Source organism: Cupressus sempervirens, chromosome 4 (assembly GCF_028749045.1).
Source record: "Cupressus sempervirens isolate cs-2001-9-10 chromosome 4, ASM2874904v1, whole genome shotgun sequence".
Lineage (NCBI taxonomy): Eukaryota > Viridiplantae > Streptophyta > Pinopsida > Cupressales > Cupressaceae > Cupressus > Cupressus sempervirens.
Genome location: NC_143121.1, coordinates 674,745,150 through 674,817,238, shown reverse-complemented (window position 1 = coordinate 674,817,238; position 72,089 = coordinate 674,745,150). Strand labels below are relative to the sequence as shown.

Here is a 72,089-nt window from a genome sequence, read left to right as displayed (position 1 = left end):
TTGCAGGTATTCGGCAAGGCTTTCTCCACCTTTTTGCTTGGTGTGGACAAGATCAACTACTGATAGCTCTGTTTCAACAAGATGGGCATATTGGGCTACAAATGCCTCAGATAATTCAGCAAAGTTTTTAATTGTGCCATAGGGGATTCTATAAAACCATTCAAGAGCTGGTCCAGCCAAGCTTTTGGGAAAAAGGCGCAAGAGGAAGACATCATTGTATGCCACGTCCTGGCAATGCATGCACAATTCTTTGATATGTGTGACAGGGTCTCCTTTTCCTCTGAATTTGTCAAATTTAGGTACCTCAAAGTGTTTGGGAAATGGTGTCATGGTAATGGCTCTATCAAATGGGTAAGGACACACATTCTCAAACTTGAATGTCTTTGGATCATTCCCTTCTTGGATGGCTTTCAGAGCTGTTTTCATTTGCTCCCACTCTAAATTGATAGGTGATGGTTGGGGTGCCCCCAATGTAGGAGTGCCTTGAGGTAGGTATGTGCTGGATGGGGCCACTAAATATGGATGGCTGTGAGGGATTTTTTGATAGGGATTGTACATTGTTTGGGCAGCTGCATGGTGGATGACGGGTTGTTGAGGGGGAGGTGGCACATATTGCTGCATGTGCTGCAAGGCTTGCTGTTGATATGGGATTTGAGGTTGGGATTGAGGAACATAAGCTGGCTGTGGGATAAATGGATTGCTTTGTGGAGGTAAGGTATAAGATGGTTGTGAGGCTTGGGGAAAGGATCAGAGGGCTTATGGGGTTTGACCAATATATGTGGGTTGTGCCCCTATTTGGGATGGTATCTGCAAATAATTGGTGGTTGGTTGGGGTGGTGGATTACCTCCTAGAAGTGGCATTGAGAAGTAGTTGGTAATTGGAGGTAATGGATTAGTTGGTGGTGGAGGTGGTGAGAATTGAAAGCTTGGGAATGGAACTGATGGGGTTTGATAGCTTTGTGGCTGGATTTGGAAGCTTGGTAGAGTGGTGGTGGGAGCTGGGGTCACTTGGGAGCTTGGTAGAAGATTGGCAGTAGCTTGTGGGTTTTGATAGCTTTGTGGAGTGAAGGTAGTAGCTTGTGGATTTGTGGCTGGTGGTATTGAGCTCCCAAGACTTAATGGAAATGATGGGATTGTACTTTGGGCTATGGTGAACAAGCTGGGGGCGATGAAAGGTTGATTACTTGGCCCCATGGGTGGTAGCCCTGTTGTATATTGCTGAGGTTGGCCAAAGATGCTAGCACTGATTTGGGAGATGGGTGGATTTGGAAGGCTGGGTTGGGGAGCAGCAGCAATAGTGAAGGGGGTGAACGGTGAGGTGTTTTGAGTAAAGGGGGTTTGGAGCAGAGAGGTATGAACCAAGGATGGAGTGGTGGTGGCTGGGTTGGCTTGTGGCATGGAGATTTCAACTTGGGTGGATGATGGTATGTTTGGGTCTGTTGGGTCATATGGATTGGCTGGAGGCTCTTATTTTGGAATATATTGAGGATAATTTGGATCATAAGAGCCTATTGGTGGTGGTAGTTGCCCAAACAACAGGTGAGATGGATCTGATAATGGAGGGGGTCTTCCAAAGTCAAAGGTTCCTACATTGTCCCTTCGCAAATTAGCCATGATTGTCTCTTTGTTTTTGTCTATAATGGCGTTTACCAATACTGCATTTCCTGGTTGGTTCATGAAAGCTTCAATGTCAGTAGGTGATGGCATAGCTTGCTCTGGGCTGAAGGATGGTTGAGTGCTCAAGGGGGGTGAGGCTGTTCGATCCAAATGATAGGGCTCCATTGTTTCTTTCTTCTTGGCTAAGCGAGTGACGGGTGGCATGAAAAATGCTCCTAGGGATGAGATGCAATAATGCTGATGGATGCAAAAGGGGGAAGGCTTTTCTATGCAAATGATTTCCTAGGTTGAGCCAAAGCTATATGACAAAACCTAAGGAGGATTGGGTTGGGGATTCTAACTTCAAAGATATGTTGTCAAAGCACAAAAGGTCTGCTTTCCTATGTGCAAGCTTGGTGGTGATTGTGTCAACTTAAGGATAGACTGATGATCCTTTAGGAAGAACACGAGATTGACCACTTGTGGATCCCAACCTTTAGCTCAAGGTGATGAGGGATAACAAGTGACAAAGCTAGATTACCCTAGACAAAGCTCTGTCAAAGGGATAACCTTGGTGAGATTGGCGGATTTGGAAGATTTTAGGAATGGAAAACTTTTAGCAAGGTGACAACAATTTTGAAAGCTTAGATGTGCAAATTTTGGGATTGCTGGCTAGATGGTTTGATTCTAAATGAGATGGATGAGCTAATAATGCTTAAGGGGATAACCTAAGATGGCTGGCTTTTCTACAAAGATGACTCTAAAGTGAAGCTTATCCAAGAAGATGTGGAGAAACAAGGGTGTCTAATCATAGAAATCATGCCTAGTTGGTAAGGCATAAGCAGGATTAACTCCTGGATGTTGGCTAAATTTGATGGTACGCTCTAACCAGGCCTCTTGAAGTGCTTCGTCGGTAGCTTTTTCCTCTGCTTTGTGGAGTTTGGTAATTCATGGGCTTGGTGTTATTTCTTTTCTCTTGGCTGAAAGTTCTTGGTATGCTAGAGATGGCTTGAGTTTGACCTTGTGAAACTTCTGTTTGGGTTTGGGTTGTTCCGACATAAATTTTTGAATTTTCTTGGCTTTGGGAAAAATCTCAGTTGTTTTTCTTCAACTTGTTCAACTTCCAAAATAGGCAGTGACTATGCTAAGTGTGCCCTAAGCTAAGATTGACCAAGTTTGGCAAACATTCATTCAACAAGTAAAATAAAAACAAGCAATAGATAGGAACACCCAGATAGAAGTTTGTGGTTCTCAGAATGTGATACTTGCACCAAGGAGTGTGTATGTTCTACAAATGTTTCGATCAGTCACTCCAAACACATTAACATCCTAGATGGTTTTCTGCAAGGCTAACAATTGGTTTAGCTATGGAGTCCTCGATATACGCAAGGTACGTGAGGCCCAAATTTGTAGATGAGACCAAAACGATGTCACACAGTCGAGAGGAGTGGTAACCCACTTCTCCTCTTTTACTTCTCAAGGGTATAAAGTTCCTTGAGGCTTAGCCCGAATGACAAAATCTTGATCCCAAGAGAGGTGTCTTTCGATTCACCTTTCGATTCTTATACTCCGCTGGAACGCTGGAGTTGAGGTCGTCCAAGGGGTGATGAAATCCCCAAGCAGGCCTCCTAAAAAGAAACAAGGTTTTGGATCCTAATCTTATGCACCCAAGATGGCCTCGAAAGACGACAAGGGGAGAGAAGACTTGGATGACCTTGGGCTAAAAAACATGCTTGTTCTTTTACCAACTGACTCTTATGTGTGCTAATCTAGACTTTGCAAGCACTCATGTTTAAGAGACAATGTTCAATTCCAACTTGAAGCGCCAACAAAAGTAAATCGATCGAAGAATGCAAACAATAAGAAGAGTTAGGGTCAACAAAAGAAAACTCGCACGCCCGGAGGCCCTCCACGTCAAGTATCAATTAATTTTCTTTAAGGCATTCAAGATTGAGTGTGAGTTTGTTTTAAGCCCAAAACAAAAGTGTGTGAGATTCGATTTCAAGTGCACACCCGGAGGCTCTCCACGTCAGTTTTTGTTCAATTTTAGTGCCCAAACTTGAAGTGTGATCGATTTAATCTAGAGTTTTGGCCATTTAAGAATTTTGATAAAGTTAAAGCAAATGTTCAAAGACCAAGTGAGTTAGATTGTGGAACATTTAACACCTTTTTCAAGTAGACCCATCCCCATAAATGGCACTGAGATTGCAACCAATGGTTAATATTTGATGGGTGATTAGAAAAGAGGTGAGTCCAAGAAACTACTCACATTGATTTTTGTAAATTTGTATTTTAACTTAACAAAGTTTCTTAAATGTCCAAAAATCAAACTTTACCTAGATTGCATGTGGAAAAGAGATTTGTTTTGTTCAATTTTAGAAGCTCCAAATGAAGTGTTTGATATTGCAATGGTTAATTGATCCTTGGCATTCAAGATTGGATTTGTTGTTTTAAGCATGCATTCCAAGGAAAGTTGATTTTAATCCATGGCATTCAAGAGTGTGTTTTGAGCAACATTCATTCAATGGAAAATGTGTTTAACCATTCAAGTTCATTTTTTAGCAACATGCATTCAAAGAAAAATGGTTAAGCATTCAAGTTCATTTTTTAGCAACATGAAAACCTGCAAGAAACATGGTTAGTGGTTCCATATGTGCTCCAACCTGCAATGAGACAAAAAAAAAAGCAATTTAGTTAGTTAGCCAAAATCTTCAAAAATGAGAGCTTAACTATGGGAAAATTTTTTAAAACTTTTTTTGCTGTTTTTTTCTACGCGTAAAAGTGCTTAAAATGGTCTAAATCCTACGGAACCACTAAAAGTCAAATTTTGATTTATACTCTTTTTTTTTTTTTTTTTTTTTTAGCTACAAAGTGCAGAAATAAAGATTTTAAAATAGAAATGCAACATAAGCAGGCAGAGACGACAGTCTATCAAGCGGAGACGCCAAAATACGAAGACGCTGAAATACAAAGACGCTAGTATTCGAAGACGACATAATAGATTTGCGGCACAGAAAATAGGTGACAAGTAGAGACTCCGATTTGCGCAGATGCAGATTTTTGCAGACAACGATTTGCGCAAACGCGGATTTTTGTAGATGTCGATTTGCGCATACGTGGATTTTTGCAAACAGAATAGGTTGCAGACGCCAAAACTGCGCGAAAAAAGTTGAAAAACACAATTTTTTTTTTTTTAAGATGGTATTTCTTCTTCCTAAGTGCGTTCTTTAACTTGCAAAAACAACCAAAACACCCTCACAACACACTCAAACAACAACAAACATTAGATGGTTAAAAAAAATGACATATAGATGAAAATAGATGATTAAATGACCCATTGTGGGGTCCCACCGGGCGTGCCAAAATGTAGAATAAGAATTTTAGTGTGCAAAGAACATTAACAAATAAAGTAAACATTCACAAACCAAAAAAACTAAATTCACATATATGCTTAGACAAAGAAAGCAAACAAGAAGTGCAAACCTCACAAGAGAAAACACTTCATGCTTTCTTGATTCTGTAGATGTGTCCTTTTGCTATGGATGTATGCTCAAGATGCTCAAAAGCTGCTTCAATGGAGATGGGTAATGACAAATTGGTAGCTTTGTGAGCTCTCAATTTGGCATTATAAGGGTAAGATTGATGGCTTTGGTTCTCAAAATAGCATGGTAACTTTAGCTCAAAGATTGTTGATGAAATGGCTTGGGATGGGATTCAATTTATAGGCTAAGGGGTAGAGGGATGGAGGGCTTAGATGCAAGGATGGATGAAGGCTTAAGGAGGGCTAAGATGCACTCAAAGGGGAGCACATGGATTGTGCTTGTTTAGCACCAATGGGAAGGTGACACTTGTCACAAGGAGGATGAGTGTGAGATGGTAGGGTAAAGGGTTGGTTAAAGGCATGATGAGTGGGGTTGAGTATGTAAGAGGGATGTAAGAGGAATGAGTGTGGAAGAGGGAAGAGTGTGGAAGATGGGCGTAAGAGTCATGAGTGGGCTTGTAAGAGTCTTTTATGTTTTGTAAGAGCACTCATGACTTAGTGGTTGGGCTTTTTTGAGGGGAGACTTTGGTTTGGATTAGGAAAGTCTTAAACTTGTTTAAGGAATGTGACAACATTAGGGGATGGATTAGGCTTGGGTTTAGGATTAGATTAGGGATGTTAGAGATGTGCAAGTGGATGGCATTAATGAGGGTGGGTGAGTTAGTGGCTAAGCTTGGTTAGTATGGGTGGATGGGGTGGATTAGGCTAAATGGAGGATTAGAGCTAGGTTAGGGGTTTTTGAATTTGAGGATTTCATTTATCAAATAGATTTATTTAATAAATGGGGATTTTTGGAATTAGATAGGAGAAAAGGATTTAATTGATAAATAATAGATTATTTGATTTATCAATTAGGACTATAGATGATTAATTAAATTAATCAACTAGGGATGGCAAAGGATTAATTAAATAAGAATTTAATTAATGATGCCTTTAGAGATGGCTAAATTAGATTACCAAAGTAGTGTAATCAAATTTAGGTGTCTACACCCAGTAGTGAGCCCGCAGAACAAAATATTGAGGGAGCTGAAACAAAAAATGCACAAGGGATTGAACCAGAATTTTCTTCCACTCAAGCAAATGTGCCTCCACCTAAACAGGACATCCCTAAACCCACTACTAGTCAAGCTAAAAGGAAACGGAAGTCACCAGAAGAAACCGTTGCTCAACAAAAACCTAGTCCTACAATTCAGCAACAGAAGAAAACAAAGAAAGTTCCTGTAGGAACTAATCCTATAGCAGTGATACCAAAACAAAAACATAGGCAAAAGATAATAGTACAAGAAGAGACTCCTTTGTGGAGAAGCCCTAGAATGAGAGGGTAGATTTTTAAAAATCCTATATTGTCTAAAGCACCTACTCTAGAGTCTCTTGTGTAGATAATTTTTGACCATTCTCCCCTTCACATTGAGATGACAGAAGCTTCTGGTAGTCCTCCTGTAGCATGTGAGCAAGAAATTAATGAAACCTTAATGGATTTACTAGGTGTTTCAAGCCATGAGAATGAAGTAGTTCTTGAAAGTCATGATTTGAATACGGCCTTATCCCCTATAAGTCAACATGGATCAATAGTTTGGCAGAACATCTATGGTGGGAATGGAAAAAGAAAAAGGATTATGAAGAGGATAATAGTGCCGTCACCTTGCAAAAACTCCTTTTCCAATTATATGGACAGCATTTATTTGCTGAAGCACTATGGAAAGAGGAGAAGAAAAGAATGAGCAAGATCATAACATCACAAAATGAGGAGATTGAAGAATTGAAAGAACAACTAGAAAGACAGAAACAGTGCATGGAACATGCACTTAAATTAGCTGATCAAGCTCTTGCTTACACACCACCTCCTCGAGTATATGCTTTTTTTTTGGAAGAACAATATCTTTTGTTTCAGTTGATGTTAACCCTCAGAAATGTAAAAGCAGAATTCAAAACCGCACAAGAGTTTTATGGGCTGTATCAAACCTTACCACCATGGCAGCAAAATCTATTGTGTGAGTTGTATATTCATAATTTTGTCATTCTTGCAGAAACTAAGTGGAATCCTTTGCTCTATATAGGAGATGTGCATTTGAAAGCTTTAATGTCATGCATGTCTAATGAGACAAATTATGACAAACAACTGGTTAATTACAAAGATGAGAGAACAAAACCTTTACCCTTGAGGGCAAAAAGTAAACAACCAGAAGAAATTCTTTGAGACTAGTTTACATTAACCTATGGGAAGAGTAATCCAGACATTAGAAAGAAGGTATTTGCTGCTAGAACCAAAGTATATGCCGAATATGAAAACTTGCCCTACTTTGCGTTTCAAAGAGCTATGACTAGAGTAAGAGGTAGATGGGCACGGTTACCTGATTTTCTCAAGAAATCAGAGCCACATAGTCCTATTAATTTGGAAGCAACACTATATAGAGTTCCAAAATATTTAGAACTGGGAAAAAAACTAAGGCCAGAGCTATGGTGTCCTTTAACCATGCAACCTCCAATGCTTTTATGGCCCCTGTATGATATTGATGTTGACAAACTTGATAAGTTGTAGGAAGACCACATGCAAGAAGTATGGGAAAGGACCAGAGGATTCTATTACACCTTCAAGAGTAGCAGAAAGGGAAAGATAGAACTTGGGGAGCTCAGATCTTTGACTAAGAAGTGTAATGCTTGAGGACAAGCATTAGTTTAGCAAGGGGCAGATGATGAGTCTAAAAAATGCCTTTATTTTATTATGTTTAAGATACTTTATGATACTCTGTTTATCCTTGTTTTAACACTTATAAGCCTATGTTTGATAAATCTTTGATGATTTATGGGGTAGAAAAACTATGTCATCCTTTGCCTAAATTATATCTAATATGCAGTATTTCATATAAATATCCAAATGTGCGTTCTTATGCTTGAATTTAGTTTGATGGATGTTTATTTGCAAATATGTCTTATATCATAACTAACCTGATGATAAGGATTAAAGGATGAGCCGAAGAATCTAGAAGTTGGTTGCCGACAGCATTCAAGGAGAAACGAGCATCAAGGAACAACCACGAAAAGGAAGTTATAACTACTCCAGGAAACATGGCAATGAATAAGGAGGAGTTTTTACAAGCCATTACCTTCTCTACATTTATGTTGTAACAAGTGGATGCCGCGACTTCATTGCTCCCTCCTCAATTCTATTATCCTTCCTTTCCGCTTTTAGTTGTTCTCCTATATTCTTGCCTGCGGACTTGACTTAGCATAGTTACTTTTTTGTTATGTAATAAAGAGTAGATTCCCTATATATATGTTAGGATCGACTCCTGTGTGTGAAGTTTTTAGTTTTTAGTTTTTGGTTTTGATAAGTTTTATCGAGTAAGAGAGAACACTGATTCACAGTTTGTTGCAGTTGTGTTTTACAATTCTGAATTATGTAATGACTGATTAATGAAATGAATTAGTTCTCTTTAGTTTCTATCCTACGTTGGTAGATTAGAGAAGCCAACCAAGGGGGCCCACTTGGAAGGTGGATTAGATTAGGATAGAATAGATTCATTTTACTAAGCATTAGCAGTATTTTAAGTAAGACGTAGCTAGTTAATTCCTTCCTGTAGCATCACACTTCATGAATGTTCTTGCAGCATCTGCGAGAACAGTCTAATGGATGAGTCAAGATGGAATCTCTGTTATCTTGTCATTGTGTTTTCAAAATTCATGGATTCAGTAGTTTCCTTTCTATAGCAGTAGTGTAGTTTCCTTCCTTTGCATTTTTACTTTCCTACAGCACAAGCATAATGATTCATCAAGGTACCTAGTGCACATACTGTGCCGACCATTTCAAGTATACGTCCCTGGGTTGACAATCTAAATGCACCTCATGGTAGGGGAAAAGTAGTCCTTAGCTTGAATAGATTATTCCTAAGCTAGGCCTAGCGCATGACTATGGAACACCTATTGTGAGGCGATTCAACCATTTTGTGGGGGAGTTCTTGGTGCTGATGTATGTCTTTTAATTATTTTTTCATTGCAAAATGTCTCAAATTCTTTTGATGTGAACTCTCCTCCTCTGTCTGATCCTAGTCACTTAAGAATTTTTCCTATTTCCTTCTCAACCCTAGCCAAATACCACTTAAACATTTGAAATGCATCATATTTCTACTTTAAGAACATGAAAGTCATCATCCTAGAGTAGTCATCTACAAACAACATTATATATATGTCTCCTTTATAGCTTTGCACTTCTATTGGGCCATATAAATCTGTATGGACTAACTCTAATACTTCCTTGGAAGTATAGGTTTTGCTTTTGAAACTTGACCTGGTCATCTTTCCCAGCTAACACTGTTTGCACATTGTGTTGTTAGGCTTCTTTAGTTTTGGTAGGCCTCTGACTTTCTTCATTTTACTAATGCTAATCAGATTATCAAAGTTGACATGAAGTAGCCTTTTGTTCCATAGCCACACATCATCAAATATAACAATAAGATAGGATGCATCTTCCATATATAGGTAAAATAAATTACTCCTAGTTTGTTCTCCTTTTCCTATTAGATTTCCATTAGTATCATAGATTTTGGTCATTTTGTTTCCAAATTCTACTTTGCATCCTACATTGTCTAACTATGACACACTCAGTAGATTGTAGTTCAATCCTTCAACATAGTATGCATTATCACATGAAATTTTCTCTATAATTTTAATAGAACCTTTACCTTTGATTAGAAATGGAGCATCATTTCCAAATCTAACACTATTTCCATCATACTAAGTAAAGGTAACAAACTTACTTTTGTCTCCTATCATGTGATGTGAGCATCCACTATCTATGATCCATCTTTCATTCTTGTTCACATAGGTTACTAGTGTTTTTTCCTCATCTTCATTTGAATCATCCTTCATGGCTACATTGACTACCTCATCATCATTTTCATTAAAATCCTCTTCTTCCACAATATAACATTTTTTGCCTTTGTCTTTATAATCTCTACTATCATCGTCTCTTCTATTCTTGTTCTTGTTGCTTTCTCTATAGTTCTTTTTCTATGTGCATCTTGTAGCAATATATCCTACTACATTGCAATTAAAACATATGATGGGCATCTTACCTTTGAATTTACCTTTGCCTCTATGAAATCTTCTAGCTAGTAGTGCTTCCAATTGTTCCACATCTTCTTCATCTGTGTTGTTGTCATTGGATGCATACTTTACCTTTTTATTCTTCTTCTTCTTCTTCTTCTTTGGTTTCACCTCCTTAGTATCTTTCATTGATAGCTTGGCCTTGAAATAAAATTCAAGATTCTTAGGTCTATAGTTATCAAAGTTGGACAACTCAAATGCAGTGAGTCTTCCCACTAAACCTTCAAGAGTTAGCATGTTTCCTGGTACACATATTAATTCTTGTATGGTTGAAACTATAATAGCTTAGATGGGGAGCAAGGTTCTTAAGAATTTTATATTAATATTTCATCATCTAAATGACCACCCAAACTTTTTATTGAGCATTGTTCTCACCTTCCTCCATTTTCATGTCATTAAACTTTCCTTTGAGATTTTCTCTTTTCGCTCTTTGAACATTCTGATCTCGTCCATAAATATTAGTCAAGGCTTTCCACATCTTCAATGCAAACTCACATCCCTTGATGTCATCAAATTCAAGATAGTTGAGGGTAGAGGCAATCTCTAGCATTGCCTGATTGTGCTCCTTCTTTTTTTTCATATCTTCTACAGTGGGTACAGCTAGATCAACATGTTCCATTTCAATTGAGGTTTGTGCATGATCTTATTGATCCAAGGTGAAACTTCATTAAAATTTTCCATGCAGTGAAGTTATCTTTGTTGAGCTTGGGAAATTCTCTCTTGAACATTTTGATCTTCCTACTTCTAGTACCTTTAAACCAAATCAGCAAATGGCTCTGATAAAAATTGTTAGAAATGCTTTAGAATAACTAAGGGGGGAGGGGGGATGAATCGGTTTTTCAAGGTCCAAATGTCTTAATAAACCTTTTTCACTAAATATAGTGAGCCTGTTTAACTAATCATGCATCCAAGCTTAAATTTTCCTACTTAGCGAGTTACTGTAAAATCAACATGTAGGAATAACACATGAAGAATCAACACATAACACAATGATTTACATAGAAACCCAATTTGGGAAAAACCACTAGTAACATGCTACTCAATTCTCACTCTTTAGAATTGATGCCTTGTTAAAGGCTACAACACATGGTTAATTGTGACCTAGTTAAAGGATTTAACTACCCCGTTAAAAGTGGACTTGGTTAGAGGACTTATAACATTCACTTGGAATGCCACCCTATTAAAGAATTTACAAATGGTTGTTAAACCAACCTAAGTCCATAGGATTTTACCCTAGCTGATACAATTGTTAGAGAGTAACAATAAGGGCTTTTGATCTGATACAACTCACAACATAACTTACAGATCTTAGATCTCAATTAAGCTTCACAATTTTTCCTAGCTTTCAGTCTCTACAACTCTGATAGCTTGTCCTCCTTTCAATATTTTTCTCCTTGAGTCTTCATGCTCGATGTACTAGTGCAATCTCCTCTATGGTCACATATCGAAGTAGAGTCTCTGTGCTTTGTTCCTACCTCTCTCTTGATGCCTTCACCTTGACATCCCAGCAACCATTTAACTTGGCAACTCTTGCTTCTTGACTTGTAACTTCTTAAATAAAAGTTTGTAATACTTTTCCTACTCTAATCTTTTCACTTTTAATTTTATTTCAAATGGATTAGGTAAGATTCAATGAATCTACCCATAATCTTGTTTCCTTCTAGAAACATTGTGAAGAATCCTTCCTAAATTCACCCAAAAATGGTTTACCTAAAATTTTGTTCCACTAGCTCATCATCCTTATCCTCTATCTAGTTCACAAAATTCAAGATAACAAACTTATCAGTTCAGATTTGGTGAATCTTTGACTTTATAAATAATGTAGTCACTTGACACTATTGAAATCGTAATGCTCAACACATACTGTGTTACTCAGCACCTACTGTGTTTTACTAATGCTAAGCACCTACTATGGATTCACTCAGCATCAACTAAGTTTTTACTAATGCTCGACACCTATTACTTGCTCAACACCTAAAATTGCTTGGCTCCTTCTATTTCACTCGACACACACTAAATTTTTCATTTTCTTGGCACTTATTGATAATCTTCTTAGCACGAACTAGCTTGCTCGACATCTACTAATGAACTTAGTCAAGCTTTGCAGACAACTTTGTTACAACTTATTCTTCTAGAGTTTCTAAGTGTACCTAACATCTGTATCTTCAATTATATTATCAATACATCATTTTTCCATTGTCTTAACTAATCCTTGTACTTCATTAAAAAACCATAACTCAACCTTTCCCTTAGGTTCTTTTGTTAGATCTTATTGATTAAATCCTCTTCATCAATCAACTAAGTGATAATACTTGGATCTTATAAGCAATTTTCATTCCAACAAATAGTAGGTTTGACATCAGTGACAAAATAATGATTGAAAACATTCTTTATCAACAAGCTCCCTCTTTGCAAACAATCTCTCTTCTTCAACAATGATCATTTCAATTAGATCCTAACAACCAACTCATCAACCTTATCTTCCACCAGGTTCACAAAATCAAAGAAAATAAACTTGTTGGCTCAGATTCAACAAATCTTTGATCTTTTAAATAATGTAGTAGCTCGACATTTTTCATGCCCTAAATTGAACAGAGCAAAACACAACCAAATTTTTTTTGAAAGGTAAATCAAGGGATAATACACATGTATCTATGTATAATAGATATACTCTATCAAACTACATAGGGATTGAAATCTACAATTCATGTTTCTTAAGGACATTAGGGTATCTTTGTTTCGATCATGGTTTGGAGGTAATACTTAACAAATTTTAGGTACATTGATCCTCTAACAAGACCTTAGGCATTAGGGTTAGGATGCTAGTATCCCAAGTTAAAGTTTAGGGATATATTTTTGTTAGATGTTAGCATATCTAATTTTATTTCATTTCAATTTATTTTGTTTTGGAATATAAACTAGGTTGCTGAGTAAGAGTTAGCATAGGAGGCATACACACAACATTTTTAGGTTACCACAAAGTGTTAAATAGTTAATTATTATTATTACATTATATATATAAGGTTTGGACATACTTAGGGTATACATAGGGTTCGTTCAAGTGGATATTGACTGGCTACTACTTGCTATCCTCTATGGGAGTTTGACCACTTGAATCTTTCTCATATCAAGATGACATGTCGACAAGTTACATAGATTAGATGTATCCCTAACTCATGAATAGAACATTGCATTTAATTTTTTCATTTCTGTATATTTATAAAGTTAATTATTTTCATGATTATTATATTGTCCCCTTCCGTTTAACATCTTTGTTAGTGCTCAATTACAATGCATTCATAAAATTTCTTTTCCCATTATGATGTGTCCTATATATTTCACAACCTTTCCTATTTAAGATTCATGTATGTAATTTTTATATTATGTAAACTATTTATTAGGATATTCATTCCAAATGTACTTGTCATACATACCACTTTTTGTTTATTTTATTTATTATTATTATTTATACATACCACTCTTTATAAATTTTATTTTAATTATTTATCATTATTATAATCTCCTTTTTATACTTTAAAATTTAAATTTGACATGCTTTGTAGGATATCTCCATAAGAAATACTAATCCTTCATGGATATCCCATGCACCAAGTAATTCTCTTAATATGCATGTAAGGAAAAATTTTAATAAAAAAAAAAAAAAACTATTAAAATGTTTATTTAATAATGAGTTTTCTAATATTAAATCATCAATTAATAGTTAATTTTAACAACCTTGTTATTGACTTAACACCCTAAATCCTAATCATATTTACCTACATTTTATCTCCTAGCACTAACACATGACCCTTACAATAACAAAATTAACCCATTCAATTGAAACTAAAATAAAAACATAATTATTAACTTGCATTAATAAAATGGCTATCCTAATACATCCTATAATGCATGGCTTAATTTACAATACAACCTAAACTTTCCTAATTATCATATTCTCCTCTTTCAAATTAATAAGAAATGATAACATGAAAAAAAACACTCATCATATCCTATTATCCTAATATCTACCCACCTCACTCCCTAGGTGACTACCTTCCCTAGGTTGGTGCATTTCTCCTTAACAAATGGAGGTGACCAAATAAAATAAAAATAAAAGCACCACTTCACAATCCCAAAGTTTGTATTAATAATTTTATTTTGACTTGGTTCATTCCTTTTTAATGTGGGTGCCCATTTTTTTGGGTTTCTTTATTTATTTAGTTATGTGTTAAGATATATAAATATATAAATATATATATATATACTTGGTTCATTCCTTTTTAATGTGGGTGCCCATTTTTTTGGGTTTCTTTATTTATTTAGTTATGTGTTAAGATATATATATATATATATATATATAGTGTAGCATACTTTGATTTGTATAAGTATATATGTCTCTTTTATAAATCTTGTGACTTTGGGAAAAATTTTGGGGACCTAGTGTTAACCAGCTCATATTATAACCCCTAAGTCTTATAGGTTCCTAACAGGGGTATCAAGCATATTCTCTCATTATTTTATTGGTCTATAATTTGGATGGGATTTATGTTGGGTCTAGAAGTTGTGCAGTGTTGTAAGCGGTCTATACTTACAGGTTGCATTTATAGCTTGGTTATGGGTTGTCTTTACCCATTGATCTTTTATTTTTTAAGCATATTCAGATCAAAGCTTGGTTTTGGCCTGGTCATGGGTTCAAATCTCCCCGGTGCCTTCTTGACCCACGTAAGCACTTGGTATGCGCATCGAGGGGGAGATTGTTGGGTGATGCGACGCACTCCCCTACCCACAGGTGGTTAATTATGTGGTGTTCCATGTTCACTAACAGTCATGACTTTTGGTGCAATGGCAAATGGGCCCTACAATTTAATTACCCATCCCATATAAATTATAGAGAGAAAAATAATAGCTATAGGAGGGTTTTATTCTAAGTTTAATACATTTACCTTCCTTCTCATTTTAGGAGTCCATGTTAATGAGTTGACAAATATTTTCTCTTGACTTCCCTATTAATTCTTAATTTGCAAGTGGACATTACTATAGTATCTAGCTCATCTAGGGACCTATTAGAACTTGAAATTCAAATGAACACATAAAATTAACTATCAAAATAAGATAACTTCTTCCATTTCATAACATATGATTTTATAAATCAATCACCTATGTTTTGAATTGAGTCAACTACATCCATAAGAAACTTTCACACAACAACTATGAAATGTTTCTATCAAATGTTTTACAATCAACATAAGAAGAAGAATCTTATTATATAACTTCTCCATATCACTTCAATGCACATAATGTGAAACTCACAAATGAATAGTTCCTTTCATAATCAACTTTATACAAATTCCCAGCTCTACCTTACACAATTTCAGCAAAATATAATAATGAGAAAATTCCTTTTTACATCACAATGGAAACAATAATGGGGACTTAACATCATAACACATTATGAGGTGACATGCAAATATTTGTCTCTCCACACACTTGATTTTCAACATTGCCAAGAGTGAAACTCTAATCTCTTTGTAGGATCCATTTTCTCAAACCCTGTAAATCAACACAAAACTTGAAACCATGGAGGCTCACCTCCCATCCTAGGCTTCTATGAAGCCACCTATTAAGCAAGGGAAACAAGACCCAATGGGATACACACACAAACCACTTTTCAATGCACGAAAACATATCACATAACACAAAATAATCCCTCCCATGGCTTTCACATTTGATTCACCATTGGAACCTAGAATATAGGGTGAAGGTGTGCTTTCAAAAAGAAGACTTTCCATATCATACCATACCTATTGCGACAATTTTTTTCATGCCCTTTTGGGGCTTTTCACAAATAAACAAATTCCATGCCCTTTTGGGGCTTCCACAAACATCCTCCAAACATACTACCAATAGCTATAGCTTCCTTGAAGCCCGCACTCCATTAACTTCCTTTCTACACTATCCTTCCCTTATCACCCCCAAAGCAAGAAATGGATGAATATGACATACAATGGAGCACATACTCCAAGGTTCTTAACTATATTTCAAGCCCAACTAGGCCCTTCACCCTAGACTTTTCTTCCCTTCCCAAAGGGTGAGTGAAGCCCTCACACCCATAACAACACTTGATATTCAAATAAAAAAAGGAGATTCAAGAAGGAAAATCAAGAAATATCATGAAACACAATGCACAATCACACCACCACAACATAATACAATGATTCACAATGGCACTACACAATACCAAAAATCTACCATCAAAGAGTCTCAATACAATGCATGATCCCATAACAATACTCCATGCTTGTAGATACAATATTAAAAGAAAGAAAATGAACATGGTTTGAACACCGACCTTGGTCCAAGCTAAAGGAAATGATAGTTTTTGTAGAGCTCCTTAGTCTTCCTCCAAAACCCTAACTATCTCTAAAGTTAGGGAGTGGGTGAACACCCCACTAGTTTGTCCAAGACCCTCAAATAAGGCCTTCCCACTATCTATTTTAGCAAAGACACTAAGCCACTCCCTCTTAAAAACTTTTCTCCCTCTAAATTTTCTATATTTGACTCAGTGAGAACAAAGAAGAGAACACATGTGACACTCAAATTTCGAATTGGTAGAAGAATTCATGGGTAAAGGCCCCCCCAGGCTGTCTAGTCACTATCATGGTCAAAATTAGGTCCCTAACATGTTATACTATCACATGGTAACTTATTTTCACATAAAAGACACTTTGGGACCACCTAATGAACCCTCAAAACCCTAGCTCAGTACAAATTCGAATTTCCTTTGATTGTGACCCATCTTACCCCTTGTCAAGTGAGTTTGCTTACTCATTAACAAGGTAATTAGTTTTAGGGTAAAATGCTACCATGACCAAAACCCTAAATGACATGTCATTACACACAAAATCCACAAGTGTCTAGTGACACATAAAAGCACATTCTACATCACCACAACATGTGCCTAATACATCTTTATGATTAAAATTTTCCACATACAAGAAAACTTACATTTATGAACTAAAATACATCACAATAAGGCTTTCAAATCTTCCAAAGATTTTCCTTGGTTAAATTGTATTCACATAGGTTTGGATCTTGTTTCACCCAAAATTTCCACGGTTCCACTTCTTGCACATTAAACTTGAGCATCAGTAGTCCAAGGAGGTCATATAAATATATATCATAAATGCATATAATTTCAAATGTTACATTATCTTATTAACATAATTCATTTAAATTTCCTTTCCCAATCATTTCAAATAAATCATTCAAAATGTTAAAATATCAAGATCTGCATATCATAATTCATCATAATCAAATCAATGCTTATCTACATATCACATTAAATCATAATCATCATTATCAAATTAACATTTATCTGCATATCACATTAAATCATAAACCATCATAATCAAATTAACATTTATCTCCATATCACATTAAATCATAATCATCATAATCATCATATCGTAATCTAATTCTATCATGTCATAAATTTGCATCCATATGTGTTCGATCATCCCATTCACAATATCAAATTCATAGTACATATCATAGATCTGAAACACTATTGTAAATGTCAAACTCAATAGATAGAATAAGCCATTATCCTACTAAGTCTTGAATAATGTCAAATTATCCAAATCTTGAGTATCAAAAGGCGAGTAACATATTTCCACTTAAACATTACATTACAAGGATTTCTGTAATTCAGCTTCTATCAAAGTAATTGAAAAAGGTTAGTACATGAACGAAATCATTAATTATATCATTTAGGTCTCAATGTGTAGACATGAGTGTGGATAATCAAAATGTAGATATTAAAATAACATAACCTTGTAGTCTCAAATGTATATCAAAAAATCAAATTAGAAGCATCATAATGCAAATATGTCATCTATACTATGATGGATCGGGTGAGGCCTCACAACATCATTAATCTTATGATGCTTGGCACATCGTTGCTTGACATCCATTGTGAAATTACTCGACACCTACTAAAGTTTACTAATGCTCAATATCAACTAAACTTTACTTGACATTAACTATTTTTCTCGGCATACACTAGAATGAACTTTTACTCAGCTCGAACTAATTTTTTTCTTGGCTTGCACTAACTTTTCTCGACACCTACTATCCACTCGATCAAGCTTGTCAAACAAACTTTGTGTAACTTGTTCTTCTAAACTTTCTGAGTGTAACTAGCCTTTGTATCCTTAAGTAGATTAACAATACATCATGTCATCACTGTCTTGACTAATCCATGTACATTATTATATAATCATAACTCAACCTTTCCTCTAGGTGTTATTATTACCTCTTATTGATCAAATCATCTTCATCAATCAACTAAGTGATAGTACTTGAATCTTATAAGTAATTGTCTTACCAGAAAATAGCAGGTTTGATGTCAGTGACAAAATAATGATTAAAATACATAGTCTTCTGCAAAAATCTTTCTCAACAATGATCTATTCAATCAGATATCAACAATCTCCCTCTTTGGCATTGATGACAAACCAAACTGACTAGGTTAAAATAGTGAGCTAATACCAAAAAGAAAACTTGTATTAATATCTCTCCCTCTATCAAAAACTTCCATCTTCTAATTAGGTTATAAAAATTCTTTCTTATAACTCCCTCTTACTAAATCTCCCTCTGACTAGGTAGATTAGGATTGCTCCCTCTTTCTGATATTCTTCTCTATTTCTTTGATTACAATCTCTTGATACCTTCCTCTGATCAGTAAATTCTTTCCCTATACATTTTGGTTCTTGATCAATAAAATATCTCCCTCTTTGACAACAATGCCAAAGAAATATGCCAAAAAATTGTCATCTTAAACATGCAGATATAAGAAATTGTAGTTACTTTCAGTGTCTCCCTCTATCACCTTTCTTATGACTAATTTTGGAGTTTCAACTCTTTGATTAGTTTAGGAAGCTCCTAAAGTAAGATCCTTTACATCAATGTATAACATATGAATATCAACTCGTTTGATGTAGGGCACTCCTTTTGTTACTTAGATAGCCTTTGATAGGGGTATCACCCCTAACTTACCTCTTAGATATTCATGAGCATCCTTAGGTGATGGTTTGGTGAAGATATCAGCAATTTGTTCCTTTATGTTAACATATTCCATCTTCACCTCTTTATTTTGAACCAGCTCTCTCAAGTAATGATACTTGATTGCAATGTGCTTTGTCTTTGTGTGCATCAGTAGATTTTTTGGTATATTGATAGCACTTGTATTATCACAATAAAGTATCACTGGTCTTGTGATTTCTTCCTTCATTCCTTTGAGTAGCTATTTGATCCATACAATGTTTGTACAATTCATAGTAGCAACAACATATTTAGCTTCAATAGTAGATTTTGAAGTACAATTTAACTTCTTGCTAGTCCATGTAACTAGTCTCTTGCCCAAGAAAAATGCTCCTCCATTGGTGCTTTTTCTGTCATCAGTGTTTCCAACCCAATTAGCATTAGTGTAGGTTCTTGATTCAAAATTTTCATTCTTCTTGCAGTACAGACCAAAATCTCATGTTCCTTTCAGATATCTCATTATTCTCTTTATGACCATTAAATGATTTTCCCTAAGATGAGCAGAGAATTTTGCAACTATCCCTACAGATAATGCAATATTAGGTCTTCTATGTACTACATATTGCAATTTTCCAATCATAGACCTATACAATATTTAATTCACCTCAGTTGAATCATCATTCTTTGACAATTTGTGTCCTATCACCATAGGTGTACTTACTGGTTTGGAATCCTCCAATCCAAAAGTTTTCAATATTTCCTTGACATAATTTGACTGAGTGATGTATATGCCATATTTCATTTGATATACTTGCAAACCCACAAAACATTTTATCTCTCCAAACATAGACATTTCAAATTCTTGTTTCATCTAATTTGTAAAATCCTTATATAAATTATCTTGTGCTTCAAATATGATATCATCAAAAAATATTTTAGATAAAAAAATACCTTTTCCTTTCTCTATCTTTATGTACAAATTTTTGTTATCATTAGTCCTTTCAAATCCAATCTTCAAAAGATAAGTATGAAGTCTCTCATACTATGCTCTTGGTGCTTGTTTCAAACCAAATAAATCTTTATGCAGTCTACATACCATGTTCTTATTGTTAACATCAACAAAACCATCTGGTTATTCTATATAAACTTCTTCCTCTAATATGCCATTCAAAAATGTAGATTTAGCATCCATCTAATAAAATTTGAAACTTTTGTATGTAGCATAAGAAAGTAGAGTTCTTACTCTTTCCAATCTAGCAACAGGGGAAAATGTTTCTCCATATAAATTCCTTCTTCTTGTGCATATCCCTTGCCAACTAATCTTGCTTTGTTCCTTGTGATTTCACCATTCTCATCTAGATTCTTTCTGAATACACACTTGGTACTAATCACATTTTTATCTTCTTCTCTAGGAAATAGACTCCATGTTTTGTTCTTCTATTTGTTCAATCTCTTCTTTCATGGCTTTATACTAATTAACATCTTCTAGCACATCCTTTACTATTTTTTGGGTTCCTTCATGCTCAACAAACATGTTTCATTCTTCAGTCTATTTCTTTTCATTGTTCTAGCATCTTTATCTCCAATGATTTGAGTAGCAGGATGATGTATTTTGACATATTTAGACAATCTTGATTCAAATCTTGTTTCTTCATTTTGTCTTTCAGCTTTAGAATCACTTTGTATATCTCTAACAGATATCTCAACATCTCTTTCATGTGTATTAATCTTAGAATTAGAATGTGTATCTATTTCATTCTATAACTCAACATCTGAATGCAACTCAATTCTTGAATGAAACTTGGCATTCATAAGGTGTGACTCGGTAGTCACTGTTACTTGTTGTTGATTTGAAACTTGATTTATAGCATCCTCGGAAATTCCTTCACAAAAGTATACAAATGATTTGTATTCTTCTAGATTTTTCACTGGTTTAGCCTCATGTAATTTTGTATATTCATCAAAATTCACATTTGCACTTTCCACAATTTTGTTATTGTTAGTATTCAAACACTTATAAGTTTTACTTCTTATGGAATATCCTAGGAATATACCTTCTTCACTTTTTGCATCAAACTTTCCATTCCTAACATCTTTGAGAATATAACACTTACTTCCAAATATCTTAAAGTATTTTACACTGGGTGAGTATCCATACAATAGTTCAAAAGGTGTTGAATGAGTACTTTTCTTGATTTGCACATAGTTCAAGGTATAGATAGTTGTACTTGCAACTTCTCTCTAGTATTTCAAAGCAACATTCTTTTCCATCATGAGTGTTCTAGCACAGTCCATTATAGATTTGTTTCTTCTTTAAGCTATTTCATTTTGTGGAGGGGTTCTAGGGGAAGATGTCTATCTCTTGATTCCTCTATCATTACAAAACATCTCAAATTCATTTGATGTGAATTCTCCTCCTCTGTTAGATCTTAGACACTTCAAATTTTTACCTGTTTCCTTTTCAACTCTTACCAAGTACCACTTAAACATTTGAAAGGCATCAAATTTCTATTTCAAAAACATAACTGTCATCATGCTAGAAAAGTCATAAACAAATAACATTATGTACTTATCTCCCTTGTAGCTTTGCACTTTAATTGGTCCACACAAGTCAATATGAACAATTTCTAGTACTCCTTTAGATGTATAAGTTTTACTCTTAAGACTTGACTTTGTCATTTTGCCTAACTGATATTATTTGCACATTACATTATCAAGCTTTTTCAACTTAGGAAAATCTCTAACTTTCTTCATGTTACTGATACTAACCAAGTTATCAAAGTTAACATGAGATAACCTCATGTGTCATAGCCATACATCATCAATTTTTACAACAAGACAAGTAGCATCCTTTAAATCAAGATAGAATAGATTACTTCTAGTTTGATCACCTTTTTCAATTAGTTTCACATTGGTGTCATATATCTTAGCAATCTTATTTTCAAATTCAACCTTGCATCCCAGATTGTTCAGTTGTAACACACTCAAGAAGTTATAATTTAGTCCTTCAACATAGTAAGCTTTGTCACATGAAATCTTATCTATGAGTTTGATAGAACCTTTTCCTTTTATCAAACATGGTGCATCATTACCAAATCTTACACTATTTCCATCATAACAATTCAATGTAATGAACTTACTTTTGTCTCTAGTCATGCGATGTGAGCATCCATTGTCAATGATCCATCTATCATTTTTGTTCACATAAGTCACAAGTGCAATTGCCTCATCTTGATTAGATTCGTCCTTCGTTGCAACATATACCACGTCATCATCATGTTTATTAGAATCATTCTCTTCAGCAATGTAGCAAGACTTCTTGCCTTTGTCTTTATTATCCTTCCTATCTTCATCTTTTCTACCCTTGTATTTTTCACCACCTCTATAGTTTTTCTTTTCTAGACATCTAGTAACAATATGACCAACCTTATTGCAATTGAAACAAATGATAGGTAACTTACGTTTGAACTTGTCTTTACCTTTATGGAATCTTCTTGCCAGTAGTGCTTTAAGTTGTTCAACATCCTCCTCATCTATATCATTGTCACTGGATACATACTTCTTCTTCTTATCAGGTTCCTTCAATGACACCTTAGCTTTGAAAGTAGATTCAATATTCTTAGGCTTGTAATTACCAAAGTTAGATAGCTCAAATGTAGTGAGTCTACCTACTAGACCTTCAAGTGATAGCCTATTCCCTAGAATACATCTTAGTTCTTGAATTGTAGAAAGTCTAATAGCATATATAAGTAGCAGTGTTCTCAAAACTATGCTTAAAATAGTTTCATCATCTATATGACTAGTAGCTCCTCTTATTGTATTAACAACTTCTTTTATCCTTTCAACATATTGAGAAATATTCTCACCTTCTTGCATTCTCATATCATCAAACTTACCTCTGAGACTTTCATCTTTGGCTCTTATAACATTTGCATCTCCTCCATAGATAGTGGTTAGGGCATCCAACATTTTATTTGCACTGTCAAGTCCTTTGATATCATCAAATTTGGCATAGCTTAGGGTAGAGGTAATCTCCAACATTGCATGGTTGTGTCCTTTCTTCTTCCTCATATCTTCAATAGTTGGGGGACCAACAAGATCAACATGTTCCATAGAAATGGTAGATTGTGCATGATCTCCAAGTCCTCCAAGGTGTAGCTTCATCGAACTTTTCTATGTAGGAAAGTTATCTCTATTGAGCTTGGGTACTTCTCTTTTAGACATTAATTTTTGTGCTTCTAGTACTTTCATACTAGTTCTCTTAAGTAGATGGCTCTAATACCAATTGTTAAAATAATTTAGAATAACTAGGGGGTGAATCAGTTATCCAAGGTCTACATGTATGAATAAAACTTTTCACAGCTTAGTGAACCCATAAAACATTCATACTTGTGCATGCATCCATAAGATTATGCAATCACTAAAACTTGTAGGTTACTATCAAATCAACTTGAGAAAATTTAAATCATGAAAAATAATAGATTCATCAACACACTTGACACAATGATTTATGTGGAAACCCAATTTAGGAAAAACCACTAGTAACATGCTACTCCTTTTCACTCTTCTAAAGTGATGTCCTGTGAAAGGCTAACCCTATTAAAGGTTATAGTACACACTATTAAATGTGACCCAGTTAAGGGATTTCAATCATCTTATTAAAAGTGAGCCTTGTTAGAGGACTTTAGGCCATTCACTTGGAATGCCACCAAGTTAAAGGATTTACAAATGATTGTTAGGTCAACCTTAATCCAAAGGATTTACTCTAGATTGATACAATTATTATAGAGCAACAATAGAGCTTTGATCTAATACAACTTACAACTTCTCTTATAGATTACAAATCTCTATTCAGTCGTCAATTCTACTTGGCCTTCATACTTTTTAGCTCTGATGACTTGTTTACCCTTCAAGCATTCGTATCCTTAATAATTCTTGCTTAACATGCAATTGTAGACTCTTCTTAGGTCACTTGATGAAGCAAAACCCTTGACTTCTTGTCTCCCTTAGGTTCTCACACATGACAACATTTCTTCATGATTAGACATTCCTATAAGTAGGAAATTAAGATGTTTTCCTTCTCATTTTCCATCTTCCAAATTTAGGGTTTGGATGGATTAGGTAGGATACAATGTATCTACCCCATATCTAAAATATTTTCTAGAATCCATTTGAATTCACCTAAAAATGGTTTACCTCAAATTTTGTGCCACCAGCTCATCAGCCTTATCTTCCACATAGTTCACAAAATCCAAGAAAACAAACTTCTCAGCTTAGATTCAATGAATCTTTGATCTTTTAAATAATATAGTAGCTCAACATTATCAATCTTCTGATGTTCGACACATATTGAGTTGCTTGGAATCTATTGTGAAATTAGTTGGCATCAACTAAACTTTATTTGGCATCAACTATTTTTCCCAGCATACACTAGAATGAACTTTTACTTAGCTCCAACTAAGTTTATGCTTGGCTTATACTAACTTTTCTCGGTACCGACTATCCACTTGGTCAAGCTTGGTAGACAAAATTTGTGTAACTTGTTCTTCTAAACTTTCTAAGTGTAACCAACCTTTCTGACCTTTAGTAGATTAAGAATACATCATGTCATCATTGACTTAACTAATCCTTGTACTTCATTACATAGTCATAACTCAACCTTTCCTCTAGGTGCTAGTGTTACCTCTTATTGATCAAGTCCTCTTCATCAATCAACTAAGCGATAGTACTTGAATCTTATAAGAAATTGTCTTACTAACAAATAGCAAGTTTGACATCAATGACAAAACAATGATTGAAACACATAGTCTTCTTCAACAATCTCCTTCTTTCAACAATATTTCTCAACAATGATCTTTTCAATTGGATATCAATAAGCTTTTCAAGAGAGGAGTTTAAAAGTATTCCAAATGTTAAGCATCATGCAAAATTATAGCTCAATAGGTTGCTACTTCCATCTTCTAATGCTCAATACATACTAAGATTTGTTCACTCAACACTTACTAGATTTTTGTTTGCTTGACACATACTAAACTTCCTTCGCTTGGCTTCAACCAACTTTCTTCTCAGCCTATAATGACTTGCTCGACTTTCACTATTTTCTCGATTAGGCTTGATAGACACATTTCTTTGCTTAGCCATCTTCTAGTCTCTGCTCAAGTATCCTTTCATTATAACCTTAAGTAGATAAACAATACACTATATCATCAAAGTCTTTCTTGGTCTTAGTGCTCCTTTTATACTATATATAAATGAACCTTTCTCTAGGTTCTCTTGTTACCCTTTCATTTCAAATCATCTTCATCAATCAATCAAATGATAGCATTCAGACCAAAGTAAGCAATTGTCTCACCACCAAGTAGCAGGTTTGACATCAATAACAAAATAATGATTGTTCGAATCATAGGTTTCATCAATCTTCTTCATTTCAACAATCTCCTTTCAAGAATCTCCCTCTTTGGCATTGATTTCAAACCAATACCAAAAAAAATATTAAAAGAAACTTAATACCTTTTATTGAAATCTCTCCCTCTATCAATATGTGTACCTTCCTCTGTATACTCCAATCTCTTCCTTAGATTTATCCCTCATCTGGTCTTGTTCCTCTTTGAATATCTTTCACCTTCCTTCTCTAATCTCTCTGATATCTCCTTGATTTCTTGGATATCTCCCTCTTTGAAAATAATACCAAAGAATTGTCATCTATACATGCAAATATAATCAATTCAAGTTCCCCATTTATCACATTTCATGTGACTATAAATCTTCTAGTTTTAGCTCCTTCCTTACTATAGGAAAATCCTAAAGCAAGATCCACTTCATCAAGTTGTAAAATGAATCATTCAACTTAGTTGATGCAAGGGACTACTATTAGTTCTTAAGTAGTTTTGGATAGGGGTATCACCCCTAGCTTACCTCTAAGATATTTGTATGCATACTTAGGTAAAGCTTTTGTGAATATATTGACGATCTATTCTTTTGTATTCACATATTCCATTCTCACTTTTTTGTCTTGAACCAATTCTCTCAAGTAATGATACTTGATTGCAATGTGCTTTGTGTTTGTATGGATCACATCATTCTTAGATATGTTCATAGCACTTTTATTGTCACAATAGTGTACCATAGGTTCTATAATTTCCTCCTTCATTCCTTTGAGTGGCTATTTGATCCATACCATATTTGTGCAATTCACTACAACACCACATATTCAGGTTCAATAGTAGATTCTAAAATACAATTATGTTTCTTGCTAGTCCACGAAACTTATACTTTTCCTAAGAAATATGCTTCTCCACTTATACTTTTTCTATCACCAATGTTTCTAGCCAAATCAACATCTGTATAGGCTCTCAATTCAAAAATTTTAGTTTTCTTGTAGTATAGACCATAGTCTTCTATTTCTTTCAAGTATCTAATAATTCTTTTAACAACCATCTAGTTATTCTTTGTAGGATTTGCAGAAAACCTTGCAATGATCCCAAAATCTAATGTAATATTAGGTCTTCTATGATTTGCATATTGCAATTTACCAATCATAGACATGTACAATGCTTGATTTACTTTAGAAAAATCATCAATTTTGGATAGTTTATGTCATGTCATTGTAGCAGTATTAACTAGTTTTGAATCTACCATATCAAAAAATTTCAAGATTTCTTTCACATACTTGGACTGAGTGATGTAAATACCACATTTCATCTAATATACTTGGAATCCAATGAAGAACTTTATTTATCCAAACATAGACATCTCAAATTCTTTCATCATTTCATTTGCAAATGTCTTACACAATGCATTTTTTCCTCCAAATATGATATCATCAACAAATATTTTAGTTGGTAAAATCCCTTTAGCTACTTCTCTCTTCAAATACAAATTTCTTTTGTCACCAGTCTTCTCAAAACCAATCTTCACAAGATAGATATGCAATGTTTCATGCCATGCTCTAGGAGCTTGTTTTAAACCATATAAATCTTTTTGTAGTCTACACCCAATGTTCTTATTGTTTGGATCAACAAATCCTTCAGGTTGTTCAATGTAAACCTCCTCTTATAGTATACCATTTAGAAATGGTAACTTAACATCCATTTGATAAACTTTAAATTCTTTGTAGGTAGAGTAAGAAAGTAAAGTACTTCTTCCAATCTTGCAACTAGGGAAAATGTTTCTGTATAGTCAATTCCCTCTTCTTGTGCATATTCTTTGCAAACTAATCTTACCTTATTCCTTGTAAATTCACCATCTCATCTAGCTTGTTTTTGTACACCCACTTGGTTCCAATAACATTCTTATTCTCTAGTCTTGGTACTAGTGTCCATGTTTTATTCTTCTCAATTTGATCAATTTCTTCTTTCATGGCTTGACTCTAGCCTTCATTCTCTGATGCATCCTTCACTGATTTAGGTTCATGCATGCTTAACAAACATATATCATTCTTCAACCTATTTCTTGTCATTGGTCTATCTTCTTTAGCTCCAATGATTTGTTCAATAGAGTGATGTCTTCTAACATACTTTGACAACCTTGTCTCTATTCTCCTTTCTACAATGGGCCTTTCATGAAGTTCAATTTCAAATGCAATGTGCATTTCTCTATAAGGTAACTCAATATTCCTTTCATGTAAAATGATCTCAATATTAGAATGTACCTTGACTTCTAATTACAACTTGGCTCCTGAAAACAACTTGACACCCATTGTATGTGACTCAATAGTCACTACTTCTTATTGATTAGTGAATAGAAATAATAGGTTTCCTTTGTTAACCCTAATTTCCAAAAGGAATGATTAAAATTGATTAAGCACAAGAAAGTGATCAATGCATAAATGGATAATGTAATGGAGAATATGGAGAAAAGAGATGTTATGGTCTTTCTATTTTGAGGAGTGTGTACATAAATCTTGAAATAGATAAAGGACAAATACTAACATTAAATCTGGAAAGTGTTATTTTCTGATGTTTGTGTATAGTTTTTGGAAAATCTGTAACTCTTTCCAGATTGGAAATGTTGAGACGAAAAAAACTTAGAAATATTTTGTCCTTTTGAAGGGAGGTTGACCTTGACCCTGATAGTAGGGCACAATCTTACCTCAGGGCACAATTATACCCCAAAAAAGTTGACCTTGACCTGCATTTCTCTAACAAAAATTTTGTTCACAAATCTCTCAAGTTTGACAAAAAGGGTATCCAAATCTGCTCTTCAATTCGTTGTTCCACACATATGTCTACAAGAAAAATGATTTTTTTAATTTAGATGAGGGATTTTCCTTGGTCAAACTTTATTTTGGAATCAACCTTAATAATAGAATTGAAGTAGAGAATGCTAGCAAGTAGTAGAAGTAAATCTAACTATGAAGTTATGATACTCAATAGATATGAAATTGTATTTGAAATGTAAACAAAGATATTGATATGAAAGATTGGCTATAACATTAACAAATGTAAATCAAAACATCCATGATTGTATTCTTAGAATCCAACTTGATAGAAGAATGAATAAATCTTGAAGATGAACAAAGGATTTTGAGGGAAGATCATACTACCATGATGACTAGATCTAGGGTTTAAATAATGAATCTTGAATGCTCCAATTGTTGATCTTCAATGGAGAACTTAAATTCTTGAATAATAGAATTATTGTTCACTTGAAAAGTAGGTGGTTTCTCATAGATATTAATTTTTCATAGATCATCATGTGTCTTAGAGAAAATGAGAGGACGAGGCTTCCTTATATAGCAATCTAGGGCACTAACTCCTAGAGAAGGCTGACATGAGAATATTAAATCCCAATTAACCTTAAACCCTATAAATGGATCTAAATTAAATGTAATTTAAGAGTCTACCATTTTGAAACCCGAAACAACAAACCCAGAAGTGGGAAAATAAACTTTTCAAATCCCAAGATTCCAAAACTCTCAAAAATTGAAAATGAGATCTTGGGTCAGAGATGAGGCCAACCCTGCCCTAGGTAAGGGTTTAGGTGATCATTGATCTAGGTTAGAGTCAAGGTCAACCTTGATCTAAAATGTTGTCCTTCACCCAGAAGTCAAAGTCCTTAGTTTCACAAAGCAAGTTGTCAGAAATAGGGGAAAAAACTACTAGATCCATGCAAAAACCCATTCAAGGCACTTGACATGACCCCAAACCACTTACTTGGAGGGCTAAACACTCTTAACATGGAAGTGCTTTCATTTTAAGAGAATACATTTAGCCCCCACTTTAGCAAGAGTATTGACTCAATGCAAACTCTTGATAAAGGAAGAGAAGAAAGAAGAGATCCAAGTGGATTCATAACAAGATAAAATGATAGTTAGCTAAGGACATAAGCCCCCAAGCTAAGGATTCTAACTCAACATAAACACATGAGGGTGCATAAATCAAGAAAAAAAAAAAAAAAACAAATTCAAAAGAGACAAAAGAGAGGTTAGTACTAAAACAAACCCAAATCAACTAGCATAAGAAACCTTGCTAAGAAATATTTCTCACACTAATATCATATTTGGAAAGCTATCATAAAAACATAAGTGATTACATAAGAAAGACAAGAGAAACACTATAAATAAAATAGCTTAATGATCCAGTTCTACTAGCATGAAAGTGGAAAGAAAGAAAAGAAGGAGTGATTACCTCATCCAATAAATGCCCACCTTACCATGAATCACCAAGGGAAAGAGAGAGCTAAATATGTAGCCAAACCTGATAGTTCACCCAAAAGTTGTGCTTGCAATTGTAAATGTATCTTCTGAAGGCTTCTATAATATCCATAGATCCACCTTCTTGTATCACTATGAATATGAAATTCATTTCTTTTCAAGATTTAGCAACTTATGTGTGTTACTTTCGAAAACTTTAGCATATTGGTAAATTTTAAAAATGTGCATCTCTTTAGGATGTAGCAACTTATATGTGTTACCTTTAGAGGATTTAGCAATGTGTGTCACTTCAAGATTTAGCATATATATATATATATATATATATATATAATTGAAAAATGTGTGTCTCTTTAGGATTTAGCAACTTATGTGCGTTACGTTCAAAGGATTTAGCATATAAAATAAAAACTATAGTATAAAGGAGACCCTATATATGTCCCCTTCTTATCATGGCTATATATTAGACATGATAAGGAAGAGGAAGAGGATACCCACTTCACAAGTTAAGGAGATATCCTATTAACAACAATATACACTATGGTCTTAGTGAAGGGTATTGACCCCTACATCCAAGAGCATAAACAGTCATGAAAAGCACATGTCACTTATGGAAAAAGGATCCTCAAAGAAAAAGTTCTTATCAACAAGACCCCCACCATAGAGGAATGCTTTTAGATAATATATCAACTTTTAAATCAAATGGGAACAAAGATTCAATCATCAAACCCTCTCCAAGGAAGAGGAAAATGAGTCTTTCGAATAGGGAAAATAACCTTAACACCAAAGCAAGGGTATGAGTTTATAAAAAATCATAATTTGAAACATAGTGATGCGGGAGCATCTTAACCCTTGAACATTATGACGAGATTTGTGATATTGTAATGTTTAAGTCATCTTGAATGAAATGATACCATGTCTAAGGAATGGTTAAATGGATTAAAATTGCATTTAGAATGGATTACATGGCATTTGTAACCAAAAACTATAATGAGATTATGATGGGTCATCGGATAGATAGTTTTTGTAACTATCCAAGATTGTCTATTAATAGACAACTTTATGTAATCATGGTGGCAATCATGAAAAGATGGGAAGTTTTGTAACTACCCATGAATCTCTTAAAGAGATATCAATGTAATTGTAAAAAGGGGAGAGTAGAAAGATTACCGAAGATAGAGTAGGGAGTGGAAAGATATTGGTTCTCTGGTCTACAGCCAGAGAGTCATTCTAATATGTAATGACTTTGAATTTTAACTAGAATGTGTTTTACTAAATCAAAGAATGTTCTATTCAATTTTTATTAAGAAGTTTCTTTAAATCTCCTACAATCTAGTTTGAGAGTTTGAATAGTCTAATAATTCTAGTTTGACTGGTTATCTTTTATGCTCATTTTGTTTTTGGAATGATGGTATTTGATTAAAAAATAAGAGAGTTATCTGCATTTTGTTCTTGACTGGCATAGACAAAAATAGTCTCAGTGCGGGGGCCATATCTCCCTAATGCACTGTTGGATTTTTGTGAGCTTTGGATATGTTTTTATAGGTCTAATTATGCCCATCTTCACCAAAGCGATCAAAGAGTTTTGATCTGGTTCAAAAGTTATGCATGTATAAGTACAGGTCTATCCAGAGACAACAAGAAGCAATGTTTTGAAGGTAAAGAAATATTTGATGAGATGTAATATAGTGATCGTTCATAGCCAGTGTTATCTCATATTGTATACCATTATACTGAGATTTGTTTATGGAATGATGAGATTTCATTCAAAGAGGAGCATGGAGTTTAATGTAAAGATTCTATGTTTAGGGTAAATGGGTACACTCTTATGGGAAGGGGACAGTATTTTAGAGCCTCTAATGAATGTTGATAGAGAAATATATGCAAAATTGAGTAGGCTGATTGAGTCTTGGGAGTGTGTAGGGAGTCGATTACATCAAATTGGTATCAGAGCCAGCGAAAGATCTGGTGTTTTTGTGGGTAGAGACAACTGGTGGTATGTGGATCCATCATAGCTGCAAGAAGGATGCATTTGCAATTGTGCATGTGAAGATCTCAAGCTAGGATCTTGGTATTGTCTCCATCAGAGATACGTCTGGAGTAGGATGTTGAGAGCAACCACTAAGCGAGAGTGGGAAGTGCATCACTAGACTGAGTCTACTGTTGGGTAAGATGAAAATAAGGGGGGTATGAAGAAGCAGCATAAAGCATGATGGCTAGCAGCCAGTATTTACTCCATTGATGGGAGTCAATTTCATGTGCAAAGAGTTCGAGCAACAAACAAAGTTCCTCATCATTTCCATAGGGACATGGAAATCTTTACAGTCTAGGAGTATGATGTGGGAGCATCTCAACCCTTGAACATTATGATGAGATTTTTGATATTGTAATGTTTCAGTCATCTTGAATGAAATGATACCATGTCTAAGGAATGGTTAAATGGATTAAAATTGCATTTAGAATGGATTACATGGCATTTTTAACCAAAAACTATAATGAGATTATGATGGGTCATCGGATAGATAGTTTTTGTAACTATCCAAGATTGTCTATTAATAGACAACTTTATGTAATCATGGTGGCAATCATGAAAAGATGGGAAGTTTTGTAACTACCCATGAATCTCTTAAAGAGATATCAATGTAATTGTAAAAAGGGGAGAGTAGAAAGATTACAGGAGATAGAGTAGGGAGTGGAAAGATATTGGTTCTCTGGCCTATAGCCAGAGAGCCATTCTAATATGTAATGACTTTGAATTTTAACTCGAATGTGTTTTACCAAATCAAAGAATGTTCTGTTTAGTTTTTATTAAGAAGTTTCTTTAAATCTCCTGCAAACTAGTTTGAGAGTTTGAATAGTCTAATAAGTCTAGTTTGACTGGTTATCTTTTATGCTCATTTTGTTTTTGGAATGATGGTATTTGATTCAAAACTAAGAGAGTTATCTGCATTTTGTTCTTGATTGGCATAGACAAAAATAGTCTCAGTGCGGGGGCCATATCTCCATAATGCACTGTTGGATTTTTGTGAGCTTTGGATGTGTTTTTATAGGTCTAATTACGCCCATCTTCATCGAAGCGATCGAAGAGTTTTGATCTGGTTCAAAAGTTATGCATGTCTAAGTATAGGTCTATCCAGATACAACAAGAAGCAATGTTTTGAAGGTAAAGAAATATTTGATGAGATGTAATACAGTGATCGTTCATAGACAGTGTTATCTCATATTGTATACCATTATACTGAGATTTATTTATGGAATGATGAGATTTCATTCAAAGAGGAGCATGGAGTTTAATGTAAAGATTCTATGTTTAGGGTAAATGGGTACACTCTTATGGGAAGGGGACAGTATTTTAGAGCCTCTAATGAATGTTGATAGAGAAATATATGCAAAATTGAGTAGGCTAATTGAGTCTTGGGAGTGTGTAGGGAGTCGATTACATCACATAGAGAAGAGGTGATGACCTAGGACAAAACCCTCTCATATAAAAATATTATCCATAGTCAAAACATCAGTTTGTATGAAGAAATAATATTATGATATAAACAAAATGCCACTAAGCTAAGGAAAGTAGTTCCTTAGAAAAAAGGAAAGAAAAAAGAACCTTTCCCCCTAGGGAAGAAGACAAGGGACATCCTTTGGAAAAAAAAAAATGTCTTAGAAAAGATATATTGAATCGATTCTATGAATCAATACAAACATAATACAAAATCATAGAAAAAGAGGAGGAAAGAATACCAATTAAGTCCAAGAAAATGCCTAATGGATCCTAGGAGACTGGATGGAAATACACATCTTGCCCCTAGTCCAGATACAAGAGAAAAAGAGATTTATATTATATCAATAGGAGGGGAAGTACCTATATCAAAATTATGAAAGAATTGTAAAACTACATGAGAGAGATATAATTCCTAAAGCAACTCATTCACGAACATACAATTTAAAATGTCTACAATCAGAATGTAAGTGTGTATTATGATAATTAAAAGAAAATTTGTACTTGGATGAGGAATCTTTCAGTATAGGCCTAAAGATTTCTTTTGTGGAATTCATTAATTCCATATACACCTATTTAGCTATCTCTTGACAAATATCAGAGTTATCCAAAGTAGGTGGAAGGAGAAGTTTATGAAGAGGAGGATGATGATTAACATCACCTTTCTTAATTTGAGATTTTGATCAACTAGCACCATGCAAATTTGGTTTAGAGGGTATATGAACATGATACTTAATACCATGCCCATTAAATCCAAGTCCTAAACCCTTATAACCTTGTTTAGTTATCATATTATATCATGTAGTGTACATATCATGTAAAGTTTCTATAGGAGGTGATTGTTTATCATGTTCATGGGTAAATTTTGTATAATGTGGAATAAAAGGTTTTGAAGAAATGTCTTTAACTTTTTCTTTAACATCATCATGAATCAAAGAAGTCTTGCACATCTGTATCTTGAACTATAGCTTGAACCTCCTCAAAAGTATGAGAAGAACTAGGGATAAAAGATGGAGAATTAGGCATCAGATTAGGAATAATAAGATTCATATTAGGAAGATTAAGAGATAGTGTATCATCTACCAAATACTTCACATAATCCAAAAGATCAATAAGTCTACCACATGAATCCTTAAATAATTTTTTGAATGTAGAAAGACTAGTATCAGTTAAATTCACAAAAGCATAAGTGAGAATAAAATGAAAGATCATGAACATAATAAAAAGAATGATACTCTCATAAGCCTTATAATTATGGTAAAGATATGTTAAAAGAAGGGTAATAAGGAACATAAACACACACCAAGGAATCTTCATAATCTTTAGAATAAATTAAATACAAGAAATGATTTTGTATTTTATTGAATATATATATATATATATATATATAGAATTTAAAATGCAAGAGCATAGACTAAATCTAATATTAATGCAAGAAAAGGCCTAACAATTATGAAATGAAATACAACACTACAAAACACACTAGGGTATCTAATTCCACAAAAGAAAAGAGAGTAAGTGCATCGGGTTCACCAAAATGAATGAAAAAAATAGTTTTCCTTTCTTAACCCTAATTTTAAAAATGAATGATACAAATTAATTAAGCATAAGAAAGTTATCAATGCAAAAATGGATCATGTAATGGAGAATAGAGAGAAAAGAGGTGTTATGGTCTTTCTATTTTGAGGAGTATGTACTTAAATCTTGAAATAGATAAAAGACAAATACTAACCTTGAATCTGGAAAGTGTTGTTTTCTGATGTCTGTGTATAGTTTCTAGAAAATCTACAACCCATTTTAGACTAGAAATGTCAAGACAAAGAAAACCCAAAAATATTTTGTCCTTTTGAAGGGAGGTCGACCTTAACCCTGATAGCGGGGAAAGCTAGCAACTAGTAGAAGTACATCTAACAATGAAGCTATGATACTCAATAGATATGCAATTTTATTTGAAATGTAAACAAGTAAATTGATATGATAGCTTGGACATAACATTAACAAATGTAAATCAAAACCTCCATGATTGTATTCTTAGAATCCACCTTAATAAAAGAATGAATAAAACTTGAAGATAAACAAAGGATTTTGAGAGAAGATCACACCATCATGATGGCTAGATCTAGAGTTTAAATGATAAATCTTGAATGCTTGAACCAAATCCCTTCAAAGACTTGAATGCTCCAATCCTTGATCTTCAATGGAGAACTTCAATTCTTCAATGGTAGAATGCTTTCTCACTTGAAAAGTAGGTAGTTGGTCATAGATAGTAGTTGTTCATAGATCATCATGTGTCTTATAGAAAATGAGAGGAGGAGGCTTCCTTATATAGTGATCTAGGGCACTAACTCCTAGAGAAGGTTGACATCGGAGTGTTAAATACCAATTAACCTTAACCCCTAGAAATAGACCTAAATTAAAAGTACTTTTAGAGTCTAGCATTTTGAAACCCAAAATAGCTGACCCAAAAGCTGGAAAAGAAACTTTCTAAAGCCCGAGATCCCTAAACTCCTAAAAGTTGAAAATGGGACCTAGGGCTAGGGATGAGGTTGACCCTAACCTAAGTCAAGGTCGAGTTCATCCTTGACCTAGGTTAGGGTTGAGGTCAACCTTGACCTAAAAGGTCATCCTTGACCCATAAGTCAAAGCCCTTAGTTTCATAGAGTAGGTTCTTAGAAATAGGCTAGAAATGGAGAGAGAGAAGAAAAATATGGGAAAAACTACCAGATCCATGTAAAACCCCATTCAAGGCACTTGAAATGACCCCAAACCAATTGTTCAAAGGGATAAACACTCTTAACATGGAAGTGCTTCCATTTTACGATGATACAATTAACAACTTGGTTTGTAGAATTATCAACATTATCAAACTTGTCATCATAGTAGTACATAAAGATTGTTTAATTTTGGGTTCCTTCTTTGGTTCATCTTCATGTACTTCTATATATTCATCAAACTTTACATTTTCACTTTTCATAGCTTTGTTAGGGTTAGCATTTTAACACTTATAAGCTTTACATCTTCTAGAATAACATATGAATATACCTTCGTCACTTTTTGCATCAAGTTCACCATTTCTATTATCCTTAAGAGTGTAACACTTGCTTCTAAATACCTTAAAATACTTGACATTGGGTGAGTATCCATACCATAATTCAAAAAGTGTGGAATTTGTAACTTTCTTGACTTGTACACAGTTCAAGGTATAGACATTTGTACTAACAACTTCTCTCTAATATTTTTAAGCAAAATTCTTCTCCATCATCAGTTTTCTATCATGATCCATTATAGATCTATCACTCCTTTTAGCAATCCCATTTTCTAGAGGCATCCTAAGTACAAACGTTTGTCTTTTGATTCCTCTGTCATTGTAGAAAATTTTGAACTTATTTGATGTTAACTATCCACCTCTATGAGATCTCAGACATTTCAATATTTTACTAGTTTCCTTTTCATCTCTTGCTAGATACCACTTAAACATTTGAAAAGCATCATATCTTTCTCTTAAAAACATTACTGTCATCATTCTAAAGTAATCATCAACAAATAGGATAATGTTCTTGTCACCTTTCTAGCTTTGCACATCAATTGGTCCACATAAATCAATATGAACTAATTCCATAATTTATTTTGAAGTATGAATCTTACTTTTAAAACTAGACTTTGTCATCTTGCCTAACTGACATTTTTTGCAAATCACATTATCAGGTTTCTTCAATTTTGGAAAACCTCACACTCTTTTCATCTTATAGATACTAACAAAATTGTCAAAATTTACATGACATAAACTTTTGTGCTATATCCATACATCATTAGATTACAACAAGACAAGTAGCATCATTCATGTCAAGATAGAATAGAATTACATCTAGTCTAATCTCCACTTCCAATAAGTTTTCCGTCAGTATCATAGATATTAGCCTTCCTATTATCAAACTAAACCTTGAATCCTAAACTATTTAATTGTGACACACTCAACATATTATTGTTAAGTTCTTCCACATAGTAAGCTTTTTCACACATGATCTTGTCTATCAATCTTATTGATCCTTTTCCTTTTATCAGACAGGGTACATCATTACCAAATCTAACACTATTCCCATTATAATACTCAAGGGTAATGAGCTTACTTTTTTTTGTAGTCATGTGATGTGAACATCCACTATCAATGATCCATCTGTCACTTTTTTTCACATAAGATGTCAATAAAGTTTCCTCATCTACATCAAAATCATCTTTCATAGCAACATAGACAACTTCATCATCATGATCACTCAATTCATCATTGGATTCTTTTTCAGCAATGTAGCAAGCCTTCTTTCCTTTGTCCTTATAGCTTTTATTACTGCCACCTTTTTTACCTCTGTATTTTTATTCATTCTTGTTGTTTGAAATTTTAGTGCATCTTGTTGCAATATTACTAACCTCATTACAATTAAAACATATGATGGGTAACTTGCCTTTGTGAAATTTCCCAACCAACAGTAATTCCAGTATGATAGCTTTTCATCATCTATATCACTATCACTAGTAGCATGTTTGACCTTTTCCTTTTTCTTATCTTTTGGTTCTTTTAGTGTTAGCTTAGCTTTTAAAGTATATTCAACATTCTAAGATTCGAAATTACCAAAATTCTAAAGTTCAAAAGTAGTGAGTCTACCAACCAGTCCTCCAAGGGTTAGATTACTACCAGGAGTACACCTTGGTTCTTGTATAGAAGAGACTCTAATATCATAGATAGGCAGCAAGGTTCTCAATACTTTTCTGATCATAGTCTCATCTTCATTATGACCATTAGATCCTCAAATTTCCTTAACAACATCTTTGATTGTTGCTCAATACTAGACTATAGTCTCACCTTCTTGCATTCTTTTTTCATCAAAATTTCCCCAAGAATTCCAGCTTTGGCTCTCAGCACATTCTTGTCTCCTCCATAGATATTTTGTAGGCCATCCCACATCTTCTTAGCATAATCATGTACTTCAATGTCATCAAACTCAAAATAGCTTAGGGTAGATGCAATATCCAACATTGTTTGATTGTGTTCCTTCTTCGATTTCAATTGTTTAGCAATTTGGGCTCCAACTGCATCAACATGTTCAATGGTGATAGTTGAATGTGCATAATCTCCAAGTCCTCCTAGATGTAGCTTCATCAAAGTTTTCAATGCAAATTTTTTTTCCTTGTTTAACTTGGGCACCTCCTTTCTATACATCTTGATCTTTAGCTTTAAGTACCTTAAAACTTTCTCCTTTACAAGAACTTGATGATCTAATACCAATTAATGAAATTCTTAGAATAATTGAGAGGGAGGGGAGGTGAATCAATTATCAAAGTTCCAAATATAAAAATAAAACTTTTCAGTACTTCAACTTATGCATGCATTGATCATTCAATGTCTTAAACTTTTGCATATTGTTGTCCTAGGTCAAAATAACTTTGCAGAAATGTAAACATGAAATACCAAAGAATCAATTAGACATTTTGACATAAGGATTTAATGTGGAAACCAAATTTGGGAAAAACCACCAGTAACATGCTACCAATTTTCACTATTGTGAAGTGAGCCATGTGAGGAGCCAATCCTGTTAAAAGTTACAATGCACATTGTTAAATGTGATTTTGATTAAAAGATTTCAATCACCATGTTAGGAGTGAGCCTTTTTAGAGGACTTAGGAACATTCTATTAGAATGTCACCCCGTTAAAGGATTTACTGATGAATGTTTGATCAACCTTAGTCCAAAGGATTTATCTATACTGATACACTTGTTAGAAAGTAACATCAAGACTTGATTAATAACAAAAAAAACTCACTCGTAGATTATAATTGCCTATCCAGTCCTCTATACTTCTTGGCATTAAATCTCCTTAATCTCTAAAAACTTGTTCACCCTTCAAGCCTTCATCTTCTTAAGATTTCTTGCTTAGTATGCCAACTAAAAACTCTTTTATTTATCGACCATATGGAGAAAAACCCTAGAATCCTTATATTTCTTAGGTTTGTGCACTTGACAAGTTGCTTCTACCACTAATACATTAGGGGTCAATTTGCGACTCCAATTTGTGACGGTGGGCAAATGTTATGTTTTTTTGGCTTTTTTTTTTTTTTCAATTATAGCTCGATGACGTTGCAATTGTGACATCAAGCAACGTAGGTGTCACAATTGCAATGTTGTCAGGCTATAATTGAAAAAAAAAGCCCGCATTGGTCATTAGGTGGGTTTTCTTTTGCGGCATATCAAGTTGCATTATATGCCATTTCAAACATTGAACACCTAAAATTTGAGGTGCATTGCAAGACATTTCATTCCAACTTCTTCCGCATTCAAAAACCCTCAAACTTACCTATAAAACCAGGGGCCATCGCGTAGGTTATATGCATTTGGAGAAGGGTACGTGCACCAGCATTTTGTGTTATATTCATTTGGAGAAGGGTATAATATCAAGCTCTGTAGGTGAGAAATGTCCACAACTTAGCAATTTGTGTGGGTGGAAGTTTTATTTCTAAATGATAAATTAGTTTTATTGCTAAATGATAGTGCATCAAACTTGTGGAGGAGTTCCTTACCAAATAGATAGCACATCAAACTTGAATTGTTGCATTTTTAAAATTACCCATCATTGCATATCTAATTAGTGTTTATACCAAAAATTGAGTTTAGAACACAAAATAGAAAGAGTGAGAATGCCACGATATGTGGAGTTGTAGAGGTTAAAGTTAAGAGAACTAAAAAGTAATCTATAGGAAGAGCTCCACATAAGGGAGCAGCTAGTCAAAGAAAATATACTTGTGAACATACCAAATTTTTTTGATAAAATCCCATCAATGATTTCATTGCCAAGTTCAACTACCAAATGCATCATGAAGATAGTCAATGCAAGACCCTCAAGGGTGAACATATAATCTAAGTTAGATGTGGTTGGACTAGAGGCTAGAAAAATTAACACCCGCTATCATGTGCAAGGTGATGTTGTTCTAGAGTGCATCAATTTAGATTTAGAATTGGGATGGAAAAATCAATGCCTATGATAGAACCTTTTTTTTGTAGTATTCTTATTGCAATCAAGTGGGCAGCAAAAATGAAGCTTTAATGTCATCCCTAGTGGAAACTCTTAGTCAAGGGCATATGCAAGCACTAGTTTTAATGTCTTCATTAGTTGTTGAATTCCTTATAGTAGAGGCCACAACAATGAAGGAGGTATCTCACACCAAGGGAGGAATATAGTATTCCAACTGGAAAATACTTGAATGGCTGCAACATGTAAAAGGAGGTGCACCCATGCAAAGAAAACCTCCCATGCCTTGTCCAAACTATCCATTTTCCTTCTATTGTATGAAGTGTTTCCCTTTGGAGGTCATGTGAGTGATTAAGTGTAAGATTATTCATTAAAATGAAGAGACATCATAAACATGAATGCTGCAAATAAACTCCAAGCATTTGATGTTTTCCTGCTCCAACTGCCTGATCATAGAGGGTTTATTTATTTAGAGAACAAAAAATTGTAAACTTGAAACAATGTTTACAAGCTCAAATTAATCTTTATAACCATTAACTTGGTAAGTGAACTTTTTGGGTTGGGTTAGGTGTTTGAGGACCTTGGAAACCATAGTAGAACCCTCGTGAAGTTGAGTCCTTATATTTGTATATGTGAGCCATTAGTAGCCCTAAGGAACATTGTCAGTTTGGATTGCAATTTGATCTTTTGGCAAGACTGCCTAATAGTTGATAAAGAGCCCTTACCCATCTCTGCATCATTCCCCTCATCCTTAGTAGGGATGAATCTTCTAAATAGTACCATGTGGATTTTTCCAAGACAAAACATATGAAAAGATTAGATAAATTCCATCTAAATTAACCAAAGTAGATATAGAAATCCTATTTTAACTATAAGTTTGCACATAATTATAGAAAAAGACTATATTCGTATATCCTTCCTAAAGCCAATAAACCCTTACCTTCTATTTCCTAAAAATAGTTCTCATTACTTACTTAAGTTCTCAAACAACTTGAGACTCCTCTCTACTCAAATCCTATGAAAAGACAAGATCTTGAATTTTTGTAAGTGACAACACATGATCTTGTGCCTACCTCTTCCTAGCATAAATATTACCAATACATGACCATTTCTTGATATGCAATTTAAACATATTGCAATTTCTTACTTCTATCATATGCTCATATGGCAGGCCTCCATCTTAGAACCATGAAGCCATGAAATGAAACCACATTGGTTGGAACTTAAAAGGAGGATTCTTAGGAAGTACAACTAGAGTAGCATAAAACTTAATAGGCCAATTATCTAAACCCCTCCAATCAAGAACTTCAAAAACTAGATAATGTACCCAATTTTGCTATATTACTAATCTTTGACTACTATTTCCAATCTTTGTATCCTCTGATATCGATATTTCTATTTACTCACTATTTCCATGTCACTGTTATTCACATTCATTTTTTATAATTTATTCATAACATCAATCACTGTTTTGCATGTATATTTACCACTATCTTTCTCTCTGTTGTCACTATTTTTTGCATTGCAGTAGCGCTATTTGGATGCATATATACTCATTGTTTCCTTACATTGTTTGATCACTATTTTTTCTCTTATACATATATTATTGCTGCTTTTATATGGCACACACATTGTTTCTACCATTGGCCACCTCACTGCTCTTTGTTGTCTGATGGCCATCATAATATTCTTACTACGTTTCTAGGTCTACTTTGTGTAACCAAGAGCATCGTTTCATACAATTGTAGATATTGTATCTTCACCAAAAGTGTTGTACCATTATTAACAGAAAATGGTCTTTGACATTAGTGCTTGGATGCCTTAGACAAGACAATAAATTGATTATCATTATATGGTGAATATCCTTCAAATAAAAGTTGTGAATGTATCCAAGGATAGTGAATTGCCTTGCAAACACTCTAAATACCTTTAACAAAAAGGTGAAATTATCTCTCTTTCTGCCCCTCATCATATGAGTCATGCTTTCTAATATTTATCATAGTTTTGATCTTCTTCTTCAGTAAAATTAATTGTGATCATGTTGTTTTAATGTCATTAAATCTACTAATATCATTGTTGATAGCTCTTTTGTAACCTCTGATGATGATGCTCTTCTAGGCAATGGTAAATGTACATCTTGTCATGTCCTATCATCTCTGAGTTTCTATAACAGTCCATCTCACTATCTTGTCATCACTATTATGGATTCCATTTGATGACATATATGTTTTGTTATTTTCAACATTTACCATTGTTCTTGATCTATGCTCACTGAACATACATATAAAAGTGTGTCAACATTTCTTCATCACTGTCCTTTAATGTCATATTTATTTATCACTATCCTTTAACATTGTTCCTAGATAATAGTGACTAATTTTGATGACTTCTAATTGATCTCTGCTCAAGATATCTCCAATTCCTTCTCACTATTTTTAGTCTTTTACAACACTTTTTTCTGTCTTTGAATGAGCACCATTTAATGACTTGGCTCTTGTCCATTAATTTTCTTTTTACTATCTTAATTGCATGATTCTTGACTGCTGCTATCCTTTAATTTGTTGATCACTATTTTGCACTGGAATTCTCATTCTTTGGGCTTTCCTTTTAGATTTTAGTATTTGTCTTTTCAACAACAATGTTCTTGTCTTATTTTATGTAATGCTTTTCTCTTAGAAAAACTTGTATCTTTGTCTCTAAGACACATGCCTTCCATTATCTCTTTCTTACTACTATAATATTCACGAGACCTTATGCTCTATTGAACATCCTTTTGACTGAGTTGTCATGACCATCACTTTTTTTTCAAAATTCTATTGTGGTAAATATCATTTAGGACCTAATATTCATGTAAAATCCTTCTGAGTCACAATATTTTCCATGGTTGTCTAGATCAACCTAATCATCCTACATTTAATGTAAGGTGCCATTCTTACCCAAATACCAATAGTAAGTTTACCACAATCATAAAGATTTGCTTTGCAAGCAATGCAGCCTAGATAGATCTTCATTTATATAATGAAAGTTAATAAAAATGGAAAACTGTTATAAGAACTCCTATACTGGAAATATTTGTGTAAAAATGTATTTCATTTTCTTTGTATCTTCTCTAATAGCTATCACATTCTTTCGATTTTTTCATCAATGCCCTTGATATTGTCTTCATTTCTTAGTTTCTTTCCTTTTGTCACGACTCTTCATAATGCTGCTCCTAACTGCTCTTATCATCTTCAAGATCTCTGTAATATAAAAGACCTTGCTTGTCATAGCAGTGACATCTATTGAGCATCACTATCTTTTATTGATATCTCACTATCTAAGAGATGTGTACTATCTTAAAGCACTGTTGATATCATTGTTACATTGAGTATCACTGTTCCATTGAATATCATTGTTATCTGTCACATTTTTTTCATTCTGAACATCGACACTAGAATGTACCCCTTAAGACTCGGGTTCTTTAGAAGCAAAAGCATTAGCATCAGCTCTAGCAACTAGCTCCACAATTAGCAACCATTCTTCTTGCTACTTCACAATATCATCACTCTGAGACATGATCTCAATTGATGATTGAACTATGGTTGGAGATTCCTGCTTTTCCACTAGGTGCATCTCAACCTCTTCAGTTATATCTTGTTGCACGAGAGTTTCAAAATTTTTAATTCTTTTTTGACTAGAATCAACCTTACCTAACTGGCATCCATCTTCCTCAACTGGTTCATTCATTTCCTTTGGTTTTTTTGAAGACTCTAGTTTCTCTACTTCACCATGTTCCTTAGTAGCACTTGGACGAATGGTTGGCATATCAGTGGCTATAGAATTTGAGGCCTCTTCAATCATGGCTCTCTCATCTAATTGAGCCTTAGCAAAAATCTCACCAAGTGATGAAGCACATATCTATGACAGACCATTCAATATCATTCTTCAGAAAAAGCATAACCTTAATTTACATTGAAATTAACTGTAGTAAAATTAGAGCAAAAGTGAATATAACAGATTTGAGAGCATTTGGCATCCCCAAATTTTCATAATAGAAAATGAATTGTCTCTTAACATATGAACATAACTCTCCTAGACTAAATGATAATTGTGTGGTTCATTTTATTTAATAAGTATAATTATGGAGAGGCAAAATTGATAGAATTTTCTAGGAAAATTTTGCTAAAAGTCTTAGATGATACTCATCAATGACAAGTTAAAGCAATGTAAAGTTCTTCTTTTCCTGCAACACATATAACAACAATTATAAGTGCTTGCAAGGTATTTACTTATGAATAAATATTACATCCTGATTTAAATGTATGAAAACAATTTTCATTCCTTTTAAGCTTCATTCATCTCGAGGTGCAACTCACAAACTCAAGAATAGTGGCTTTTGTTCTTCATGATACCTTTAGGGGAAGAGTATGTGAATGCCCCCTCGTGTCTGGAGTCCAGTTTAGAGGAGATGGCTATTTACACTGCTAAAGGTTTGTTGAATCTAATTCTAAATAACATTGCTTGCTATTGTATCATCATAGAAATGAAAGCAAATGATTTAAGAGTTAAAAGAACAAAATGGATTTTTTGAAAAGGCTTTAGAAAATTTCAAGAAAATACTATTGCTAATGATTTATTGCTACTCTATTTTGGTATTTGATGATTGTCCATGCTTAAACATTTAATGTCATTATGGTTATATGAATGGATTCTTTGCCTTAGAACACTATCATCTTCAAAATCCCATATGAAATCTATATGACCATTTCATTTCTTCAATATGCCCTATGGATGTCCCTATCTAACTTTATATCTTTTAATTGCATATAATAACTAATTTATGTGCTTTTTCATGACTATGTTTGACTCATATAATTGTAATCTCTCTAGCACTATGATGTCGTTTAATATGTCTTGCTAAAGCTTGTAAATTATGTTCCTTTTGCCATGTCATGTAATATGTCTTGCCTTGTAGCTTATATGTTTTGAAATTTTTGTTAGGCCTTGTAGCTTGTATAATTTGATTGCTAGAGAGCTTCTACAACTAAGAAAGAAGGCCGTTGCACGAGTTATAGCCCCGCGCTCGGGTATGAAAATTGTATATTTTTAAATCTAATGTATATTTTAACTAGAATTGTAGCTTATATGTTTTGAAATTGCTATTAGGCCTTGTATTTTGTATGATTTGATTGTTGGAGAGCTTCTACAGCTAAGCAAGAAGGCCGTTGCACGAGTTATAGCTGCGTGCTCGGGTATGAAAATTGTATATTTTTTAATCTAATGTATATTTTAACTAGACTTTTAGCTTATATGTTTTGAAATTACTTTTAGTGGCTTAATGTTGTAAGGTCTCTTGAAATAAGACCTTCAGGCGGTTGGTCAAAGTTTTACAAATAATCTTATCCACAAATTTTCCTAGAGAAATTGATTGAATGTTATAAAAGGTGATTGGGTTAAATGTCTTAGGAATAAAGTCAAAGAAAGCATTTTTAAAATATTAAAGTATTTAGCTAGGTCTAAGAAGATTTGTGTACTTTCGATAGTTTTTCTTAGTTTGTGAAAGTTGTAGACCAAAGTTTTCATAGCCCGATTTTTGCTTCCTGCAAAGAACGATCATGTCAGATAATATAAGTGAAGAAAAAAACAAGGAGACAGTCACTAGATTGTGGTCAAACATGAAAAGAAAAGGTGATGGAAAATGTTATTGTCCTTGCAAAATTTGTAAGGGCTTAAACTGTAGAAGACTGCTAATCAAAATAGTTAAGAGACATTGTAGGGAGAATGGTCACATTGAAGGGGGGCATGACTATCATCCATTGGTAAGTCATTCATTATATCATTTTAACAATTTATATACATATAAAATCACTTGATGATGAGTTGATGATCATGGTTTATTTATGTTAATCAATTTTATATAGGTTGATCTCCCTAGGGAAGTACATGATATGAACCACAACAATCCGAAGAATATGGTTTTCGAAGTGGAGGAACATGGAGGTGCAAATATCCAAGGTGAAGATAATGATCCCATGGAAGATGACAATCATGAGCCAGAAAACACAATTTAAGATGATGGTATAAATACATTGGTCCATGACACATTTAGTCCAAGCGTATCTGATCATGATGATGATGATAGCCTTGATGTACCTCTACTTGAGAAGGCATACGAGCCCCTATACAAAGACTCCCAAACAACTCTTCTCTCTACTATATTGTTGTTGTTGAACTTCAAGGTTATGAATGGTTTATCCAACATAACAATGTCACGTATGTTAAGATATGTCATATATGTCTTTATAGTTAACAAAGGGTGAATAATGTACCACTAATATTGTTTATATTAACAACTTATATTTTTTTCTGTAGATTGATAGGCGAGTTTCTATTACCATCATCAAATATTCTACCTTGCTCATATCGAGAATTATCTTTTGTTATGAAAGATATTGAAATGGAGTATCAAGCAATACATGCTTGTCCCAATGATCATATTATATATTATAAAGAATATGAATTTGCAACACAATGCCCTGTATGTCATACGAATAGATATCGAACAGATCAACTAACAAAAAAGGTGCCTCAAAAGGTTCTTTGTTACATCCCCATTATTTCACAGATGCGACAATTATTCAGGTGTAGTAGCTTGGCTCATTTTATGGATTATCATATACACAATAGAAGTTGAGATGACGTTATTCGAATCCCTGCGGATGGTTTGGCATTTATGCACATAGAGGAAAAGTGGCAACACTTCAAAGAAGAACCTCACAATCTCAGGCTTTCATTGGCAGTGGACAGTGTCAATCCATTTGGAGAGATGAGATCTGTTTACTCGGTGTGGCCTATTTTTGTTATTAACAATACCATTCCTTCACGGATGTCAATAAAGAGGGAGCACATTATGTTGGCAATGATTGTTCCAGGTATCTTATCATTTGATAGTTATTAATTTACATGTACTTACAAATCTTGCAGTAAAACAGTCACAATAATTATGCAATGTTACTGTTCATTGAAGTAGGTAAATATCAAGTTAAAGATATGAATGTATATATTGAGCCTCTTATCGATGAGTTGGTGGAGTTATGGAACGGTGTCACTATGTATGACCTGTCTAGACCAATAGGACAAAGACAATTTCAATTCCATGCAATACTTGCATGGACAATACATGATGCCCCAGGGCTAACACATTTTTGTGGTATGTTATAGTGAATTCAAGTTGCGCACGATAATTCTAATTATAAAAATCAACATATTTAATAATCCAATTATATCATTATCTTGTAGGTCTTCAAACAAAGGGAAAATTTGCATATCCAGTTTGTGGTCCAAAGATGAAATCTCGTCATTCAAAAAGTTTAGGAAAGCAGGTGTTTGATGAGTGTAGACACTTCCTCCACAGGAATCATAAGTATTGAAGTACGAAAAAATATCTTTTCAATGGGAAAGAAGAGACTACATCAAAGCCATGAAGAATGACACCTCGTCTATGGAAGTTGGAATATAATAGAATTAATTATCAAGGTAATGTCGTTCCACCTAATGGTTTATGTTTGTAATTTATATATTTCTATTGTGATTTTTGTTTACTAATTATGTAATTGATGATCGTGAAGGTCATCAAGGTAGTATTGAAAACCTTCCAAAGGGACTAAAAAGCTATCCCAGACAATTTAGCAGGTTGCCCTACTACTGATGCAGAGCCACACCTTGGAAAACTCAGGAGGAATCAGACACTCAACTGAGTTGCATCAAGGGGCATCTACAACCTTCAGGATCACACACTAAAATCCAACATCACAATGTATTAATTGAGTTTCTTCATAAACATTAAAAATGAATATACTCTCTAAATCCATTCTATATACTTTTCCATCCACTTAATCCATTAAACAAAAGTTTTAAAACAAATTGCCCAGAAAATACATTCTTGCTGCCTCCTAGATAGACCTGCACTCAGACATGAATAACTTTCGAACCAAAAAATATTTACTCAATAAAACCATTGAGATTTGGCATAACTAGGTTTCAAAAAACATATAAAAATTTGAGAGAAATCTAACGGTACAAACTTGAGATATTGACCACGCATCAGAGTACATTTTTCTGCAAAATATTGCTTCTTGTTGTCTCTAGATAGACCTGCACTCAGACATGAATAACTTTTGAACTAGATCAAAACTCTTCGATCGATCTAGTGAAGATGGGTGTAATTAGGCCTATAACAACATATCCAAAGCTCATCAAAATCCAACAGTGCATTTTGGAGATATTACAAATGCACTGAGACTGATTTCTGCAAACATACCGTATTCAACCCAAAAATAAAAACTTGTCTTCTTCCTCTCTCTTCCTCTCTAAAAACTGACTCCCTAAATAAGGAATATGAAACATCCCTATCCAAGAATAGGAGACTGTTTCAAAAATTATGAATATTCCTGCTGCCAACTATCTGTCCTTTTTTAGGATATGATTAGATTCTTAAATCATTGCACACTACTAACTCCACTAAAACAAACACACATGGTCCTAAGTGGCTATATTTGGAGAGTTTATCATTTCACTTCTCCATTTATGCCACCACATCATAGGACATTATTTTAAAACATAAAACTCTAAACTCACACACACAAACATTTCAAAATTTAGATTTTAAAATTAAAACTTTCTGATATTTGCTTTGTACCCTATATTTTAGTCATATTGCAAGTTGTCTTCCTGTCGCCACCAAACTTCCTATCACAGACGTGCTCCTGCACCAACTACAAGCACTTACAAATTGTGCATTTGTTTCATTCTATGCATATTGGAAAGAATATAACAGAGACATTGTGGAAAATATTTGATGGAAGGCATGACAAAGAAAAAATTATCAAAATTTGTAATGACATTCATGAATCCAATCATGCATTGAAGAATTTCATTCACTTAAATAGCAACAGAGATCAGATTAATATAAGTACCCTTCCTTGGTTATTAACGGAGCAGCAAAGTGATGCCATAAAAGAAGTCATATGAAAAATTTGATTTCCCATAGGATTTGCTGCAAACATAAACAATCTCATATCAAAAAAAAGTGAATTTGGGCCAGGGCTCAAAATGCATGATTGGCATACTTTCATCAAGGTAAGTTATGTTCTTCTGTATTTACAATATATTCATAAACTATGTGTACTGTTCATTATGTTATGTTAGAAAACAATGAAATGATTGGTTTATAATTACTACAGTATGTGTTGCCTCTATCTTTTCTAGAACCCTTCAACAATAATATCAAACAAGTGATATACGATCTTGGAAAATACATGAGGTAAGCAATAATATCTATTCAATTTTTCGTATATATTTATTATATTCGTGATTTTTTTTTTCTTGCTATGTAATCTATTGTATATTATTTTGTAAAGTCTCATATCTATATATTTTTGGTGACTTGAATCTCTTAATGTAGGCGATTTTCATCTAAATAAATCCATAAAGAAGATATAAACTATTGGAAGAGAAGAATTCCTCATTTACTGTGTGAAATGCAAAAGTGTCTGCCTCCAACTTTTGTCAATGCAGAAGAACACTACCTCATACACCTAGTTGAGGAGATTGAATTGTGTGGACCTATACACACTAGGTCAATGTGGATGGTTGAGAGGCACTTGAAATCTTTGAAGGCTTTGGTTTGATAAAGAGCACATCCTAAGAGTTCTATGGTAGAGGGATATATGGTATACTAGACTATTGTGTACATTACTGAATATCTTCCTAAGTTTGCATCAAATATCTTTGTAGATCGCATTTGGGATCTCGAGCCTTTTAAAAATTTAGAAGGGGAGTACTTGATGGGGAAAGGTACATTGAGGAAAGTGAGAGGTAATAAATTATAAGATGTTATTGTAATAAATTATTTCTTAATCTTCAATATAAATCGGTTGTAAGTTGTCTATTTTTTTTTTGTACAGGTGCTCGAGAGTGGGATGCACTACATTTGTATATTGCAAACAATCTTGATTAATGACAGTATGGATTGAACAATGTCAACATTCTGGTCAGACATTAACATGGGAAGGTGTATCTTTATTGGTTAAAGAAGCTCATCGTAATGGAGATTCCAATGTTACACAAAGGGAAATAGATTTAGCATGTGGTTTAAGAGATTTCTAGGTACATACAAATTTATTAATCACCTGTATGTTTATCAACTAATGATACAATAATTTTGACATGTTTCACATTATTGTAGGTTAAAAACCACAAGGCTATGTTCTGTAATGGTCAAAAATTTTGCATCAAAGTGTTGGATGACACGAAGAAAACTTGTGATTCAGGAATAACTGTAGTCTTTCAAGTGACCAATATTTCATCTAGAAATGACTTACATACTTGAGAGTCTGAAAATTGATACTATGGCATTTTGGATGATATACTTGAGTGTGCCTTTAGTTCCTTCAAATTAGTACTCTTCATTGTCAAATGGTACAGGCTACGACTTAATCCAAATGATCCTGATAGAACTATTATTGAACATGATAATGGATTTACAATGGTTAATACAAGGTCGTTTGAGCCAGTTGGGGATGAGCCCTATGTTCTTCCAAGCCACTGTGAGCAAGTATTTTACTCAGAGGTTCCACATAAACCGGGTTGGTCATTTTTTTTAGACATGAACTTAGAGGAAGGCCAATAAAGTATAATGAGATGGAAGAAGAAGATACCGAAGAAGTAGAAGATGATATCGATGCTTCAACTAATGATGATGATGAAGATGATGTTGATGTTGATGATGATGATGTTGATGATGACGAGGATGAGGACGAGGATGATGATGATGATGATGGCGAGGATGATGATGATGATAAGAATGATGATGATGATGAGGATGATGATGATGATGATGATGATGATGATGATAATGACGATGAGGATGATGATGATGATGAAATTTAGAGGTATGCCATCAATCCTTAATCTATTTAATATTCATTTCTTGATAGAAATATATTTGTCTTATATGGTTACATAGTTTATTCATTATCTATTTAAAAGCTACAAGTTTCAACTAGAAATAGAATACTGCTAATCTAAATTAACTATTAATCTAAATTAATTAAATAAAACTATTTAAAACACATATTGATGCATGAATGTATTGAGCCTTATTTTCTTTCAGCTCAAAAGCATTTGTAAGTGTTTAGTTTAGAAAAGGGAATTCATTAAATATCTATAAAAGGGAGTTGTACCTAGAATAAAATTCATAGGGAAAGCATAATATAAGTGCTTAGCCCTTCACTATGCCTACTTCCCTAGTAGGCTTATAATGTGAGCCTAATTTAAGTGTTATATTGTGTACCTTTTAATGTTTTTAATTTTTATGTGATGCTTATGATGGATGTGATTATGATTATGATGTGATTATGCTCACGATAATTGAATTACATTTGCAGGAAACTGAACCCCTTTCAGGAGCATCCCGCATAGTCTCATGGATCGATAGGTATAAGTCAATACTCCTTATAGATAGCCTATTTAATACACTTATCAATAGTAAGATTGATGTCTTCTAAGATCTCTTCCATTTGCAAGTACCAGTGAATAGGTATTTGTCAGAAGTGTCTTCCTTGAGTGAGGGAAATATAAGAATAGAAGAGGAAAGTGAGACATGCAGTTTATCTAGAATAGGGAGATTAACTAGAGGTCAAACGACTAGAAGGAAATTCAATAAACACATGAAATTTTTTCTTGCTCAAGGGAGTCATGTTCTTATGATGATGAGATGGAAGGCGACATCGAGGTGCCCTTCAAGTACCAACATCTACAGAAACATTGGTTACCCAAGGAACTTCCTCCAATAAACACTAATTTTTATGTTAACAAGAGGATATATCACATAGCACCATCATCATTACATGGTTTGGGGCTATTTTCTATGGATAGCATAAAGGTGTCCCACAAAAAAGTTTCTGAATTGATGGAGTATGTTGGACCATGTTACGATTACAAAAGTTGGATGCATATTGTTCAATATAAAAAAAGTATGTGTAGGTATGCCCTCTCAGAAAATTATATATAACAACAAGACAATAATCAAAGTAAAAGTGTGGCTATATATATTTATGGAAGACCAAAAGCAACATGGAATATTGTGGGTATTATAAATAGTACATGAACTAGGTCAACTATAAAGCAACCCAATTGCATATTTGAGGCACGCGAGACAAATTGTGTATTCATTTGTGTGATAAAATCAATACATGTAGGGGAAGAGCTTCTTATTGATTACAATTTGAACTGCATAGATACAAACGAGGCTACTATCATGGGGGTGGTACATACTATTAAACCAACTTCTAATCAATGACTCCAACATAAAATTTAGTCAATAAATTTTTGGCTAACATTTTTATACTTGATCTTTGACACAGGGGCACAATATGGAGCAACCGCCTAGAGGGGATGCTGGCGATGTTTTTGGCTCATCTACACATGAGCAGGTAAAACTCATTATAATTGTGCAAACTAGATAGAAGCAAAATGTTATTTTTTTAATGTTGTTTTCTTCATTTTTTTGGAGTAATTTTGATAATACTAATACTACTGTTGTCATAGAGGGCTAGTGGTCAGAGGGAGGGAAAGGAACCTGCAGTCCCTGAGCAGCCTGCCCTTGAGGAGGACCCTTTTTATATTGATTTATCAGAGACTGATGATCCGATCGGTTCAATTAAAAAGTTGCTAAAGAAAATTGGCAAACAAGTTATACGTTTGGCAACCATTAAGCCTACTACTCAGGAAATAAAAGATAGTGCATTTGAATTGTTGCACACCTCTGAAACCTTAAAAGTAAGTATTAATGAAATTTTTAATTATAACAAGAGTTCAATAATGGTTTTTATGTTATGCTCTTTTATGGCATTAATTAAAATATGGATGCATTGTCTTTATAGAGTTTTTTGCATGATTTTGAGCCCCATTCCCATGATGAGGGTAGTGTAGGTGGTTCAGGTAGATCGCATGTTCCATTCCCCACTTGTGTTTTCCACTGAATATATATAGGAATTATCATAATCATTGACAATACATGCTTGAACAATCCTTTTTTTTAATGCTCTAACAATCTTTTCCATGCTAGTCCACGTGTTCTATATTTATGCATGCTCTAACAATTTTATTCTTCAGCTTTAGATCCTATGATGACACCTCCTCCATCCAGGACAACCACAAATCTCTTTTCGACTGCTGAGTCGACAACATGCAGCTTATAGGCATCGAATGTTGCACCATCTACTAGTACAAAAATCCCTCTTTTTCTCTCTTTTGTTATGTGTTTATACTTAATGACAAAGACTTATGAAACTTATGAAATTTATGAAACTTTTTGCACTAGGAGCTGCAACATCATTTCCTGGATGTTCCTATGTTCCTAGTACGAGAACGGTGAAGGATGTCATATTGATCATCAGCGATGATGAAGGCATTCGATTAAAAGTAGCCAAAATTCTAGGTACTTTAAAGTTATTATTCTATTGTGATATAATAGTAATTTAGTTTTTGATCACTCTTCATCGACTAATGATCCCATGATTGTTTTGTAGGGAATGATGGTTTTTTGAAAAAACTTGGTGATGAGTGTTTGCAAATATTCGGGCCCACCATGCATACTTGGTAGAACATCATATCCTAACTAAAACCCCAAACCACTATTTTGATTTCATATCATTGATAGAATAGTTTTCCTTTTCATCCATTTCTTGAACTATATTAAAGGTGGCTTCACTTCATTTATGAGTCTAACATGTTTTTTTTTACTTAAAAGGTGGAATAACCAAGACAAAAAGTTGAAGGATGATCTTATCGAGAGCATGACCCAACTCTTTGGACCTCATGCATTCGAGAGAAACAAGCTCCTTGAAAAAGCTAGTTTATGTTTGAAGTATATTAGGGACTAGTACAGAAAAAAATTAGAAGATAACCCTAGGTACGAGCGTCTGCCCTATGTTCCTGAGGCTGAGTGGTAGGCTCTGATTTTGGATGGAAAGTATAAAGCTGACAAGAAAAATGCAATTACACTAGTAGAGAGTACACCAAGGTATGTGATACTGTTGAGAATGTAATTATTTACTAATTAACCTCTATATTTATACTATCTAACATATTTCAAACTTTTCATAGATTGCCTGACACATCAAAGGCAACAAAGGCAAGACTAGAAAAGCACGGGACACACAAGCTCGGCTCTGGTGGTTTTTTGAAACTTCAAACATGAGTTGTAAGTATTAGTAAATGAAAAATTGTATCAAATTTTTTATATATTGTGATGGAAAATGCTAGGATAGACTAGCTTGTCTATGCTCCTGATCCTCAACTTTTGCAACTTTTGTATTTCCTTTTGATATTTTAACTACCCTCCATTGGTTGATGAAACAGTGCAAGTAAAATTCACCGTACCACATTTTATGTAGGGCTCAGAGTTCAAGAGATGCCTCACAGAAGAGGATAAGAGAATTGGCTTCCAACAAGGCTATAGAGTCGTGGCTGAATGGCTACAAGATGAAATCAATGTGGAAGGTTCTAATAATAGCTAAATGAAATTTATTTCAAATTGAATACTTTACCAATTAGTCTATTTGATGTTAAGTTCCAATATAAAGTGAGTATATCTATTTTAAGCAAGCAATGATAACAATGTGTAGGATGTTGGAATGCAACCTGATAATCCTTCTACATAATCTGTGAATGCTGAAGGTTCGCATGATGTGCATCCCAGTGGTGGAGGCATACATTTTCTATTGAATTTTTTATATGTAATTGCAATTGGTGTTTGGATTAACGTAACATTTTGTATAGCAGTTGTAGAGGATCGAGGGGTCAATGTTCATGAGCATGTTGATGTTGAGTCCAGACAAAATGATGTGGTCAGATCAAGTAAAGAGCACCATAGTTATGTTATTTAAAATAATTAAATACTTGTAACAATTATAATAAATTATTTTTAATTTAACTCTTTTATTTTTTATTGTAGAGGACCCCCCTTTGTAATAGCATAGGAATTTGAGATCATCAAGAACAGAGAAAAGAACAACTGATGAGGGGGGAATTGATGATGACACTAATGCTCCTCTTAGAGCTTACATAGAAAAAATAAAAAAAGAAAAGAAAAAAAAGAAATGATTGTCATCTACATACCTTAATTGATAATGACTGAATTTTATGTCTCAATGAATTTAATTATGTGCTAATGAATTTTCATGAATTATGTGTTAATGCAAAATATTGATGAATGTTGCATGTTTATGAATCTAATGTGTTAATGAATGTTATCATGTGATATTGATTGAATGTTACATTTTATTAATGGTTGACAGAATTAATGAATGTTAGATGTTAATAAGGAATGTAGAGTGATGTTAGGGGGAGGGGGGTGGGGCCAAATGAGCTTCCACCTTCACGTGGTTGGCTCTGTTTAGTAGAGAATATTAAACTATTCTTGAAACAAAGTGAAGCTCAATAAGATACTAAATATTTCTCTATTTTGTCCTATGTTTAGACTGTTGTCCTATGCATCTAAGGCTTCATGCTTTGAACTGTCGAGAAGTTCTAATCTTGTAGCTTTTTTATTGCATCCTTGGATCTTAGCACTGTCTTGGGACTGTGTTATCACCAATGATACGATTATCATAATTAACTAGAGAAATCCTTGATCAACACTACCTTGGGATTGTGTTATCTGAATATGCCGCTGCTTGGAAGAGGTTATTTTAAGCAAAGGGAATTAGGATTTGATCATATTAGTGATGCTAACACAACACAACACAAAGTCCAACCCCAAGCAAAATTCTTTTGACCTAGAGCTATGGATTGGTGAGGCCACAAATGGGGGACCTCATCCATAATTAACAAAGTTAAGGCTCAACCCTGAGAGCAAATTGGCACAAGCCTAATATGACAATGGCCTAGTGGCTATTTGAACCTTGTTGGACCCTACACCATCACCACCACCACTTAACGAACATACTTAGTGGTGAACCTCACTTTTGATATTACTAAGCAGTAAAGGAGGTATCACTGTTAATACTTGTCAATTTCCTATCCATATTTTACCGATCCTTCATTTGAATCCATGTATGGTGCAGGGGCACCCAAGAAAAAATGAACCTACAGGGTACACCAGGAGCTATGTAGGAGATAATGAAGGTACAAGGGCAATCAATGCCTAATGGAGACCTATTGAGTTATTTGATGATGAATCATGGCTATTAAAGCCATTAAATGTAAAAAAATTCACAAAGTTGACAAAATGTAAGGTATTCCCAAGAATAGGCAAATTGGCACAAATAGGGAGTCAATATGATGTAAGGGGTCATTTGAAGTACTAGGGTGTCCTAGGAAGACTTATGGGTGGATGGTAGTGTTTACATGATGTAATAGGCTATTAAAGCCTCTAAATGATGTAAAATGCACTCAAAGTGCAAGATCTTGTAAAATTGCCAACATTGGCAACATAAGCCAACTTAGGCTTGAATGGGGTTAGTTAAGATTATAGGTGTGTGAAGAGTGTTTTAAAAGGTCTTTTAGAGTCATTTAGGAATGACATTATAGTTTTCATAAGTCTTTAGCCGAGAAAAGGTCACAAAAGATAATCAAAGGTAATGATGTTAAAAAAGTTATAAAAACTGTCTATTTGCTGTCATAAGATAGTTAGAAGAGTAGTTGGTGTCCAAGGGGGCTTTAGTTCATTTTTATGAGTTAGTTAGATGGGAAAATTTTTAAAAAAGAAATGAATTTATAAGACACAAGGGTAGAAGTTGAAGAGAGGTGTATGTAACAAGAAAATAATTAAATCAAAGAAATTTTCTATTCACTGTCACAGTGACAGTTTCCTAATTGCAAGATTCGACTTGGTAATCCAATAAAGTTCTTTATATTCAAGATTTAATCTTGTTTCTCCTTGAAAATATTTTCATTATTTGTTAACTCTTGGCAAGGACTTTGTAAGTTATTTAAAAATAAAAAAAACTATCTTTGAAATCTCTGTTGTCACAGGGAATGTGACTGATTGTCACAGTTTTGTAGTCATTAATGGAGACAAGCCTCTCCCACTTTTTGTGAATGGACTATAACTTGTGGGAGAGGCACTTAAGTGTATTAATATGTTGTTTTTATGATTTTAATGCAGGAGGATGCAGGTGACAGTGAACAAAGAAAAGAACAACAGGGTGACTGTTGTACCAAACAATGAAGGTGCATTTGCAAGTTACCACATGGTGAATATGAGAAAATGGAGGTTGGAATGGATAAATTTTTGTTGAAAACATTTTAGGGAGTATTTTTAAAGTTGTTTGAGCCAATAGAAAGGTTTTATGAGTTGATTTAGGGTCTTTTCTAGGAAGCCCTAAGCTAGAAACCCTTAAAGGGAGGGTTTGATGAAAAGGTGTCTAGAAATGCATGGAGGGTCAAAAAAATTGTGGAATCCTATCATTTATTAGATTCCTTAAGACTATTTCAAGGTTTGGAGAGTTGGGTGTGTGTGCAAAGCATAGTTGCTTTGTTAGGCAAGGGCTAATTAGGCCTAATTGTTGTAGTGATAGCCATAGAAAGGTGCAACAGTCATAGGTTGAGAAACTGATATTTGCAAGGTTTGAAGAAAACCATAAAGGGTATTTGAAAAGGTGACTAAGTCACTAGGTTGTTTGGGGAGTTAGAGAGAAAAGTGCAATTTGTTGCAGGATAGGGCTACTAGATAGGCCTAGAAGGGCTAAAGTAGGAAATGGTGATAGATGGGTTGTTGGAAGCTGGTGAAGAGTTGAAGCATGGTAGATAGGCCATGATGAGATGATCTAAGGTTTTAGGGTCATTAAGAGATGTCAGAGTTGGATTTTGGTATGATGGAGGTGCTAGGTACACTAGGTGACCTAGAAGGAAATTGATACAATAAGAGATTGTGGTAATGAGGTAGGAAGTGAATTTGTGGGTATGGTGTGTGGAAGAGATCTACTAAGTCAGGGACTTCTTATTGATCCTTGAGTTGAACTCTAGTTCCTTGAGTGGATTCCAAGACGTTGTTGAATCCTCAAGTTGAATAGGGTTCCTTAAGGGGATATTAGAAGGCTCTTCATCAATGTAACTCCCAGTCCTCGATTTGAAGATTCTTTAGTTAGTTTGTGTCCACTTTCTTTAAAAATGGTAATAAAATCATTTTTAGAGGAATAAAATTCTTACATGGATCTATCGATAAGAACTCTTTTAAAACTGTGGAAAGAACACAAGAAACTATAGTTTCTGTTGACTCATCTGTGCTATGTGCATCATGAAGTTAAAAATTGCAATGTTGTACAAAGAAGCTTCTCAGATATGGAATATTTACATAGAGGTATGCAAATTACTTAAAAGTTAAAGATGTTTAGCTGGCCAATTTCACATAAATTACATTGTCTCGTATGAATATATTCATTAAAATGTACTGCCCTCTCTTATATCTTGTCTCTTATAAGGCTGAATTGGCCATGTGTGAGGATGGTTTCAACATATGTGTTTTGACAAGTTTTTTGATGGAATTACATGGATAGGGTGATCCCACATTACAAAATCCAATACTCTATGATAATGGGGTGACTTACATGTTCATACAACATAACAATATCTACCTTATGGCAGCATCAAGATAGAACTCTAATGCAGCTATCTTACTATTATTTTTACATCGAGTTGTGGATGTAAGTTCAACTATCTACACTTCTCATTCACAATTTATTTCTTGTCCGAGGCTCTATTTTCAATTATTAAATGGAACACTACATTTAGGGAACTTACTGAACCTGTAGAGCCAATGATTCTAGTGTATGAATAGAATTCTTTTATTTGTAGCTATTGCATGCATATTTAGGTGTTATTATAGTAATCAAGAGTTGTTAATGTTCCTCTCTTTTTTTTGCTATGATTAGTGTGTTGCAATAACTGATTCACATGTCAACTTTAGGTTTCATTTTGGATTGTCATATGTGTTATTTTTGCAGGTATTCAAGCACTATTTTGAAGAGCTAGAAGAAGAGTCTTTGAGAGACAATTTTGTCATTGTTGTGAGTGTACACATCTATTTTTAATCTAAGCCACAGAGGGTCAAGGGTTCAAAATTCCTTGTAATGAACTATTTGAGAATATTTAATCACGAACTTAAAATTTAAAATATGTGTATATCATTTCACCACTTTTATTTCCCATTGTGCAGTATGAACTACTAGATGAAATAATGGATTTCGGGTACCCTCAATATACAAAGGCAAAGATTCTTAGTGAATTCATCAAAATGGATGATTACAGGATGGAAGTCACTTAGTGACCTCCAATGGCTATTACAAATGCAGTTTCCTAGCGAAGTGAAGGAATACAATACAAAAAAAATGAGGTTGAAGGCTAATCTAGATTTAACTTTGTGCTTTGCTTGAATATGGCAATTGATATTTAACTAATTTTGTACTTTTAATTTGTTATTAAAGGTCTTTTTGGATGTAGTAGAAAGTGTAAATATTCTTGTGAGTAGCAATGGGCAAATAGTGCGATCTGATGTGGTTGGAGTGCTGAAGATGAGAGCCTACTTGAGGTAGTTTTTTCCTACCCCATGCATAATATTATTATTGAGTTTTTTTAGAAATAAAACTAATAGACTATAGAGAGGAAACATGGAACTATTTCCCATAATCTCTGCTAAGTTGAAACACTATAAACTCTAGCTAGGTTCATGGAGAACATTATAATGTTACTGTACACCTATTTTCTTAAATATGTACCCTACTTGTGGAACGCCTTGAAATAGGACAAACCCCATTTTCTAAGTTGAAAGGCCCATGTATGCTTATACATAGCTAAATGAATAGACATATATTATGAGAATGAGATTGGCACATGAGAGTTTAGATAATAAACATCTTGTGTTAATTTTTACATGGTAGAATTATGAATTACCATCAGACAAAGAATCTACAAATTGTCCAACTTTTATAAGTACAAATATTATGTTCATATTCATTATTAAGATTTAATAAATAACAATTTTTTGGTCACGAGACAACCAACTTCGTTGCTGGATACTTGCATTTCAATAGATTACATGCTTCAGCGAGAATAAAGAAAATATAGAAGAATAATGAACTATGGTGGATGATTGAATAGAGTCCAATTTCTTGGAGAGTTTAGAGTGACAGATTAAAATTCAAATTATAATGACCAAATGTTGAAGTTTAGATTATGCTGCACTGGGTCCCATACCTAGACCAGGTCCAATTCATACAGTTTGTAGGCCTTCCCTGGGTCTGTAATAGATGTATCTGGAATAATTTGGTCAAGACACCCGTGCCCTTGCCATATCAAGGTTGAAGCTGGATCCCCACAACCGATCTTGGATATAAAACAGTATGAAAAATTATAAAAAAAGAATAAAATACTGATATGTATATATCTTTAGACATTTTATATAATTATTGAGTGTTGGAAGTAGTTTGAACACTAATGATTTCTTTGTTTTATATATATGCCATAAGTATTCAACCTTTATAACTTTTGATTTAATATTTGGCATTGAATTATTGATTGTGTTCCATGGTTAATTTAGCTTGTTTTGTGCAAAATGTGGCTGTTTCTAATTTTTATTTATTTATAATGTACTTTTAGCATGATTGCTGAAATGCTACATAGCTAGCTGTTAATGACAAGTGTATTTTGATTCACTTTTTTTCAGCGGAATGCCAGAATGCAAACTTGGACTCAATGACAGGGTGCTACTAGAAGCTCAAGGAAAAGCATCAAAGGGTAAAGTAATTGATTTGGATGACATCAAGTTTCATCAGTATGCAATCAAGCTCATTTTCTTATTCAATTCCTTAAACTATCAATTTTATCTTATATTAAAGTGCTTGCAAATTCCTTTGATGTTGTACTTGGTCTTTTTTTTCCCTTGAAAAGGCATATGTTAATTTCTATTTCTTCTGTCAGGTGCATTCGTCTTGCTCATTTTGAAAATGATAGAACTATATCCTTCATACCTCATGATGGGACTTTTGATCTTATGAACTATAGACTTAGCACACAGTTGTTGTCAAATCTTTGAAGTTTTGTTATGAAGGATATCCTTCTAAAGTAGGTTTCATATCATATGTTTTTATTACTTTGTAGGTAAAGCCATTGATATGGGTTGAAGCTCAAGTAGAAAAGCATTCAAGAAGCTAGGTAGAATATTTGGTGAGAGCACGCAACCAATACAAAGATCATAGGTTTCAAATTATCTCTCTAGCTTATGTATGCCTATTTTAGATCTGATTTATCTGTTGTTTGGATAGATCTTTCTAACATGTTATCTTCAGGGAACGGTTTAAGTATGACTGATATTTTTGTTTATTTGCTAATTTTTCTCATGGTTTTCTTTAACTTTGTAGTACGACAACAAATGTTGAAATTGAATTGCTAGTACTAGCTGATGTATCTACACCTCATGTACACACATCAATGGGTACTTCCGCATACTCCCTAGAGAGGGATGCTTTGCTTTGGAAAATAAAATCATTTCTTGGTGGAAAGGTATCTTGCAGCTTTCATTGGTTTTCTTGTTCAAAGATGGTTAATAGCACCATGGTTCTGGACCTTCATGTTTTAGTTTCTTGATTGACTTATTATGTGGGTTTTGATTCATGAATACATATTGAGGGTTGAATTTAGCCTTTCTAGCATAACTACTGAAGAAGAAACCCCAGAAAAGTGGGCGCCTATTCATGTCAAATTTGAGATACCAAATTTTATTGTATCAGGAATTCAGGTCATTTCTTAACTTTAGTTTACAAATGTAGATTATTGCTTTTGTGAGTATCATTAGCTCATTACCATGATTTATAACTTATATGAAATTTGAGTCATTTTAGGTCGATTTGGACTGACTCCATAAAAGTCATCACAGTGTTGGACCCTTTTATGTGTTCACTTCTATATTTCTGATGAGAACAAGCTCATTGCTTATATTTATATTGGCCTCAGTGAAAATCATTATGCTTTTTAAATATTTAGCTCCACAAGTAAATTGATGCATTGAATAAATGGTTGAGAATTTACATTTTGTTCATTTAGATTTAGGTTGCTACTTTATAACAACTTTCTTTTGTTGCAATTCTTTACTGTAGGTCAAGTATCTGAAAATCATTGAAAAGAGTGGATATCAAGCATTTCCATGGGTGAGGTACATTACAACGACAGGTGAATATGAACTAAGAATGATCTAGACTAGTGATAACTGAGAAATGTTGTAAAGAAGAGAGAATGTGGTATTTGATTATTTTGATGGCTTATTAAGTTGCTTTTAGTTTCTAAATGAAGGATCAAGCAGAAGGATGTTATTTGACTATCTGCCTAACAGCCGTGTCTTGTTAAAAACCCATCACAAATTTGGTTTTGCTGTGTTCATCATTCTTTATTTTATATATTCTGATTGCTTTCAAACGTAGTTTCTTGATCTCACCTAGTTTACTCTCTAAGGGAAAAAAAAATCTTTGGAATGAACTTTGCTTCAGCACTGGGTGGGAGGATATAGAGATTAGTTACAATCGATTGTTTCAGCCACTGATCATCAGAATTGAGGTCAACCAATAACCTTCTCTCCCCCTTCTCTAAATATATGTATTGTGATATCATATTATGATATGAACAACTACTTAAAAGATAACATATTCTAATTATTTCATGCAAGCAGAGAAAGTGTACAATCAGGCTGTTTATTTTAAGAAGACTCTCAAATGTCAAAGTGAATCGATGTCTCAGTTGGAATGCATTCAACCTCTGTCGTAAGTACATAAAATTATTTTAATTCCTTTTGCCATGACTCAGGTTTTTTTTACAGATGAATTTTAATGTTGGTTGTAATTTACTATTCGTTTGATATGTGGAAAGTGATATAAATTTAATAGAAGTATTTGTATGATAATTTTAGGTAAGTGCAGCAATCAAAGTGAAAGCTTCTATCATAGCAATATTTACAACATCCAGACGAATTGCAAAGTAATTATTTTCTTATTCTACATTATATATTCCTTGGACATTTGAAACTATCAAATTTGGGAAATTGGTGATAAGTTACAATTTAGTTTCATTTTTGCCACTATTGGGGTTTGGTTATCATAATCATTAGCTCATAATGCAGGCAATTTCATCAATTCTAGATTTATCTGTTGTCATGCCAATGTGAATTTGATTTTTTGATATACAGATAACACATCTACAAATTCTGATTCTCAGCACAATATTTATGTTTTATTTTCCCTAGGTTGATTGCTAAGTACAGACCTACTATGCCAGTAATTTTTGTTGTCATCCCATGATTGACAAAAAATCAACTGAGATGGGGCTTTACAGGTGCATTTCAGGTATGCTATACATATTATTAAAAAAGAAAGTTGTTTTGTTTTTCTTCTACCTAAGTGACATGGATTAAAAATCAAAGTAGTTTTATTATTCTGTGTAAGTTTTTGTTCAAATCATTCAAGTAATGTTAATTAAATAAAAAATGATGAGATCAATATGCACATCTTAGAAAATTATGATGATGCTTTACTGGCATTAATATCCAAAGATATTTTTGATCCAATTACATATATCGATGTATTCAATCTAATGTCACATCATTGCAATCCTTCTTCATAATATTTGTTTTCATTGAACCTTCCCAATTTTACTGGCTTTTGCTTCCATGGTTTCACTACTTCTATATTTGTATTTGTATAATCAGTTTCACTACATGATAGTGTAGTGCACAAAATATATATTGCACATTCCTAGTGCACCATAGCCGAAAAATTGTGTGCATGTTCAAGAGATTGTTTTTATCATAGTTTATCCTTATAAGAAAGCTTTTGAAAAGAGAAATGTAAGGAATCAATTTTAGAAAAATTGTCAGTACTCAATGATTAAGCAACATAAGTATGACATATTAAGGCCTGAGAAGGAGTGAGGCAAAGGGAGGAGACAAGGGAGGTGAAGCTTCTAGCTAAGCCATTCTCAACTACCTCCAACATCAAACAAAATCAAACCTCTTAAACCCTACGTAACTTCATTTGGTCACATCTTATATTTGAGCAGGATGGTGTCTTATTGGTGCTCCTTCCATTATTTCATGATATATTATTATCAGGCCATCCAATTGGCTATAGGACAAAGATGATTCTTGAACAATCGAATTAGCAATACAGTCGATCTGCATTGCATTTGGACACTTGGTTTGAGGTTCATCTCATCGATTCCCATTCATCATAGGATCTTTATTTGATTAGACCTCAATAGAAAAAATTGAGATTTTCTGAACCCCCAAGTCCAAATAGTACAGGCTTCAATCTCCACATATCATAAAGCTTGTATATAGAGTTGAGCATTCTCACACCATCCGAGAGCTGATGCAAGTGCTAGGCTTTATGATATGTGGAGATTGAAGCCTGCATGATTTGGGCTTGGGGCTCAAGAAATATCAATGCTTTTTATCAAGGTCTAATCAAATAAAGATCCTATGATGAATGGGAATCGATGAGATGAACCTCAAACCAAGTGTCCAAATGCAATGTAGATCGACTGTATTGCTAATTTGATTGTTCAAGTATCATCTTTGTCCTATAGCTGATTGGATGGCCTAATAATAATATCTCATGAAATAATTGAGGGAGCACCAATAAGACACCATCCTACTCAAATATAAGATGTGACCAAATGAAGTTACACAGGGTTTAAGAGGTCTGATTTTGTTTGACATAGCTAGAAGCCAACAAATTTTTATTTATGTTTTACTCTGCCACTGTCGCAATTGTGATGGGAGAGTGGTACTGGCAATGCCATGTTCCATCACATCTCATCCCAATTGTGACACAAAAATGATGAATTTCAATGGGGTTGCTGTAAAGGCGATGCACCCTTCTGTCGCAATGCAACCTTCATCATCGCTATTGCGACACAGAAAGGAACTATTGCGATAGGGTTGTTGTTGGAGTCACTGTAGGTGGACACCCCAACTTTCATCGCAAAAACCTTGGAGGCATTTCTATTGCAATGGATACCCCCATGAATTGTGACGAGGTTGGTGTCACAAGAAAGCGATTGGATTGCGATGGATATGTGTCATAATTGTGACAGAGTAGGGTAGACGTATTTTGTGACTAAAAAATAGTGACATCTATTACTGTCATAGTGGCAACACATAGCTGTCATTATTGTGACACATAGCCATCGCAAATTGATGCCAAATGTATTAGTGTACCCTGTTATCTCTTTATCTAGAGAATTTAGATCTTTTGCCACTTAACCACAATCATCAATTTTAGGGTTAGGTTAGATTCATTCAATCTTCCAATCTTTCCATTTTGTTCCTTCTAGAAACTTCTCTTACAATCCTCTTTGTATTCATCTCAAAATTGTTTATCTTAAATTATGTGCCATAGGCTCATCATAGTTATCTTTCGCATGCTTCACACCATTCAAGAAATAAAATTTTTTAGCATAGATTCATCAAATCTTTGATCAAACTCATTTTGTTGTCACTCAAAAATAACATACTTTTTGCCTAGAAAATATTGTCTTTTGATGCTTGGTCAACATTAGGTTGCTTGACATACACTAAGTTTCATTCGATCGCTACTTCCATCTTCTAATGCTCAACACATACTAAGATTTCTTCACTCGACACTTACTAAACTTCTCTTTTCTTGGCATATACTAAACTTCCTTTGCTTAACTTCAACTAACTTTCTACTTGGCCTGCACTGACTTGCTTGGCTTCCACTATTTGCTTGATCAGGCTTGGTAGACACATTTCTTTGCTTAGCCATCTTCTAGTCTTTGCTCAAGTATCCTTTCATTATATCCTTAAGTAGATAAATAATGCACTATATCATCAAAGTATTGCTTAGTCTTAATGCTCCTTTTCTACACCATATAACTCAACAATTCTCTAGGTTCTCTTGTTATCCTTTCTTTTCACATCCTCTTCATCAATCAATCAAATAATAGCATTCAAACCAAAGTAAGCAATTGTCTCACAAAAAAGTAGCAGGTTTGACATCAGTGACAAAATAATGATTTTTCCATGATAGGTTTCATCATCTTCTTCATTTCAACAATCTACTTTCAATAGGTCTTAGAGTCATGTGATGTACCAAAATGTCCTCTTGTCTATAACCACTAGCCCCTACATCTCCATGTGTGCGGTTGCTACCACTGGAGGATCCCCTAACTGCTCCTATAATGAAGTTATGAAAATTAGATGAACTAATGCCATGGAACATTTTTATTGTTTGATATGCATCAAGAAGATCTTTGACTATAATAGTGTTCATTGTGCATAGATGACCCTTAGATAGTTGTGCTATCTCCTCTACTATAGGAAGACCATAACGAATGTATGGATCATAAAGTGGATGTGATGGATCAACAATTGGAGTGGTTTAAGATTATTGAATATACCTGCCAACACCTTCAAATGAAAAATCATCAACCTAAGTTGTGATGGAAACAATTCTAGAGTATAAGTCCACACAAGCATCCTTAACTACATATCTCATGTTCTTGTATATGCCTCCAAACCTTTTGGAAGAAACAAAAGGTTTTGAACCACAAAATCCATTTTATTGGGGGGATTTGGTAGGTTAGGTGATATGAACTTATCCCCAAATCGACCCTTCCTCTAGAAAGTATGAGTCATATAGTCTATATAGTCCACATCATAATCCAACTAAATTTTTGCATATTACTATTTGTAGAAATAAAGTGGTACCTCATCATTTTTCAATCACATATGATGTTCCCCCAACCATCTAGGATTTATTAATGGAGGAACATGGGGATCCTGATGACTTTTAACTCTATAGAATTTCACTACAAGCATAGGTAACTAATCAAGAAATACTGTTCTCTTAACCATATGTGTCTATAGTACTAAATCTAACAAATCCTAAAAATGTGTGACATAACATATGGCTATATGTCTCAATGGATGGATCATCATAAAGGTTGTATGATTCAATCTTCTAAATCATACTCAAAATCTTAGTCCTAATAGAGTGTAGTTTCTCCCTATTAGGGAGGACACCAACATTTTGCAATGTACATTATAGCTTCTCTAGAGCGTTGCACAATGCCATGATAACACCTACTCTACAAGTTTTCATACTTCGAGAAGTATGGTCTTGAGATGAAGTGTGTGATGCTTGACCACTACATGATGATCAACCACTACCAAACCCTACACTGGGAGCTGAACTATTGGATGCCATAATATGTATGTATGATGAAATAAAAATGACAAAGAATAGATAAACACCGCAAGTGTACACATGTGAATAGATATAAATTAAGAATTTAGTAAAATTATTCAATCTAACACATTCATGTGTGTGTATATAAATTTATAAATTACATCCTTCAAAATAGATGTACATTCAAATAAAATTTAAAATTAAATATAATTTCTAACTTAAAAATATTAGAAGTTCTTGAATTTAACATGATTAAATTAAAAATACAAATATCTTCTTAAGACATGCAAACACTTAAAATCATAAATTTTTACATTTACACTCTTAAAATCTAGATAAAATAAAAGTGTTAAAGTGAGGCTAGAGTAAGGAGAGAGAGAGAGAGAGTTCACTTTCAAGGACATAGATAGAATAAGGAGAGAGAAAGTGAGAATCTAGAGACCCAAAAGAGAATGACCTAAGAGATAGAACAAGGAGAGATAAAGTGAGAAGAGAGACCCAAAAGAAAGTGAGAAGAGGGAAACTTGAGAAAAGAGAGAATGTGGAGAGAGACATGAAGGCGAGTGAGGAGAGAGAAATAATTCATTATACATTGATAGCAATTATGTTATTTATGAAGGGCTTGATACTCTATATTGATAAACAAAAATGATTGCATTAAGAACTACAGTTGTCATGAGAGACACATTCATTCATTAAGATAGCATATTAATCTAAAAATTTCAGATGGTTAACTAGTAATACAAGATGGTACGTGTTCTTTTATTCCTTTTCCTATTTTTTCTTACGTGATATTCTTAGAGATAAAATTTAGGCTTTTTTCTTGGGTGTATATTTGAAAGGTCATCAAATTTTCTTACTGGTTAAATTATCTATATTTGATAGAGTGGTCTATATTATAGTATTTTTCTTTAGAATATTTGATATATATTTTGATAGAGTGTTACAAAGATATATTATAAATTTTAGAAGGGTGAAGAGTGTGATAATGGAGTACGGTTAATGTTAAGTATATATAGAGGATGTGCATTTAATTAATAAGAAATATAAACTGATGAAAATGTTCTTTAAATTAGTACATTGTTCATCTTGTTTGTTAGTACATTTCATCTCTCTATTATCTTGACTTTTATTTATATATATCAAATGAGAGTATGTTGTGCTTCTTTGTTGTCACATTTTTTTGGGGCATGTTTTAGTGTTATTTTGTACTTGTCCCAAAGGTCTAAACACTAAAATTTGACTAATGTAAAAACTACAACACCTATTTTTTAGTATCTATACAGAAAAGTGTTCTCCAAAAAAAACATTATTCATTAAATTATGCTATCAAAATGCATCTAGATTAAATATAGAAAAACAAAATTCTAACTATTAAATATAACTAAAAATTAATACATTTGATTAAAATAACTAAAATTGACACATTTTAATTAATGTAACATTTAATTAAAAAATCAAACAAATAATTTAGCATTAAGAAAATAATTTTGTTGGCTTCCTACACATGGCCATCTCCAAGTCCCCTGTGCACATACGAGTCTAGTCCTACACATTGCAAACTTCTTCTACTCTGTTGTGTAATTTGGTGAATGTTAATGGCTCAAAAAAATCCTTTAATCTGGCTTCTTTAGTTTTTGAAGATTTCTCAAGTGGGCCTAGGTATTCTTCCAAGGGGGGACATGGTTAATGACTATTAGCTGGTCCCTCCTATTTCAGAAACTGATGGAAATGATAAGGGCATTCTTTCTTCTAGGTTATCTTTGTTGTTTCACTATGTTGTGGATGATGTTATCCTACATGCAGTTGGGGGTTGGAAGGAAGTTATTGTGGGGGGGTTGGGGGATAAAAATGGGATCTCCTATGCCCAAGTTATTGGTAAATATGGAGGACTAGGGGTCAGCATCAAGTCTTCAATGTGTAAACCCTTTCTTACATGTAAATCTATTGTAGTTGATTTGGATGAAGCCACAGTTTTAGAGATCCCTCAAAGGGAAGATGCTCTTGAGAAGGACATAATTATTCATTTATTCAATGATTTTTTTCCATCTCTTAAGGTTCTTCATGCTTGGATTGTTAAGGATTGGGAATGAAATCACTAAATCTATCCAGATCTTTCCCCTAATGAAGGGATTTTTTATTTCTAGATTCTTTAATATAGATGGTAGGAGATCTACTCTTTGTGATAATTTACACACATGGGAAAATGGTTTCCCTCTAATGATAAAACCCTCACACAAAGGCTTCAACCCTACTTTTGAATCTTTTTTCAAATTGCATAGCTAGGATACTTGTTGATATTGATGCTTCTCATGGTCTTTTGGCTAAGAAAAAACTATGAACTCCCTTTGGTTCTTAGATCCAATATTTACTTTATGAAGGCCTTCTATCCAAATTTAGAAAATGTTTTAGTACTAGAAATTTTTTGGCTATGTGTGAGGTTTCCAAATCTAAGAAGCCCTCCTCATAGTAGCAAGGTGTTTCGTTGCAACATGATTTGATGGTCAAGAAACCTACACCTAAAGGGGTAGCTTCCTCAAATTCTTTTGTTTTTTTTTAGTGTCAGGAACATGATGTTGTCCCCTCTAATAATAATTTATTGTATTTTAATCCTAGTCAAATTAAGTCTATTTCTTTGGTCCCTCATGTGGCTAGCTCTATTCAAGGAGTCTATGTAGTTTCCTTAGTTATTTTTTCCAATCAAAATAATGATGTTTCTTTAGTCCAGCAAGGAAAGGTGCCTAATGTTGTGGGAAGTGGAGGTGTCTTGAATTCTATTGGTCAATTTAATGATATTGGCCTTGTACTTAATGTATGTGAGGAATTTGGATCTTCTATTGTTGGTTGTGTTCCTGCTGGCCCTGCCATTATGGTGGGTTGGCTAATTCTCACTTTTTAAGTGTTTTGTTGGCCTAGAAATATGTCATTGTCAAGATTGAAGAGGGAACAACAAAAGAAAAGCACTCAAAAAGGATTCCATCTCTTTCTTCTCCTAAATTCCATAAGTTGGGGGTTACGGGGAATCATTAACTCAATAGTATTTTATTTTTGTTAGGTAGTTAGTTTTTAAAAGATTTCTCTATCTTTGACCACTAGACCATGTTGGTGGGGGTTGTGTGTTGTGTGAAACCCCCTCTCTTGTTTTTTTTTTATGGGTCTCTACCCTATTTCTTTTTTAAGAGCTTATCATATATCTTTCAGTTTGGTTTATGGGTTGCTCAGTTTGGCACCTACTTTGTACTTAGGTTTAAAGGTCCCTTCAAAACTTGTTTTCCTTATCAAAATAACAAAAGAAAAAAAAACAAGAAACATTTAATTAACAAATTTTACCTATTATAGATCAAAATTATTAATTAAATACAAATTGAAATGCTAAATTTTAACTATTATATTAATAAAATTAAACAATTTTTAAAAAAAAAAATTAAAAATTAAAAAGAAGGACCCACCTTTGCTCGACTGAATGTCCCCTATAAACCATTGTATGTTTCTCTTCTAGCCTATTTGTGTAAAATGAGGGTAGTTAGGAAAGGGGTAATTGATTGAGTACTCATTGGCACATAGGTGCTAAATGGAACCCACATGGCCTTGGTTGAGCCATATTCACCCGAGTGATACTTAATCAAGTATTGCTTAGTCAAGGCTCCCTAGTTATCCATAACTGCAAAAACCATTCATGTAACTACATATATCAGTATGGAGTTTGTGCTTGGCTACCTAGAACTCAGAGAGGTAATTATTCTATTTAAGTAGTGGTTGACATATTTTTTCATATAGCTCATTTCATGTCCTATAAGAAGACATCTGATGTAACACATGTGGCTAAATTATTATATATGTTGACTTGGTCTCTACTAGGGTGCTCAACAACCTTTGACTTTTTTGGAATAATATAAAATATGAATAAATCCTTTGTAGCTTGGCTTTCTCTAGATGGCTTGTTCACAGTGATGACCATCCAAGGCTACCTTGGAAATGACTAAGTGTTACACACTAATACGAAACTTGGACTTAGAGATCAACAATCCCCCCTTTGAAATTAGTGGCAAAAACACTTTTTCATGACTTATATTTTCATGCAAAAATAATGCTCCCCATGAGACTATAACTCTATCTTCAAAACCTAATCTCTACTATACAGTATATACATGTATGTAAACTTTGATGTTGACTCGTCTAATAATGATGTATTTGATTTATGTCACTTCCCTTGTGTCATTTTTATAATTATTTAAATATTTCCCCCTTTTTTTTGTCACTTATGGCGTGGGTTTTGCAAGGGTTAGCTTGTATTTATCCAAAAATATTTGATACTTAGCCAAATTTCTTCAAGTCCTTTATTTCATCTATCTCTTGTTGATTCCATGACTTGTCTATCAATATCTAGCTAAGAAACTAGACCAGT

The 72,089-nt window shown here is 33.9% G+C and overlaps 1 pseudogene; it reads left to right on the top strand.

The window, feature by feature from the left end:
- Positions 1-31,747: 31,747 nt before the first annotated feature.
- On the top strand, positions 31,748-62,680 carry LOC149563060 (AP-1 complex subunit mu-2-like; annotated as a pseudogene).
- The last annotated feature ends 9,409 nt before the right edge of the window (positions 62,681-72,089 follow it).